This window comes from Gossypium hirsutum, chromosome D04 (genome assembly GCF_007990345.1).
Source record: "Gossypium hirsutum isolate 1008001.06 chromosome D04, Gossypium_hirsutum_v2.1, whole genome shotgun sequence".
NCBI lineage: Eukaryota > Viridiplantae > Streptophyta > Magnoliopsida > Malvales > Malvaceae > Gossypium > Gossypium hirsutum.
Window position 1 is genome coordinate 5,180,030 of NC_053440.1, and position 72,089 is coordinate 5,252,118.

General features: G+C 33.6%; 4 protein-coding genes and 1 long non-coding RNA gene across 7 annotated transcripts; all 5 read right to left on the reverse strand.

The window, feature by feature from the left end:
* Positions 1 to 13,108: 13,108 nt before the first annotated feature.
* Positions 13,109 to 14,728, reverse strand: LOC107935795 (uncharacterized). The gene is made up of 4 exons (XR_005912370.1): positions 14,626 to 14,728; positions 14,375 to 14,518; positions 13,804 to 14,064; positions 13,109 to 13,668 (listed from the first exon to the last, which is right to left on the reverse strand). It is a non-coding gene; the product is annotated as an uncharacterized lncRNA (long non-coding RNA).
* Positions 14,729 to 23,189: 8,461 nt separating this feature from the next.
* On the reverse strand, positions 23,190 to 26,248 carry LOC107935797 (cation/H(+) antiporter 15). Its single transcript, XM_016868417.2, has 2 exons — positions 25,785 to 26,248; positions 23,190 to 25,702 (listed from the first exon to the last, which is right to left on the reverse strand). Exons 1-2 carry the CDS (start codon positions 26,004 to 26,006, stop codon positions 23,411 to 23,413), a joined length of 2,514 nt encoding a protein of 837 aa, XP_016723906.1. The 5' UTR covers positions 26,007 to 26,248; the 3' UTR covers positions 23,190 to 23,410.
* Positions 26,249 to 41,002: 14,754 nt separating this feature from the next.
* On the reverse strand, positions 41,003 to 45,020 carry LOC107935806 (2-oxoisovalerate dehydrogenase subunit alpha 2, mitochondrial). Of its 2 annotated transcripts, XM_016868427.2 has the most exons (9): positions 44,636 to 45,020; positions 43,905 to 44,042; positions 43,625 to 43,807; positions 43,231 to 43,388; positions 43,022 to 43,121; positions 42,549 to 42,660; positions 42,298 to 42,437; positions 41,987 to 42,172; positions 41,003 to 41,391 (listed from the first exon to the last, which is right to left on the reverse strand). In XM_016868427.2, the coding sequence occupies exons 1-9, from the start codon at positions 44,912 to 44,914 to the stop codon at positions 41,224 to 41,226; spliced, it is 1,464 nt and encodes a 487-aa protein (XP_016723916.2). In that variant the 5' UTR covers positions 44,915 to 45,020; the 3' UTR covers positions 41,003 to 41,223. The 2 variants fall into 2 exon arrangements, with proteins under 2 accessions (XP_016723916.2, XP_040947693.1); XM_041091759.1 differs by lacking the exon at positions 44,636 to 45,020 and having other exon boundaries at positions 43,625 to 43,802; positions 43,905 to 43,920.
* Positions 45,021 to 46,437: 1,417 nt separating this feature from the next.
* LOC107935794 (uncharacterized) lies at positions 46,438 to 47,022 on the reverse strand. The gene has a single exon (XM_016868415.1). It carries the CDS (start codon positions 47,020 to 47,022, stop codon positions 46,438 to 46,440), a length of 585 nt encoding a protein of 194 aa, XP_016723904.1.
* Positions 47,023 to 52,342: 5,320 nt separating this feature from the next.
* LOC107935798 (NAC domain-containing protein 104) lies at positions 52,343 to 53,777 on the reverse strand. Of its 2 annotated transcripts, none has more exons than XM_016868418.2 (3): positions 53,438 to 53,777; positions 53,063 to 53,337; positions 52,343 to 52,936 (listed from the first exon to the last, which is right to left on the reverse strand). In XM_016868418.2, exons 1-3 carry the CDS (start codon positions 53,610 to 53,612, stop codon positions 52,730 to 52,732), a joined length of 657 nt encoding a protein of 218 aa, XP_016723907.1. In that variant the 5' UTR covers positions 53,613 to 53,777; the 3' UTR covers positions 52,343 to 52,729. The 2 variants fall into 2 exon arrangements, with proteins under 2 accessions (XP_016723907.1, XP_016723908.1); XM_016868419.2 differs by having other exon boundaries at positions 52,355 to 52,967; positions 53,438 to 53,776.
* Between the last annotated feature and the right edge of the window lie 18,312 nt (positions 53,778 to 72,089).

Consider the following 72,089-nt stretch of genomic DNA (forward strand, 5'->3'; position numbering starts at 1 on the left):
TAATTCGAAGATTAACTAGCAACATTGAAGGCAACTAATCACTGTTTTTCATTTAATTGCTATTTGTTTAATTTTATATGTTTTACAATTTAGTCCTTTTTCGTGCTAAGTAGTAAATTAGGTTAATTAATTTCCAATTTATGTATTGTCATACTATAGAAATTGGTGAGTAGCTAGCTAGACTCCTTTCTTTCATGCTTGTTAAATAAAAACCATTAAATCGTTGACTCCCTTAGGTTTGATTATTAGAATACTCTAGTATTCAATTATAATAGTATAAATATTACAATTGACTTGTCACACTTGTAGGCACCACACATAGTTATTTTGATTTGATTTTTGTATTTGTGTTTATTCTCAACCTTGGTGTACGCACTCACAAGATGAGGCGATCAAGTTGTTGGCGCTATTGTCGGGGATTGTAACAGTGTAAATGTATGGTCAAGTTAGTTTCCCTTGAGGCAACATTAGTTGAAAGACGAGGAAATTAGATAGTGCTTTTTATTTTGTTGTATAGTGTTTTATTTTTGTGTTTTTATTTTAATTTGCCTTGTTGAAGATTCAACAAATGGAGATTCGACGAACCATTGGAGTTATAATGACAATTATGGAAGGCAAGAGTATCTATATGAGCATCCCTATGGTTTATATGGATATGCATGTGAGAAGGGCAGCTACAATTAAGGGTTGTCGAATAATTATCCAACATATGATTCATATTCCCCATATTACTATCCGAAAAGTAATATAGAAAGTGAAGAGTACATGAAAGACCCATCGCTTGCTACACGGGTTGGAATGTTGGAAGAGAGCATGTCTTCGTTGCAAGCTATTGTGTCCTTCATATCCAAAATGTTGGAGGAAATATTAGAAATTGTCCAATGCCCAGCCACAATGAACACTCCAATAAAAGAGGTTGAGTATGATATTCCCGAGCTCAAGGATGAGGGCCATTTCATCATTATTGAGCATGATAACTTGATCATGGGCATTCAACAAGCGTTTAGAGTTGAAAATCGTGACAATGTTCTAAAATTTGAAAATGACGTCTTCACTCCGATTGACATAGGATTAGGAGTAGGAGTAGGAGTATAGTTAGATGTAGAGGAAAAAATTAAACTGGGAACTATGTGAAAATGTGGAGGAGTCAACACACTTTCAGACTATTTTTGTGGATGAGCTAATCGACGTACTTCATGATCACATGTATTTTTCTTCTGATGCGGGAACTGCAGTTCGAGACAATATGACTTTATATGACATCGAGTTCATATTGCCCGGAGTTATAATTCCTCAGAATGGATTTTGGATATGGTTAGGCTTTGGAGAGAAGTGGCTCGTTATATGGTTGTCTCGACGATCAAAGAGGAGGTCATTGTCTTGAAAATGAAGAATAAACGATGATTCAAAGTGTTGAGAACCTCATGGAAGTTCTTTTACGACAGTGAGATGGATTGCCACGTCTATGAAGGACTTCAATAATTTTTTGTGTTTTTTATTTCTTTTTCTTAGGTATTTTGATTATTTTATTTTTGGCATGTTTTTTGTTTTTTCTATGTAGGTCTACCCACCGAGAACTACACAACATCGAGAGCTTTAACGAAGTTTGAGGACTACTCCACCATTTTGCTACACATAGTCTTAAATCGACTGAGTTTTCTAAAACTAATCTTTAGTAGGGGACATATTGAGGACAATGTGTAATTTAAGTAGGGGCATTCATAAAAAAATTTCGTGCTCAGTCGATTTTTTTATGGTTACTTGCTTGTCTTAGTTATATTTCAATTTTTACATGGTGCTTGAACATGATTGGATTAAAATTGATGAATTATGGTATGCTATTGTGCAATTAATTATTTGAATGTACAAACTTTGAATAATGCTTGATGAATTCTATTTTTTGTTAATAAATTATTTAGTTTAATTAGTTACATTGTCTAATAGGGTAGAGGTAGTTAAAAATGTGTGAATTTTTTTTCCCAAATGATTAATAAGAGTGTAGATAAACGTGTAAATGCATGCATTAGAATTCAAAATTATTCATGGAAATAAGAAGAATGATGCTTTGGTTTTATACTCATTGAATTGTTAAGGGATGACCTAAGGTATTGTTTGTTAGTTTAGAGCTTAAGTGACCAACAGTTATGCTTTGTTATCCTTAGTTCCCGTGATTTGAGTATTTAATTATTCTTTCTTCATGAGCCTACTTTTTTCTAGACCTCGAGCCTAAAGTGAGTCAAAAACTTAACCTTTCACACTCCCTAATCTTGAATTGCACTATAAAATGGATGTTAGGCCATGGACATTGAGGGTTAGGTAGAAACATTTTGGAGGTCGTAAAAATGAATTTGAGTAAGTAGTGAAGAGATGGTTCGATATGGCATGTATAGACTCTTACAAAATGTGCATAAAATGAAAAATATGAGTAAATAAAAGCATGGTGATGGTCAAAAGCAAAATGAACGAATAAAAGGCATTGTTAGAGTTAAGAACATTGTGAGTGAAAAGAGTAAAAAAAATCGAAAACTATTCTAAAAAAAATCGAAAACTATGCTCAAAAATAGAAATCAATTAAAGAGCGTAAAATTATCTTTTCACGATCATAGTGCACAAGTATTTGCTTAGTTGTTTATACTTGCCAATATCGAATCATTTCTTCCACGTTATTGGAGAGATAATGAAGGCGAAAGAAGGAGAAATAAGGTGGTGAATTTAATGATTATATATGGGGGAATTGGGAGCAATGTCATGTGTTATACTATTTATAGTGCTTGAACCGTTTTGAGCTGATCTTTTCTTTGAAATGATACCGACCCAAGCCTCAAAATGTTACAAGCCAAAAAGCCCTATGTGACATTAGTATCAACCTTTGGAAAATTGAAACTTGTGGAACTTAATAAGAAATGAATAAGTTAGATTCTTTCATATATATATACATCATATCTACATACCTTATTTTGACGAAATAATGTGAAAATTATTGTTTTGATAAGATTTTCTCTCTTTCTATTTATCTTGTAACTTTGTGAACTAAAATGATTTGCTCCCAAAGTTGTGAATTTGCAATTTAACATTCTTAAGTTGTATCATAGAAGAATTTATTACATTGTACATATCCATTCATTGATTATTAAATTCGTCTATTGCTCAAAGGTCGTTTTTTATGCATGTTTCTTATGTGTTTTATTGAGGATAAGCAAAGATTTAAGTGTGGGGAGTTTGATCTGCCATAATTTGATACATCAAATTAGACTCTCCATTAAACTTAAAGAGCTTATTCTCAAGCAAATTAAGTATCTTTTCTTTTCTTTTTCTTTTTTATTTTTAGTTTTGTTGTTAATAAATTATTTTTGTTTTTATGCCATTTTTAGACCCAAATTAGCCAATCGTGCCATAGGGAACCTAACAACGAGATTGAGTGGTGTAAAGAGTCGATAATGGCTCGAACGTGAAAAAAATATCACTTAGAAAGGGGTATCGTAAAATCGAGGCATGAAAGTCGTGATACCCTTAATAGTGTTGAAGTGAAGAAAATTGAGGCCGAGTATAGTGATATGGTGATACCGAGTAATGGTATCGCGATACTGAGACCCCCAAGACTCCCAATCTCAAGACTATTGTGGGTATCATGATACCCAAGCATGGATATCATGATACCGTTGTCTGACGGGTGAAAAAACTGCAAGGGCAATTTTATGTCCAACAAGCTTAAGTCTATTTTTCATTTAAGGGCATAATTGTCAATGTTAAGTTAAATGTTAGTAGGTTATAAATATAATTTTATAAGCCTTTGGTTTTAGAGATTTTTGGGTGACTGAACATTTTACTTAATTTCATAGCTCTTAGTTTAGGGTTTTCTTTTCCTCTTCTTTTCTTTTCATTTTTTAGGTTAGGTTTTCTCTTTTCTTTTTAGATTATATTTTAATTTTTTTTCCTCCTTGTTGAAAACTATGCAAAAGGGAGATGATCAAACTATTGGGCTTTAATGGATTTTCATCAATCAAATAGTATTTTATTCAACTCTTTACTTTTATTTTATGCCTACCATGTGTTTGATAACATGCTTGTTTTGAATTTAAGTTTCATTATGTGCTAAATTGTTTGATGGTTGGTTAATTGGTTGTTTGTTAGTTTAAGTTAATATTTATACTTGATTAATTGATTGTTCAAATATATTGAAATGCTTAATACAATAGAGTTGACGCCTCTAGTGGAAAATCTAGGTAAACAGGATCGAAAGGAGAGTTTATCCTTAGGTAGTTCGATATAATTGTGTCGGATAGTGAGGCTAAAGGAGATCTATATGCCTAGGTGAGATCGAGATGAAAGTTTAGGTAATATCTTTTAGTCTAGGATGAGACCGATGGGAGATTCCTAACTAAAAGTGACAAACAATATAATCGGTATAGGTTTATTAGCTTAGTTAGCAATTAACAAATCAACAACCATCGTTTTATCATTTACATTGTCTAAAGTTAATATGGAAGAAAATTCGATTAGTTAGTTTAATTGATAATTTAAATTTAGTTTATAAGCAATTTATTTTGGAATTCGCACGTATAATTTTTGACTCAATTATATTAGTAATTGCTTAATCTGTAATTACCTTGATAAAAAATTTACTGACAATCCCTTGAGTTCGACCCTTGGAATACTTCGGTTTTCCATCACACACTATAAATATTACAATTGACGCTATGCTACGTAGAGCAAACATTAACACTTGTAGCAAGAGCTGATCAAATTAATTTGAATTAGATTTTTATAGTTAAAATTTATTTCAATTCATCAGTTTGAGTAGAAATTTCAAACTTGATCCTAGCACAACCCAAACACAAAAAACATCTTTAATACTTTTTTTAAAAATATTTCTCAAGGTATCTCTATTGGAGCGAGCTTAGTAACTAATCCTTCGCATTCTGTAGGAACATTAAGGGGGTAGATGTTGACCACGAGTTTTAAAGGTGCTCCATACCCAAGGCGAGGGTCGAACCTTCGACCACTAGTTAATGTAGGAAAGACCTTTGCCATCTCACCTAACTCTTATGGTTAATATTTTTATCATATATAATAATTACATGTAATATTTTATTTTATATTTAAAATTATAAATGTAACAATACTCTAAATCTATACATGTTAAAACAATTGATAAAGAATTGTATCCTTTTGCTTTCTTTTAACTTGACAACCTAGATTTTTATAATTAAAATTTATTTCAATTCATCATTTTTAAGGCATCAAATTCAAATGTATTTGGAGTGAAAAAATTTGCTAACAAATAGTTTTCTTCCTTCACAAAAGAAACAAACTTTCCAAGATAGCTAGCTATTCAACTCCATTTTCAATCATTTGCCTCTTCGATGAAAGCATCGGCCTTTAGACTGGTTGTTGGTCACTTATTGCCACCACTTTCTATCATTTTCCCTTCTCCTCCCGCCTTTCATCCTCCTTGGTTTATTTTCCTTCCCCACCTTTCCATTTCTCTCATTTCTAACCTTCTCCTCTCATAAGCCCCTTCCACCATCCCTTCGGCACCCTCTCATGCTTTCCTTTCCTATTTCCCTCTTTTTTTCTTTATCTTCACCACCACCCTCTCCCATCTTCTTCCCTATTTCTTTCTCCTTCCTTGGCATCCTCCTCGTTCTCAACCTCCTTCCATTTTTTTTTTGGCTTTTTCCATTTACCTTTTGGAGAATAGCTTTGGGTTGCATTTTGTGTGCCTTTAGCTCTCCCTCCCTTTTTCATATGAGGGTGATGGTCAAGCTTTCCCAAATCATTGAGGGCTTGTATTATCGAGTTTGAAACAACTCATTTTTCTCAAGCTAGTGTGAGCTTGCTCTTTGAAGTCTTTGATGATTTATTTAAATTACACCTTATGTAATGAGATTTGACTTGATAAGACTATGCAGTTGTAACAGCCTATTTTTTAGTGGTATAAAAAATGACGATTTCAGAATATCATTTACAATGTTCGAGCCTTTAAATATTATTATTTAGTATTTACATGGTTAGTATAAAAGTTTATTAAATTTTGGTCCTTTATTTTTTTTTTCAAATTGATAGTTAATTAATATATAAAGACTAAATTGTAAAAGTTGTAAAAGTTCATCACTATAGATTTTTAATTAACCAAAGGACCAATTGAGTAATTTGACCATTTTAAATTGGTCGATAGACGGTGGAGGGTAGTTGTATGCCATCAACTTTGTTAATTATGTTTAAACTTAATTAATTAAAGGTTATTAAATTAACTAGGATTAATTATAAGTTAATTATAGTACATAAGCCAAAATTATGTTGTCTTCTTTTATTTTTTTTCTTTTTCCTCACTGGAACATCAAATAAAAACATAAAGGAGAAGCCTTTTTCAAGCTTTTACCATCAGTCCCTAATTGGTAAGCAATTTTAAGTCATTTTCTTGTAATTTTTATGTTTTTGTGGTCATGGGAGCTTGATTTAGCTAGTCCATGTACCAATTTTCAAAACTGTTAAAGTTTAAAAAAGTTTTCATTGATGATTTCTTGAAGAAATTGGTATTAAATTGTTAGATTTTAAGCTTAGAAGTGAAAAGAGACTAGTTAATTTGTGAAGTTTAATTGTTAGTTTTTGAAGATATGGACTAAAAAGTATAAATTTCAAAATTTATATAAAATTTCTGCAATTATGGACATTAGAGAGTCTTAAAAGGATGTAATTGGGATCGATTTTGAAATCAAAGCTCAAATTTGAAAGTTATGGCAATTGAAAGTTATTGCAATTTCGATTTTAGGGATTAAATTGAATAAAATGCAAAAATTTAAGGGCATTCAAATAATGAAGTTGAACTAATACATGCATATAATAGGATATTATAAGATGTGTGGAAGTGATAAATTGAATTGAATTATTATATAGATTGAGAATTGAATCAAAATGAGGATAATGATGGAAAAGGCAAAATTACTTATTAGTCCTTAAAGATTATTCATTTGTTGTTTTGTTAGGCAAGTTCATACGGAACGTACTATGTTAATTCATGTTATGTTTGTATTGTGTTATTTTACCTATTATTCTATATTGATGTGAATGTAATGACTTTTGGCATCAAATGGACTAAATTGTAAAGTATGAATTATATGGCAATTATGAATAGGTAGAGGTATCGAATGGATATGAAATATTTACATGATTGACATAATATGTATATACTATTACGAGGATTGGATTGATATGATTACGGTAATAAAGCATGCATGAACTTAGTAAAGGATTAGGATACATATGGCATGCCATTAGGGTCAAATATGAAAACGATCAGGGATTTACATGGTATTTGAGATCTAACGTTTGTTGCAGATTCTCAATTCATAAATGTCAGCTTGTGTGAGCAAATTCATAATGTCAGCTTGTGTGATCACTCTTCATGCTTGTCCTATGCTTTCTTTATACTGCAGTTCCATTAACCACATCGCTTCAAATCGATATAGTCGATGTTTGAACGGAACCGTTTTATTCAAATCCAATATCCTCATGCCATAATCTGACTCTAATATTGGCAAATTCACTAAGTAAGCTCTTGGGTGGCTTTCTAGCCAATGTGGATTACAAAACACTCGATCAAGTTTCTCCATTATTGCTTCTGGCCTGTCTCTATTGCTTTTCCATGTGCAATGTTTCCATGCGCTAGAACCTCCATGAAAGAACAAGTATCCTAAAAGCTTTTTGAATTTATGTCATTGTTGCTGTTATAATTTGCAAATTGTTTAGACTTGAGATGAAGTCTAGAAATTTTTAATGTATTATTTTTCCTAAAATCAAAGGGTAAACTACCTCGTTAGGCACTCCAATTAGAGGTTGTTCCTATTTTGGTCACCCCATAAATTTTGTTTTTGTTAATTTGGTCACCCAAAAAAAGAAATTGGTCAAATTTGTCACTCCACATTAAAATGGAAACGGAAGACTTAATTTTGAATTTTAACATATTTTTTGGGTAACCAAAATAGGAACAACTCCTATTTAGAGTGACTAACGAAGCCATTTACACTAATTTTGGAGTGACCAAAATAGTAATGACACTTATTTAGAGTAACCAAAATAGGAAATGCACTATAACTTTTTTTCCTTTTTCCTTCAAAATAGAAAATGCATAATCATCATTTTGTTACTAATTAAAGGTGAAATGATTAATTTGATCAATTTATTTTTTGGGTAACCAAATTAACAAAAAAAATTAAGGTAATAAAAATAAAAATAATCCCATTTAAAGTGACTAACAGGGTAGTTTACCCAAAATCAAATTAAAGCATCTCTTTCATAATCTTGCCAATAATATGTTATGTTTGTATATTGGTGCGATTGAATAATATGCAACAAATTAATGGCAAAAATTCGGGCCACTTGAGCCAAGCTCCAATCTAGGTAACAACATGAAGTGTTACAATCCTCTTTGAGCTTGGCCTCAACTTTGTTTGGTTTCACTTAATTTTTTTTATTGGATCAATGGTCGAACCGGTCAGGTCATCAGTTCGTTGATTTAATCTGTTCGATTGGTTCAACTGGTTTGATTAAAAAACTATTAAAAATTCAAAAAAAATTAAAAGTTTTAGTTCAATCAGTTCAACCGTCTAGTTCAATCAATTTTTTACCCAGTTCAATCAATCAATACGAGTTCCAAAATCAACTGATTCAAAGACCTGCCAATTTAGTTCAAATAACATTGGTTTTACCTATCACCAAACTTAAAAAAAAAAAATTAAAGTTGCTTTCAAGTAAACGCAATATTAAATTTTAAAGGGAAAAAAAATCAGACTTTTAGTTTTTATCTTTTCTTGCCAGAAACTTTTAGTTGAAGTTATTGAATTTTTAAAGGTGGCCTTTGAATGAAATGATTCTATTGTGTTTGCGTCTTTAGAGTTTTATTATTAAATATATATATCATTTTTCTTGTAAAGCAATGCCAAATATTAACATTTTTTAAACCATATTTTTTCACTAAATTTTTTAATCCAACTTTTTTCCCAACAACAATGCTAAATTAGAGTCAGCTTCAGAGTGTAAAACACCAAGTTAGTCACCAAAGCCTTATCCTAAAATAGAATGATATGTGAGGGGGAGGTGGCTAATGGCTATGGAGTGGGTCATTAGTCATTGTGTATAATCGAACACATTTGACTCCGTGCCCAATGCCCAAGCTTACCTGACTCTTTCAGTCAATCAATGGCAGCTGCTACGCTCCATACACAATTCTCCTTTCATCACATCATATCTACTCTCATCATCATTATACGCTCACTTATATTAGAGATTGAATCGGATCAGTCTGTTAATTTTTATTTAATATCGATTTAATTAATTAAATCATAATTAATAAAAAAATGACTTTGTTGATACAATGAAAAGATTGTGGCTATTTGTGCAGAAAGCCATAAAAAGATTGAGATAAGTGAATTGTGGATGCTGAAAAAGGATCAAAGAATAAGGGAAAGAGTTGAAAGTGTAAGAGAAATGAGTGACATTGCCCTTTTTTTTAAGTGCTAGTAAGCTTTTTTGAAGTATTGATTTTGGATTCTCTCAAATTTAGCCAACCCACTGATGTCTTGTTGTGGTAGGTATGAGCTGTCATATCTCGAGAACAAATATGTGTGACATATAAATGTTTTGTCCATGTTAAATATGTGATCTTATTGGTTTGGGTTTGTCAGGTTTTGTGCTCGCAACATCTTGAGCTTGTAGATGTATAAGTTTGCAAGGTGTAAGGGCAAAACCAGAAAATATTTTAGGAGGGGTGAAATTAAATTGTAACTTTTACGATAATAAAAATGTAATTTTACCATTTTAATAGTCTATATCTTTATAATTTTGAAAGGATTAAATCAATTTTTTGTCATTTTAGGGGGGCAAAGTGTAATTTTACTTTTACTAATTTAAAATTTTAGAAATTTTAAAGAGTCTAAATGAAAAATTTTCCAATTTAGGTGGGTCGAGGCCCCTACCAGCCCCCTAATTATGCCTCTCTCAAAAGCACTTTTGGTGCTTAACTACTTTTGAAAAGTTAAAAATTTCAGTCAAAAGCAGCTTGTTCTTCACAGCTTTTCCTTCAAAAGTACTTTTAGAGTCAAAAGTGCTTTTTTAAGTAATGTAGAACTAGCCCTAAATCTCATTAATCATAAAAAAAATATTGTTTTTGTTTTTTTGTATTTTTCACATTCGTTTTTACTAATTCAATATGGTTTTTCTACTAGTTAAATATGTTTTAGACCAATACAATATTATTCTCATCGGTATAGACTCATAAACTCTAAATATAATAGACTTAATAATACTATCTGTCATATAAAATTAAAAATTCAATCATAAATTTTTTTTTTTTTTTTTAGTTCTCACATTCGTTTTTACTAATTCAATATGGTTATTATCGACTATGAATTCAATCAATTCAACAAATTAATTCAATCTTTATTTTTTTTATTTCATGATTTCACCAATAATTCTTTTTATTATAATATTACTATTATTTAATCATATTCAAAAATAAGTGTGGACCCTACATGTATTAGTTGATTAATTATAATGCAATTATGATAAGTGATATTCTAGATTGTAAATTATCATTTTAATTTAAAATATCCAAGTAATTTTTGTGCCATAATTAAATCAAATTTAATTCTTATTTGTTTAAAAAAGATTATCTAAATGCTAATAAAAATAATCTAAATGAGATTATTTCACTTTTAAAAAAAAATATCCTTGTCCCAAAACTCATTAGAAAAAGACAATTCCTTAGAACAATCATATTTTTTTACAAAAGAGTCATAGTCCCAAATGATAAAAGCAAGTCAAAGAAAATCTTAAATTTGAGAATTAATATTTAGTCAAGTAAAGCACATAGAAAATTCCCCTTTTCTTTTAAAACAACAATGCTAACACTATTTTTAATTCCTCCTATTGGGTCTAAGAAAAATCAATTTTCTTTGATCCAACAGTTGACGTGTTCAAATAATCAAATAAATTTAATTTAGCATTTTTATTATCGCAAACTTCAAACAAAAACTATTACCGATCATGTTAACAAGACCGTTGAGATCTAATAATTAATCGTTAAATCTAATATTAAAAGACTTAATTAATGATTTTTGTCGACGAAAGAACTCAATTAAGTGCAAAAAAAAATTTGAATTACTTTTTAAAAAAACCATTTCAATGAATATTTATACTATTAAACCTTTTATTTATTCTTTTACCCGTCCAAGTACCTAATAGTTTATTTTTATGTAAATACCCAAATACAAAAGTGTGAGAGAAAAGACAACCCTATTCTTATATGCCAAAACTTGTGTTGCCTCAAAAATAGGAAAGATAGGTAAGCAAGAAAAGAAAAGATTGGGAGATCCATGAAGCAATGAGACAATGACAATTGACAATTGAGAATAGGATAAAACAAAAGTCCCAGCATAAAATTATTGGGGGAGAAATCATATGAATAATTAATTTATGTATTTGTTTTGGCCACCATTCAAACGTTTCAACTTTGAACACTATCTTGTCTTCCACCACTAATTCATGACAAATCTTATAATGTAAGAACATGCCAGTCAATCATAACTATCCTCAATTTTTCTTAAAGTGCCATAACGGGTTGTATATAAACATTATAGATATAATCTTTATTTCATCATTCAGTTTTATAAAAAAAGAAAATTGAATTAGGATCAAGAATTCTCCCTTTCTTTTATACGTTAGATATTTTCAAATAATTAAAATTAATTAGATTATAGCATGTTGATGGAAATTTATCTTAAAACATTTTAAAAATGTATATAAAAATATTTTAGTAATATAAATAATGCATGCGTCCGTTCTACTCCTAAAAAGAAAAATAAGAGGTTACTTTTTGAAATGAAATCAAAGTCATGACGAGGTTCCAAGTTTTTCTTTTCTAAGGAACTGATTTTTGTTTATTTATTAAGTTATTAAAGTGGTAATTTAATACAATGATGATGTAGGGTCCATTTGCCGCTGGTTTTTTCAACTAAATTGGGTAATTATCACATGATTTCTCTAAATGGAATTTTTTAATTTTATGATCCAAAATGGTGCTTATAGATCAAGTTTAGGAGACCCAAATATTTGGTCAGTGTCAGTTTAAGGGTGGGTTTGGATGAGCGATTGGGTGCGGTACGGTGCGTTTAGTTTACTTTTTGTCTCACGCTACAGTATCGCTACAGTATTTAATCTCACCGCCGCCGCTGTTTTTACACTAACCGCAGGTAAACGCACCGCCCATCCAAACTCACCCTAATTAGGCGAGGTGGTTTTTTCGATTGTACCTTTGGTTTTTTGTGGATTTTTCGAACAGATAATAATTTTAAAATTTTTAAATTAACTCGATGGAAAATATTAACTTATTTTTATATTTTAATTATTTTAAATATTAAATGGACTATATGGCTAACCCACTAAAATCAAAATAAATTTACCCAACTAACCCAATTAAAATAAAACAAAAAACCCTAAAAAAATGGGTAAATATTATCATTTTGCTTTTTGCCTTTATCATGTTTCTGCTTGACTGCTTTCCCATCCCCAAATCTATTTACGACATTTACATCACGTTTGATCCACTCGAATAGAATAGTATTTAATGAAATAGAGTTGTAATTAGTAATTTAATTGTTTGGTTGAATACAATACAATAGAATTGTAATAGTATTCTTATGTTTGGTTGAATAGAATAAAAGTTATAATAGCATAGGAAAAAAACTGAAATGACCAGAGCACACTTAACAGAATTTTTTTAAGTAGATGATTATTGTCATTGTTAGTAAATTTTAATTGGATTATTATTAAATATAATTTAATAAAAAAATAATTATTATTAAATTTAATTTTATAATAATATAAAATTTAATAACATTTTTAATATAATTATGTTTTTATTTTTAATATATCATTTGTAATTTTTTTGAAATTGAATGACCAAAATATAAGATAAATAGCTTCAAAATTATATTTTACATCCAACAAATGTATTGCAAGCACACATCACAGTTATCAATTTGTGTTATGCCACTCTAGAGACATTGTGATGACATTCAGAAAATAACTAATAATTCATATTGGAGACTTCTTCAAAAACTATTTAATATTTCAATTGAATCAATGATTATCTGAAGACATAAGAGTTTTATAAGGACAAAATCTCAAAACAATGTCCTACATTAATAGCAAAAACCCTTTTCGGCCCTCTATAGCATATATATCCCTAGAAATTAGAGAAGAGGTTTGCAACATCCAAGCTACAGTTATATACTGGGAACAACCCCCCAGAAATGATAAACTATTCATATAGCATTTAAGTGTATGATGATTATCTCAAGAAAAGTGAATAAGATGCCTTGGCACTGCAATACCCGATTGGCAAGGTCCAACTCAACAGAAACATACTCATATTATGCCATTGATGCCAAGAGAATGCACTCACTGAATTGAACATCAATCTTCATTTGATGTATATCTTTTCACTCTAACCTGTTCGCCATTAAAGTGGATGTATTTCCATTGGATCATGTATCTTCTAAGAACCAACTTCTGCTTGTCTTCTTGGCTGAGTTCCTGAAAGGCACGAACTACTTTCTTGACTGTGTTTTCATCTAGTCTAACACATAACTCCTCCATGTCTGCAAATACCTTTAAAAACTCCAATAACTTAGAACCAACATAATTTTGCTTCATTTGATACAAATACTCACAAACAGAATAGTGGTATCAAGTAAAAACATCATAATTGGTTTTGTATGGCATTCAGGATGGTGATTGGCATACCTCTATTATCTTATTTGGCATGCAATGATGATCAAATAAAGAAATCATCCTAGAAAACAACCGCTTTGAGATAGAACAACTGTGTGTATGTAAAACCGTGTTCCACAATGATCCAGCCTAATCCACTCTATTCTCCATATCAAATGCAAGTAGAAAGGTGTCATATATGTTCCCATTGTAGCTTCTTGACCTTTGCTCAACATCCACTTTATCACCTGACTATCGGCGACTTCATGAAATCTAATTTAACCCAAGAAAATGCTAAATATAACCAAGTCGTCAGCCACACCTTAAATTATAGTATCTTGAACAAATAGGATGAATCAGTAGAAGCACACCAAATAATCATTCAATGAATCTTTCAGCGTGAGAAATGTATCTATTCACAAATAATAGCATTAAGGTTCCTTTAAAATACTGATTGAGAGTATTCTATAGAATCAAATATGATAATACAAGGCTATTTTAATATAATATATATTAATGGAAAATTATTGAACATATAAAGCTTCCTTGCATCAATAAATGCATTTAAGAAGCTGGAAAACACAAAGCAAGAATACCAACATACTTGAATAACACGCAGCCATTGGCTTCTCTTTCTCAAAATTCGTAAAGCTTTTGCAGCTGCGATCAATGGAAACTCAGTCTCCCAAGCTACCCATTTGTCCAAGGCTCCATAAACTATCTCTTTTTCATTAGGAAGTTGAGAAACCTACTTTTACATATAGAATCAGTGTATATCTTTATCTTCAAATACTAAATGCATACTATAACTAACAACTATACCCAATATAGAGCAAATAAGCAAATTAGACTTACAATTCTAACAAGATTGGATGCCTTTTGTCCAGAGCTAGTGATAGAAGATAGAAGAATGAAAAGAAATTTTGGGAACGAGAATAAGAAAAGAAACAGATTAGAGAGAATTGGTTGAAAACTTCTTTCTGTAATTCGATAAAAAAACTCTCCCATGCAGCACATGCATATTTTAAGGGAATAACAAAGTAATGACGTGGGCACAATTCGGTTACAATTAAAACACACTGTTTCACTAATACCCCAAAACTCCCCGTTTTACTTAAACTAGCTTATTTTGACTAAGTCTTCTCCTACTATCATTTTACCCCGTAACAGTACTTCTTCCCAGAAATACATCCTTGACCTCAAGGATGAAAATGATGATAGTTGGATTGAATTGTCGAGAGTGATTCCCAGGTTGCATCCTCCGGGAAAGTATTTGTCCATTCAATCAACACCTCTGTCAGTGCTTGGTTTCCCCTCTTAACCATTCTTCTATCTAAAATGCGAACTGGTTCTTTTGGCAAGGTGCCATGATCATCAACCAGAGGTAATTGAACTTGAGTTGGAGCTGATCCGACGTGTTTCTTCAGTTGGGAAACATGGAATGTTGGGTGGATTCGAGAATTCTGTGGGAGCTGAAGGGTGTAAGCAACTGCTCCTACTTTCCCAATAATAGGGAAAGGACCAAAAAACTTTGGAGCTAATTTCTGATTAATAACCCTTCGAAGAGACTGTTGCCGATAAGGCTGCAACTTCAAATAAACCATGTCCCCAATTTGGAAGCTTCTCTTGGAGCGATGTTTATCAGCAGTATTTTTCATACGTGTCTAAGCCTTCTTAAGATAAAATTGAAGCAAGTGCCTGGCAGCTTCGCGGGCTTGTAGACTACGATCAACAACTGCCACTGAAGAGGCCCCAGCTAAGTACGGCATGTGCGTCGGTGGGGGTTGGCCATATAAGGCCTCGTACGGTGTGAGCTGAATCGCCGAATGGAATGAGGAGTTATACCACCATTCCGCAAGGGGCAACCACTGGAACCAACGTGCTGGAGCTTCTCCCGTCATGTATCTTAGATAGCTTTCAAGGCACCTATTTAAGACCTCAGTCTGGCCATCCGTTTGAGGGTGGTAGGCTGTCGATAACAGGAGCTTAGTACCTAACCGCCGGAAAAGTTCTTGCCAAAAGCCACTGACAAAGATTTTGTCCCTGTCAGAGATAATAGATTCGGGCATTCCGTGAAGTTTATACACGTGTATCAGATATTCGTGGGCGACCTCCCTAGCTGTATACGGATGAGATAAAGCTAAGAAGTGGCCATATTTGGTGAGATGGTCTACGATCACCAAGATGGAGTTCTTTTTGCTGGATGTTGGTAACCCCTCGATGAAATCCATACTTATTACTGACCAAGCCCGATTAGGAATAGGCAATGGCTGTAACAACCCAGGGGAAGCTACTGTTTCGCCTTTACATTGCTGACAGGTGATGCATTCTCGAATCCATCTCCTAACATCAGTGGACAGACCCTTCCAATACAATAGACTTGAGAGTCTTTTCTGAGTGACATGCACGCCCGAATGACCACCCACTGCGCTTGCATGAAAATGAGTAAACAGTTCTTGTCTTAAGTGTGGAACCTTGCCAACTACAATCTTCCCTCTTCGAAATAGAAAACGACCATCCCAAGAATATCGTTGATTTTAGTTTGGCTATTGTTGAATAGTCTGAATGATCTTCTGTAATTTATCATCCAACACATAAGATCGCTGCACTCGATTCAAAAGGCTGGAGATAACTGTACTGGCTGAAAGCTGAAAATGTTGACCCTGCTCCAACTGAGGTTGACGCGAGAGGGCATCAGCTACTCTGTTGTTTATTCCTCGTCTATACACAATTTCAAAATCATACCCCAACATTTTGGCCACCCAGCGCTGTTGGAATGGAGTAACAGCTACTTGGTCTGACAGAAATCGTAAACTCTGATGGTCCGTACGAATTTTAAAATACCTTCCAACCAAATACGTGTGCCACTTCCGAACTGTCAGCAAAACAGCTAACATCTCATTTTCATAGATGGATAGGGCTTGATGTCGAATTCCCAAAGCTTTGCTAAAGAAAGCTAGTGGTCTGCCTTGTTGCTGTAAACCAACACCAACCCCACTTGCATCCGTATCAACAGTAAATTCCAACTGAAAGTTAAGAAGTGTCAACACCGGAGCAGAAGTTAAGGCTTTTTTGAGTGCTAGGAAAGCCTCGGTAGCTTGTTCTGACTAGCACCACCCATTCTTTTTCAGTAAATCCGTTAGAGGTTTGGCAACCTCCCCATACCGTTTTATAAATCTTCTGTAGTAGCCCGTGAGACCTAGGAAACTGCGCAACTCCTTTGGGGAATGGGCCAAGAAGAAATACATTCTACCTTAGCAGAATCCATAGCCACAGTTCCCGCATGTAAAACATGCCCCAAATATTGTATCTGAGATGATCCAAAACAACATTTTGATTTGTTTGCATATAACTGATGTTTTCTAAGGACAAGAAGAACTGACCTCAAGTGTTGTAAATGCTCTAGCCAGGACGTTGAATACACGAGGATGTCATCAAAGAAGACCAACACAAATATTCGCAACCATGGTTTAAAGATAGAATTCATGAGGGCTTGGAAACTTGAGGGGGCATTAGTAAGGCCAAATGGCATAACGAGGAATTCATAGTGCCCCATCGTGTGTTCGAAACGTCGTTTTATGCACATCCGATTCCCACATGTGAATTTGGTGATAACCAGCTCACAAGTCCAGTTTAGAAAAGACTCGAGCTTCCCCTAGCTCATCCAATAGCTCCTCGATGACTGAAATAGGGAATTTATCTTTGATTGTATGTTGATTGAGTTGTCTATAATCGACGCACAACCGCCAACTCCCGTCTTTCTTCTTAACCATGACAATGGGGGATGCAAATGAGCTGGTGCTGTCCCGAATTATCCCTGCTTGGAGCATCTCTTGAATAAGCCTCTCCATTTCGGTCTTCTGAAAAGCTGGATAGCGATAAGGTCTGATTTTAACCACAACTCCCTCATCTCTTAAAGGAATTTTGTGGTCCTGTATCCTTCTAGGAGGTAAACCCTTAGGAACCTGGAAAACATCCTCAAATTCCCTCATCAACGTTTGAAGCTGGTTCTCTGGGTCCTCGACCCCCATAGATGAGAGCTATACTTGCTCTGGTGAACTTAATATTGCTACATACGGACCCATCGATTGTCAAACCACGGCAAAACTCTTTAAATCATTGTCTCGAATTGCTAGCGCGCTTGGAACAATGCCCTAGATACTACAAGATTCACCTTGTAACTAGAATTGCATTGTTAACGAGCTAAAATTCCATATGATGTCCCCTAACGCCAACAACCACTGTACCCCCAAAACCATATCACAACCCTTCAGAGACAGAACCATAAAGTCCATTTCAAATTTGTGGTTTTACACCTCCCATGCAACTCTCTAGCACAACCCTCTCGTGAACAAGAAGCTGCCATTTGCGACTGACACCTTTAATTTCTCCTGGTTAATCACTGGTAACGACAGTCTATTAACCAACCTCGAATCAATAAAATTATGAGTGCTACCAGAGTCGACTAAAATAACAGCCACACAGGATCCAACTCGAGCAGCCACCCGCATCGTGTTATGCCCTTGTAGTCCAGTTAAGGCATGCAACGAGATGATAGGAGACTTGGGAACCTCTTCGTCAGTACCATTCTCCTCTAACTTCTCAGAACACTCTTGAAATTCATCGGCTTCACTATCTGAGAGTGGTTCTAACAAGAGTTGATACAATTGAGACTTCACACACTTGTGACCTGTGTGATATTTAACCCCGCACCAGAAACAAAGGCCCTTTTGTTTCCGTTCAGCCATCAACGCTGGAGATATGACCTTAGATCCTCCTTTGTTAGTCGATACATTGCTATTGGACTACGCCTCCATCATAGTTCTCGTAGGCGAGGAAGAGTACCTTGAGGCAAACGAAGTGGTGGTTAAAGCTCTCGGTGAACTAACCCTCGACGATGTATATCCTTTTCCCGAGTTAGAAACAAGAACTTCTATTTTCCTAGCCAACTGGAAAGCTTCCATCAATGTGGGAGGTTCAAACAAATCTAGATAGTGGCCTATTTCTGCCTTCAAATTACTAATAAAGATACTAAGAGCATAAGTCTCAGGAAGATGCAGTTGATTCAACAATCCTACAAACAGATCCTGATATTGCTCAACCGTACCTTGCTGCTTCAGGTTGACCAGATCCCTCATTGGATTCCCAAATTGTCCAGACCCGAACCGATCTTGTAGACTTTTCAAATAGGCCGGCCACGATAGTCTATGCAAACCCCCGTTTCGCTGAGAATAAAAATGATGCCACTCTAACGCTCTTCCTTCCAGATTTAGCATCACAAGGCGGACCTTATTAGCCTCTGGTGTCCCCTCTGCCTCAAAATACTGCTCCAGTTTGGTCCACCAACCCCTGAAGTCGGTGCCATCAAATCTGGGACAGTCCAGCCTGCTACATTTCACGGAGGCTTCAGAAACTAGTGATTGCTCCCCCAAGTGAGCACTGCCCCCTTCCATGACAAACGGATCTGCTTGAGCCTGTGGTAAGTCGGGATCCTTAGGTAGAAACCCCGGAGGAGCCCCCAAGACTCCCTTCCCTTTGTCGGCTGTGGCCTTCCCAGTTGAATTCTTTGGAGGTGGTCCAAAATACTGACCCAAAAGAGCTTGCAAATCTCCCTTAAGTTCCTCATTGAACTCCTGCAGCCGGAACTCGACTTTAGTCTCCAAACGGCCAAACTCCTCCTGGAGTTTTAAAATTTCTTGCTGCATGCTGCCTATCTCCTTCTGTAAACGAGTCGTCACTCCATCACCAGCCATTAGAGGGACCGATTAGCTCTGATACCTTTGATAGAAGATAGAAGAATGAACAGAAATTTTGGGAACGAGAAGAAGAAAAGAAACAGATTAGAGAGAGTTGGTTGAAAACTTCTTTCCGTAATTCGATAAAAAAACTCTCCCATGCAGCACATGCATATTTTAAGGGAATAACAAAGTAATGACGTGGGCACAATTCGGTTATAATTAAAACACACCGTTTCACTAATACCCCAAAACTCCCCGTTTTACTTAAACTAGCTTATTTTGACTAAGTCTTCTCCTACTATCATTTTACCCCGTAACAGCTACCTGAATCTCTTTTCTCCCACACGTGATGCTCGTTCTTTCCAGCTTTCTTCACTGGTTTCATGCACCCTCAAAAATTTGGTAACTTTGGGCTTCTAATTCAACATTTTGATAATTTAAATTTAATATTTTAAGGAGACCCACTTCTCAAAAACTCTGGAAATGCTCAGTGATTGTTCACCCAGCTTTTGTGAACATTTAACATAGAAAGTTCTGAAAATTAAAAACCCATGACCTAATGAAAAAGCTATTTCGTTTTGAACCTAGAAAAATTTTTGAAAGAATCAAGAATCAAGAATCAAGAATTAAAATCACTCAAAGGACACTTGTAAATTCAAGAATCAAGAAGTAAGAAGTGAAAGAACGCATCTAAAAACTCAAATGCAAATCCAAGTTAACTGAAATTAAACTCAAATAATATATATGTATGCCAATCAAAAATAGTTGAAAACAAGAACTAACTATCAGCTATAGGTATTGCCACGATGACAGCAGTCGAAGAAGTCTCGCCCTTCCTAGTGTTCACGTCATTGTTGATCAGAGCCTCGCCAACCCCACAATCGCTAGGATACTCAGCGGGAGACGTGCACATTTATTTGGAAAGCTCCGCCTTCGACATCGATTTCTCCATAGTTTCCACTGCATGTAAATTTAGGGGTGAGTAAAATCCGATTCGATTCAAAAAAATCGATAAAAAATTTAAATTTTGAATTAAATAGTTTGAGTTATTTGAGTTAATCAAGTTATCCGAAAATCCGAATAAGAAAAGTCAAAACTATGCCGTTTTGATAAATATTTAACTTTTCTAAAGTTAAAAGTCAAAACCATTTAGTTAAAAGGCAAAACTACGTCGTTTTTATAAATGTTTAACTTTTCTAAAGTTAAAAGGAAAACCATTATATTGTTTATGTAGTTAAATAATCTTATACTTTGTCTACTAGTTAAATAATCGGTCCATGTAAACACAACATTGAGTATAAATAATAGGATTCGTTAACTCGACTTGACTTGACTCGAAATTTTTTTACTCGATTCGACTCAACTCGATCGAATACTCACTCCTATACAAATTCGCCACACGAAAAACCCAAAAGCAGAGAGTCTTCTGATGCATTTTATGCAAAACCCAAGAAGATCTCTTGCTAGTTATCGGGATGATGAGCGAATGTGGGAGGAGATTTTAGTCTTAAAAGAAATAGAGTTATTACGAGAAGTATTGAATAGGCAATTCAGAGCCCGACCCTCTGAATGGATCTGTAGTGTTTACAAGTAATAGGGCCAGCACGGAATAACAATTCGGCAATCAAATTTCAACCAATCAAATGTATCACTGTAGCGCGTGGAATAGCATTCCATTCCGTCGAACCAATCATATTGTTAGGTCTTTTATGTGTTTTTTAAGGGTTATGTAGGCATGAATTATTTTTTCAACAGCAACTGAAAGGAAACAAAAAGCATTAAAATTACTCAGTAAATCGAGAATACCATTCTAACCAATTAAATCAATGTCTATTTAGTTTTATCGATTTTGATAAAGAAATTTGATAGGTTTAATTTTTTTCAAATGAATGTCAGTTAAGTAGGTTAAAAAAATCGATCGAAACGATTATTTAAATCGGTTGTGCTTTTTAATTGGCTCATATCGAGGTTTGAATTTTTTTTTAATTCAAGTTTAGGTCCAAGCCTGATTCAACTTGATTCACTCAAAAAGCCTATATTACTATCTAAAAATAATACCAATAAATTATTATTTTAATATCAATTTAGTAATATAATTAACAATAAAATGTATTTCATCAGTTTAAAAGTTTTTCTAAACTTGTGTTTTTATGTATGCTAGTTCCCATTTTAGTATATTGCACATGATTTTATAATTTTTTAAAATTTATATTTTCTAATTAAATGAGAATTGGTTTAATTTATAAGAAAAGTATTAATTTTAAAAAATAATTTAAAGAATAAAATAAAATTTTAAAAGTAATAAAAATAAAAAAAAGTATGAAAGAATCTATAATAAGATGTTAAATAATTAGATAAAACAAATTTTTCATTTGGATATGAATCAAAAGTTTACTTACAAAGAATCATTATTTTAATATTTCATTACATTTGGCATAATATTTCACAACACAATAATAAACCATGTTCATAATTATGTAAATATTATTAAAATCAAATAATAGTAAAATTATATGGAATGTGAATAAAATAGCATATGCAAATTCTATAAAGCTCATATGCAACTAGACTTAAGTGTCACGGAGTTAGAACTTTAGTTTGACAAACCGTGCAGTCTTAGATGATTTCTCAAGTTTAAATCCGCCTAAGTCAATCTTACTCTTGAAGAATGAGAATTATCGCAAAAAATCTCTAGGACATCGAAGCAAAGCGGAAGCAAACTTGAAGAGAAAGAAGCCACAAACAACATAAAAGTCACAACAAAAATAACACACACCAAGTGTTTAAGTAAATGCTCCGAAAAGTATTCTATTACTTTGAAAGTTTACAATTAAGTGATTATAAATGAGCGGAAGATCTCTATTTATAGTTGAGTTCCCCTATATTTAAAGATACAAATTGAATTACATCGACGGTCAAGATTTGTGTCTATCTACAAAATGAGAGTCCTAATTAAGAGATTTAAATTATACATCTTTATCCCTTATAATTTACAATAATTATATTGGTAACTCTAGTTTTAGTAGAGTGTTACACTATGCTACCAAAGTTTCAAATCTCATGTATTTCACAAATCGATCGGCTAGTTCAAGTGGATTTGTTAGGATCGACCCAATTAAGCAACAAGTAAAAAAAATAGCAGAATAAATTGAGAAATTGAACACAAATTTAACGTGAAAAATCCCTTCAAAGAGGATAAAAAATCACGAGCAAAGATAATTTTACTATAATGGCAAAAGAACGAAGAGTACAAAAGATGGAGATAAAAAACTAAACCCCGAAAATCCGAATACAAAGAACCCTCCAAACGTAAACACAAAATTCTGTAAATGTGTTATAAGTTCTAATCTCTAATGGGTGTATTTTCTAAGGTTATAAAAGAACCTATTTATAGGCTAAATTAGTAAGTCAAATAAACTATGCTAATAAATGCTAAATATATTATACTAATAAATGCTAAATCTTCTAAAAAGAAAATATATTTTGTTTACCTTGATTTGCAAGCAATCTCTTAGAATTTGAGTTACACAACTCTAACAAGATTAAATGAGTCTCATTTATTTAATTAGTTGACCTTCATGGAGCGTTTTGTGTGCAATGGTCAAATACTTTAATCCACGGCATGTGACACAAGTAGGTAAGAATTAGATAGAAAAGCATATGCAAATTGTGAACCGTATATTCTGTTTCTATGTACATTTCGCTAAAATGAAAAGCAACCTCTAACTAGAATTCTATGCAACGGTGGAAAGAAACTTAGTTAAGAAGACAAAGAAATCATGGAGGTAACTGTGATTTGTATCTCATGTTTTGGTTTGAATGTGCTCTTAATTATAGTCAGATAGATCAGTATCCTATATATGTTACAATACCACCACTAATGTTGTCTAATTTTGTACAAGTTAGAAAACAGGCGTCGCAGTTCCACTTGCTTGTGGTGTCCACCGGTTGGCAAGCTTGTCATCTGGTTGACCAGGTGGGCTATCTGGTATTGCTGCGGTTTCATGGGGCATTAACCCAACATACTGTTGGATCACCAACACGGACACCGTCGATGCAAAATCCGATGACGCTAGAATATCACCAATTGCACCGAGCTCTGGACACTCGCTCCAGTCAGTAAGTCCGGTCGTGACCGGTGATGACATTCCCTGTCCTCTCCCGACGATGAACAAGTCGTGCTGGATGTCTAATGACCGAATGACAGCCACTGTTTCCTCCCCATTGTTCACAACTTGCTCTGCATATACAACTAACTCGTTCTCCTCACTCTTCGTCCTGAACTCGTTTAAGTATTCTTCGTCAAACCGTTTTTCCTGAATGCCGTCTGTTTCTGCTGTTAGAATCCTTGGATCATCTTGATCGTGCATATGAGGTGGCAACTCTGTTGTAGAGGCGAGTGACTCGTCGCTCGCGACAAACCGCAGCACGGTGAGGCTTGTTCCTGTATTTTCACACATCCTCCATCCGTATGCAAGTGCTTCTCTATCATCTGGACCCCCAAAGAACAGCACAGCTACATGGTGTGCCACTTCGTTTGCTGCCAAGCGTGTTGAACCACTTAGGCCTCTGTCAACTAGAATTCCCACCGAGCAAGGCGCATTTGCGAGTAAATTTTGGTTAACTGTTCGGAAGGCCGGGTTCGTTGCTTCCATTCCTCCATCTACTGTTTGTTGTTTGTGGAAAGGGATAATTATGAGGGCAACACGTTTGTCTTCGGCTAACCCACAAATATCTTCGTGCATGGAGGAGTAAGGGGAAATGGCTGTGAGGGGCTGAATGGAGACGAAACTCGAATTTTGCTCGAAGTTTTCGAAAGCATGGATTATGTGGTCTGATTGAGCTTGTGTTCGGTTTAAAGCCGGTCGACCGGATCCACGGGTGTTATGGACAATAAGCATTGCAGATGCACGACCAGTGAGTTCAACGAGATGGAGCACGTACACGCATATTGGAGACTTCTTGGTGGGATTGGAGGCTTCTAGTAAGTTGATTATTGTTGGGACATTACGAGGGCCGTGGACACACACCAGCACTCGTAGCTCACCGTCTGGTTTTGATCTTTGAATCGTTCTACGTTTGTATGGTACGAACCTCCTTGCCGGCTTGTAAATGGTTGCTACAATGGGCGAAATGATCCCAGTCATAACCACCGCTATGATGACCATGATTGCAAACGACTCATCATCTAAGACCTGTTGATCTTTGCCCACATTGAGAACAATCATTTCAATGAGGCCCTTGGTGTTCATGAGTAACCCAAGTGTAAACCCTTCACTAAGTGGCATATGGTAAAAGGTTGTCACAAGAACAGTTCCAGCTATCTTTCCAGCACAAGAAAGGACGATTACAACAGCCAAGATCCCCCATGTTTGACCTTCTCTGATCGAAGCTACATCTGTCTTGAGCCCGCTAATGGCGAAGAAGAGAGGCAGCAAAAGCCCTGAAACAAAGTCCTCAAGCTTTTCTATTAGAGTAACCCCAAGTGGTCCATTGGGAATGATAAGACCAAACACAAAGGCACCAAACACAGAATGTGTCCCAATGGCATCTGTAATGAAGCCTGAGATCATAACCCCTGTTAGGATAAGACATATGTAAAACTCGTTGAATGATTCTCCTTCAGGTGTTCTTCGAATCATCCATGAAATGGCTGGCCTAACAGCGAGAATACAAATGGCAACGAAAGTAGCACTAGAAAGAACAACCCAAAGGGAAGCTAAGGAAGTAGAATCATTCTCTGCCAAGGCAATGGCTAAAGCTAAAAGAATCCATGCACACATGTCATTGATAAGAGCAGAAGACATGGCCAACTTGCCGATTTCTGAATTAATAAGTTTCAGCTCCGCAAGGATACGAGCAAGCACTGGAAATGCTGTGACTGAGAGAGCAACTCCAAGGAAGAGAACGTAGGTGGCATGAGCAAGGGGTTCGGCTTCGTTGCCGTGGAGAATGAAAGAGAAACAGATGCCGATTACAAAGGGTAGGATCATGCCAGAAATGGCAATGGCGAGAGCTTTCTTTCCCGTTCGACGAATCACCGAAAGGTCCATCTCTACACCAACAAGGAAGAGGAAGTAAAGAAGACCGATATTCGCCATTGTTTCAAGCACCATCACACTCCTCAAAGGAAACAATGTGTTGGCAAAGTTTACGCTCCGTCCTAACACAGATGGACCTAATAATACTCCTCCCTGTACAAAACCAGCTATTAAAAAAAAGATACATAAAAACAACGAGAGCTTGATTGTTGATTATACGAGTAATTTAACTTACGAGAATCTCAGAAACAACTCGAGGTTGGCGTAGGGGTTTGAGGATGAAAACGAGCAGGCGAGTGGTGACAACCACCAGGGTCAACTGCAAGATGAAGAGAGGAAGCGAATAATCCAAAGGGTTATCACCTTGCCATACACCATTTGTAGTGATCATGGTGGGTGAATAGCAAACCACCGTATCATCTGATTTGTTGGCCACCGTATATTCCGCCTTTTCCATTGTTTTTTGATTAAAAACACCGTCTCCTCCAATATATTATATAACCAAATCCACCACCACCGCCACCTCTTTGACTCTAACTTTTTGTGACTGCAAATTTACATGCAACGTTAACGTTCATTTTTATCACCACCACCAAGGACTTTGACCATATTCATGACGAAACTTTTTCTTGTTATAACAAATTAAGCCAAAAAAAAACCCACGACCCCTTATCATAAAATCATCATCATTTTTGTAAAAATTTGTTGTTTGTTTTGTTTGTCTTGTTTGCTAATTGCAAAGGAGGAAGAAGGTTGGAGAAGAAGAGGGAAAGTAGGATGGTTCTGATGGTTGCCCGTACCATTTGGTAAAATCTCTAATCTTTTACGGTCCACAAGAGGTAAAATCAGTTAAAACTTTATTCTCAACCGTATTATATTAAAATTGGTACAATTAGTTAAAACATGGTACAATGCATTGATAAGAGACTTCTGTTGAGGAGTTAAACTTTTCCATAATTCCTCCTATCCCTAAAACTAACCTGCAATAGTAACAATTAAACAACGATTAATTATACAAAATACTAATTCATACACTTATACTAAAAATTAATGATTAATTATACGCATTATTGATTTATACACCTTAATTTTTTTAATCAAATCATGAGGTGTAGTGTGATGATTACTTGTATCGTCTCTTAATCATATGAATATTGGAGTTTATTCCCGCTCAAGGAAATGGAGCACATTTTCGTGGTCAGATGTATGTTTACCTCTTAAGAGAGCACATGTGGCAAGAGGATTAGTCATGTATGGTGAATACCTAAAGTTAACTTGCTTTTACATTTTTTAGGGTAAATTATAAAAATAGTCATCTAATTATTAGCGTGTTTTTGTTTAGGTCACCCAATTTTAAAACTTTCTATTTTAATCACTAGTGTTACTCAAATTTAATATTTTGGTCACTCCTACGTTAAATTACTAGTGTTGACCTTTCTTTTATTGGCATAATGATAAATTTTAACCTTCCAATGTCTAAAGATTCTATCAATTTAATCCTAATTTTAAAAAATTTAACAAAATTTAATCATCAACTTTACACATTCTGTCAATTTAGTTTTACTTCTTAAAAATTAAAAATTATTTAAAAGTTCATTTTTTGATAAAACTCATGCAAAATTATAAATTGATGGGTGTCGATTCCACCAATATAATCCTATGCCTAATTTGAAAATTTAAGCAGTATAGGGAGTAGGGCCGATCCCTCAGAGACTAGAATTTACTGCAAATTGTTCCTCTCTTGACCAGGTTTATGTCGGGGCAGTTGTCGTGCCCAAGAAGTTCGGGAGGATAAAATTTGAAACCTGAAATAAATAAATAAATAATGCGTAAAAAGTAAAAGCTGAAAACAAAATAATAAAAACAGTTAAATAAATCTGAAGAAAAATTAATTAAACTTAGCTCAGCTTCAGGCACGGGTTTTTTCGTCTTTGAACCGATCCTCGAAATAAAATGAACTCTTCTTTTCCAATAAGCTAGTTATAGCTACCAAGGATGTCTCGGACACCAACTCTTCCTTGTGTAAATTAGATATGGAATGTCTTATAACTAACCCTTACCGATCGAACAACCAATGAAACGTTCGTGGTTTAGAACTCCGGCAGCTTTGCGTTCTAGAAGAGCCTAGCTCGAACCAATGTTCTCAACCGCGTGGGACATTTAAATCCGGTTACTACTTCCCTTGACGGAACCAAACAGCAATCCCCACTTGGCACGCCAATGTGTTCACGAAAAATCGATTAGACAATCGATCCTTTCGGAATTCTAACTGTATGAAAAAGATGTTGAAATGGTAAAAAGTGGGTGGCTTAATATGTGGAATAGTTTAGGTTACACGGAATGAGAAAAAGGTTTGGAAAAGAAAAATGTAAGTAGTGTAGGTTGGTGACGAGCTAGAAATTAATAAATTGAAAGTAAAGAAACCAAAGACAACAAATAATTTTGAGAGAATGAAGGAAAGATTGCATTTCAAAGATGAAAGCTTGATTGAAAACTTGATTAAAAACTTGATGAAAGACTTGATGATTAAATGAACAAAGTAGCCCCCTATTTATACTAGTGGCTTTGCTAAATTAAGAGCCACTAGCCATAGAAAATCAAGGAAATAAAATATTTCATGATATAAAAATCCCTACATAATCTCCCACTAAGTCAAAATAAAATTTCAGCTAATTACATCTTGGAAAAATTCTGTTTTGGCCCACCTTCTTTGCTCCTTTCTTCAATCTAGCCCAATTATTTTCTTTTTATTCTATTTAGCCCCAAATTGCACCCCTGTATAAAATTCAATATAAACATGGAAAAATCAGTGGTGCATTCTCATAAATTGACCAATTAAATTACATGAAATATGTTTTTTTAGCATTTAATCAAATCTCCCCTACTTAGTTCATGCTAGTCCTCGAGCATTTTATATGTATCTGCAAAAGAAAAAATTTCCTCCATAATAGGACTTGACCCCCATGGTTTGCACAATTCAACAATTTAGTCTTTACATATTATCATCTCAAATAACCTAGCCTAAGAAATAAGAAGGACCTACCCCTCATTGTATTATTTTTGTACTTAAGACATCTTCGAATTTTTTGATGGGAGACATGATGACAACCCAAGCACCATGTTTCGGTTACTCGATTCGGGTGTCTCTAAGCGGGTTATTTCGCCCTACTCATGATAGCTTGTTAGCAGAGTGGGTGCAAAGAAATTGGACAGCCACACGAACCTTTTTACGCGAGATGTGATGACAACCCAAACACCATATTCCGGTTACTCGATCCAGTGTACAACCCCAATTTTCACTCTTAACGTTCATATCAGAGGAGTATTATTATTATTATTACAGAAGAAAAGGCAGAAAATTGACATGTGATATAAGGTAGGCAGTCAAGCAAACTCATAATTCCTAAAAATTTCTTACCCACTAAGTCTAGGTTATTGAAAAGTTTTATGTGTAAAGAACTAAATAGTAGGGGTGTGCAAAATTTGGGTGAAACCGAAAAAATTCAGTTAACCGACCGAATTTGGTTAATCTGTCGGTTAACCGAACTTTTTCAGTTGGAGGTCGGTTAATTATTTTTTGATTTTTAGGTTAACGGTTAATTCGGTTCGAAACTGGTCGGTTAACCGAATTTTTTTGGTTTAACCGTAAAAATTAATAAATAAAATTATAATATATAAATAGGTCTACTATTCACCTAAACCCAATCTAAACCCAAGTATTCAACCCAACCCAATTACCCAACCCAACCCAATCATAAAAATTACAAATAATTTAATAAATAAAAATAAAATTCTAAAACTAAGACTAAAACTAAAGTCTAAAAGTCTAAAAATAATTTAATTATGTAGTGATTCAATTTGGTTAATTCGGATAATTCGGGTAATTCAGTTAATTCGGTTAATTCGGGTAATTCGGTTAATTCAGTTAATTTGGTTAATTTTTAATCAAAAATAAAAAAAACATATAATTTTTGGTTAATTCGGTTAACCGACCGAATTAACATAAAAAAATTTCGGTTCAGTTAATTTTTTTGAAAAAAATTTTGGTTCGGTTAACGGTTAAAGATTTGGAAAGGTCGGTTAATTCGGTTAATGTTATTTCGGGTCGGTTAATCGAATGAACACCCCTACTAAATAGCTAAATAGGTCAAACCATTAGTGTACCATCCCAATTTATCAAAAGAAAAATTTTACCCTTCACGAAAAACATGCAAAAACAGCGATAACAGATAAGCAAATTAGAACCAATTTATGTTTCCGTCCCCCTACTTAATTTACATTGTCCCAATGTAATTTGAAGAATAAAAAGTAAGGATAAGTAGGAAAAAGAGAGAAAAAAGAAACTCTCCATGTATTTCAACGTCGTAGAGGGTGGCCTCGTAGGTGTGTGAGAACGTCTATTACTAAGGTGCGTAAAGAGTCGACTCCTTCCTCGATTCTGGTTAATCGAGTTTCAAAAGACGTAGGGGCTTCTACTTTGTCTTAGAAGGTCTACCTGCAAAATAAAATAAAATGGAAGGAATAAAAATAAAATAAAATAAAATGTGTAATTTTTATTTCTCGAATTTATAGCTTAGCTAATACTGTGCTTAAATTATTAAAAACCAAGATTATGAGATTTAGTAAAATAGTCGTGATAAATGCACCAGGTAAGTTCCCAGGAAAGAGAGGTGAGTCACAATAGACATTCTTAAGTACCAAGTCTTTCCTTAGACAGAACCGATCCTCGACATGCATTTTCACTTTCCATTTTACCTTCCAAAAATTTTATTTGCATAAAGAGAAAATTTGGGTTGCCTCCCAACAGCGCTTTGTTTAACGTCGTTAGCTCGACGACCTGTTATTCAAGTTTTGGGATCCTTGAGAACAATCTCCTCAACTGTGTGCGTTTGAAAATTCTCATAAAAGGGTTTCAGTCTTTGACCATTTACCTTAAAGCACTTCCGAGTTTCCTCGCTTTGAATTTCCACTGCACCATTCGAGAATAAATTAGTTATAATGAATGGACCTATCCATTTGGATCGAAGCTTACCGGCAAAAATTTTTAAGGTGGAGTCGTATAGGAGAACTTTTTGTCCTATTGAAAACTGCTTCCTAGTGATTAGCTTGTCATGAAACGCCTTCGTCTTTTCTTTATAAACTCGAGCATTTTCATATGCATCGTTTCTAATTTCCTTGAGTTCTTGGATGTCCAACTTCCAAGATCTTCCTGTAGACTCCATCTCCATATTACATTGCTTAACTGCCCAAAATGCTTTGTGCTTTAATTCGACCGGGAGATGGCACGGTTTACCAAAAATAAGTCGGTAAGGTGACATGCCTATTGGTCCCTTGTAAGCTGTCCTATAAGCCCAAAGTGCGTCACTTAGCCTCAAGCTCCAATCCTTTCTGTTAGGTTTAACAGTCTTCTCCAAGATGGATTTGATTTCACGATTTGACACTTCAGCTTGCCCATTTGTTTGTTGATGGTAAGCAGTGGCAATTCGTTGAGTCACTCCATATTTCTCCATAAGTGCACTTACGAGCTTATTGGAAAAATGAGTTCCTCTGTCACTGATTAATGTTCGTAGAGTGCCACACCTAAAAAAATAGAACTTTTAAGAAAGTCAACTACAATTTTAGCATTATCATTGCGAGTGGCTTTCACCTCTATCCATTTAGAGACGTAATCAACAGCTAAGAGTATATAAAAATTACAGAAAGAAAAAACGAAAGGACCCATAAAATTGATGCCCCACACATCGAAAATTTTGCAAATATGAATAGGAGTAAGGGGCATCTCATTTCGATGACTAAGGTTGCCAACTTTTTGGCACCTTTCACAAGTTTTGCAGAATAAAAAGGCATCACGAAATATGTTTCGCCAAAATAGTCCACATTCAAGAATTTTATGTGCGGTGCGTTTAGGTCCAAAGTGTCCTCCACATGCATAAGAATGGCAAAAAGTTAAGATAGACTGTACCTCTGTTTCTGCTACATACTGTCAAATTACCAGATCGGAGCAATGTTTCCAAAGGTAAGGATCGTCCCAAATGTAATACTGGGCATCTTTCTTTATCTTATCTTTCTTAGACCTTGGTAATTCCGAAGGAACAGTACCTGTAACGAGATAATTTACTATGTCTGCGCACCAAGGATGAATCGCATTTGCTGAAAACAGGTTTTCATCGGGGAAGTTATCTTTCAATGGTGTGTCGTCTACTGGAATCGGTAATCGACTCAGATGATCAGCTACCAAGTTTTCACATCCTTTTTTATGCCGGATTTCAAAATCAAACTCTTGTAGGAGCAGAATCCACCTAATCAGTCGAGGTTTTTCCTCTTTCTTCCCTATTAAATATTTCAAAGCTGCATGATTAAAGAAAATAATCACCTTAGTTTCCAATAGGTAAGATCTAAATTTATCTAAAGCAAACACAACAGCTAATAATTCTTTCTCAATGGTTGTGTAATTGCTTTGGGCAGCATCCAAAGTCTTCGAAGCATAGTAGATAACATGAGGCTCTTTCCCTATTCTTTGGCCAAGAATAGCTCTCATACATCGGTCACTTGCATCACACATGATTTCAAACGGAAAGTTCCAATTTGGTGGTTGCACTATAGGAGCGGAGACCAATTTCTGCTTTAGCACGTCAAATGTGTCTTTACAAGTCTGGTCAAATTCAAATTCTTTATCTTTTTGTAGCAGACTGTAAAGCGGTTGCAAGATTTTCGAGAAGTCTTTCATGAATCATCTGTAAAATCCTGCATGGCCAAGAAACGAATGAACTTCCCTCACAGATGTGAGGTAAGGTAATGAGTTAATAATATTCGTTTTTACTTTATCGACCTCAATTCCTTCCGAGGAAACTATATGGCCTAAAAACCATGAAGTGGCATTTTTCATAATTTAAAACAATATTGAATTCTAGGCATCTTTGTAATATCTTAGCAAGATTATCGAGACATTCGTTAAAAGAGTTACCGTATTCCGTGAAGTAATCGATGAAGACCTCAATGATTTTCTCGACATAATCAGAGAATATGTTCACCATGCATCTCTGGAAAGTGGCCAGAGAATTACAGAGTCCAAACGGTATTTGTCTATACGCGACCGTTCCAAAGGAGCATGTGAAAGTTGTTTTATCTTGATCCTCAGGAGCAACCGGAATTTGAAAAAATCCAGAGTACCCATCGAGACAACAATAATAGGTCTTCCTAGCTAATCGCTCGAGTATTTAATCGATGAAAGGAAGTGGAAAATGGTATTTCCGAGTAGCTGCATTCAACTTCTTGTAATCTATGTAAACCTTCCATCCATTCTGGACTCGAGTAGGGACTAGCTCTCTTGACGAGTTTTTCACCACTATCACGCCAGTTTTCTTAAGCATGACATGAGCCAGGTTAACCCAATCACTGTCAGAAATCGGGTATATCATTCCAGCATCTAACAGTTTCTAGATCTCCTTCTTTACTACCTCCATCATGGGTGGATTAAGGCGCCTCTGAGTATCTCTCTTTGGTTTCGTATTATCTTCGACGAAAATTCTGTGCATACAAGTGGATGGACTTAGCCTTTTTTATGTCAGCTATTGTTCAACCAATAGCTTCCTTATAATCTCTTAGAACACGAACTAAACTTTCTTCTCGTCTTTGGTTAGTTTGTTTGACACTATCACCAGTAAGGTATCTTTCTCTCCCAAAAAGATGTACTTAAGGTGGTCCGGCAATACTTTAAGCTCCAAGGTTGATGGCTGCAAAACTGATGGCAACATTTTAGTTTAAGAAGGTAATAGTTCAAATTGGTTACCTCGGTTCGTCAATGGTGGTTGCGTCTACAAGTGTTTGACAATTTCTCGCAACGGTTTTTCTATAATTGCTTATTCCTCGAGATGATTTAAAACATCCATGTTAATGCTTCAGTAAAGGACAGTTTTCAACTCATCATAGTCATGATATTCAAAATAAGATTGAGTTAAACAATCTATACTATCGATACTAAAAATATTTAATAATGAGTTAGGATGACTCATAGCTTCATAGACATTGAATTTCACGATTTCGCCATCTAACTCCATTATCAGTGTTCCACTCTAAACATTAATTTTTGCGCTTACAGTACTTAGGAAAGGCCTTCCAAGCAAAATGTCAGACGAATTAGTTGAATTATCGTCCTCCATATTAATAATGTAGAAATCTGCAGGGAAAAATAATTTGTTAACTTTAACAAGGACGTCTTCAAGCAATCCTTCTGGATAGACGACTGACTTGTCTGCCAACTGAATTATTACTCCTATCTCTTTTAAAGGACCCGCATTAATCAACTTATAAATAGAATAAGGCATAACATTAATAGAAGCCCCTAAATCACATATGGCTTTCTTAATGCCTATATTACCTATCTCACATGAAATAGCAAACATACCTTGGTCCTTGTATTTGGGCTGAACTTTCTTTTGCAGTACTACGGAGACATTTTCTCCTACATTTACTCTTTCATTACCTATTAACCTCCTCTTGCTAATACACAATTCCTTGAGGAATTTTGCATAACGAGGGATTTGTTTGATAGCTTCGAGTAAAGGGATATTTACCTCCACATTCCTGAATGTTTTGAGGATTTCTTTTTCCTCCTTTCTTTCTTATCCTTTGCGAGCCTCCCTAGAAAATGAGGTGGCATCACGACTTGTTTCTGAATTTCTGATTTCGGTCTGGCTTTTGGATCAGAGATCTACTTTTCTCTTTTTTTGTCTTGCCCATGACTTTTATCTGGAACTGTTTCCAAAAATTTTTCGCTACGAAGAGTTATTACACTTGCATTCTGCTGAGGATTCGGCTCTATCTTGGAAGGTAGTTTACCTTGAGATTCCAAATGATTAACTACCATCGAGAGTTTACTAACTTGACTAGTTAACTCTTGTATTGATGTGTTTGTCATTTGTTGATATTTTACAATATCGAAGGCAAGTCTTTCCACAATAGCTTCTAGATATGTGCTCGGCTTAGGTTGTTGTTGTGGTGGTTGCAGAGGTCTCAGTTGGTATGATAGATTTTATTGGGAATTAGCTCCGTAATTCAAGTTGGGATGATCCTTCCTCCCGGGATTGTAGGTGTTGGAGAAATGATCATAGCGTCTTTGCGAAGGTCCTAGAAAGCCTCCGACAACATCAACATGTACCGTTGAATTATCGTTAAGGATTGGGTACAAATTCGCCGGATGTTCAGACGTAGTACAAATTCCACAAAGTTGGGTCAGATTTTTCTTTTCTGTAAGCATAGATTGAATAATATTAGTAAGCTTATCCAATTTATCTTCTAAGGATGAAACCTTTACTTTATTAACTCGTCTTGTGGGTTCTGAATTTGGTTGATATTATTAAGAATTTACTGTTATGGTGGTGCCCCTCCACTAGCAGCGTTAATCATCTTCATTTCCATAGGAAGCAAACCCTCGTAGAAATACTAAAGAAGTGATTGTTCGGTCAATCCATGTTGCGGACAACTTGCACACAATTTTTTGTACCGCTCCCAATAGTCATAGAGCGATTCGCTCTCCATTTGGTGAATTCCCACTATGTCTCTCCTAAGTTCAGCTGCTCGCGATGCTGAAAAGAATCTGTCAAGAAATATATGAGATAAGTCATCCCACGTTGCAATAGAACCGGGGGTAAGTAAAATAACCATTCTCTTGTTGTATCAACTAAAGAAAAAGGAAAGGCCCGAAGTTTGATTTCATCTTCGGTTACTCCCTGAGGTTTCATGCTTGAGCAAACCATGTGGAATTCTCTCAAGTGGGTGTGTGGATTTTCGTTCTTCAAGCCTCGAAAAGTAGGCAAAAGGTGAATTAGGCCTGATTTCAACTCGAACGGGGTTTCTCTGATTGGATAGTTGATGCATAACGGTGTTTGCTCATTGGGAGCAGCGGCTAGTTGACGAATGGTTCGATTTGCCATCCTTTCTGGTTCACTGAGGTTGTCTTTTGCTTCTTTCGTTTCAGGAAGTGGTTCGGTCTCAGGTTCAACCACTTCGACTTGTTTCCTACATCGAATTGCCTCTGCACGAATTGTTTAGCTTAACTTTTCGATATCGGATTCTAGGATCCCTTGTCCTAGCTCAACTTCTGCTTTACTTGTATGTTTAAGAGCTTCTGTCTCTTTTCATCGTGCTCGTGCCGATTTCTCGATCTCTGGGTAGTATTCGAAATCTCCAGATGAAGATCTGGTCATGAAGACGATTTAAACAATTGTGAGTGTTGCCAGTCCCCAGCAACGGCACCAAAACTGATGAGTATCGATTCTACCAATATAATTCGACGCCTAATTTGCAAATTTAAACAGTATAGGGAGTAGGATTGATCCCTCAGAGACTGAGTTTATTGCAAATTGTTCCTCTCTTGACCAGATTTATGTCGGGGCAGTTGTCGTGCCCAAGAAATTCGGGGGGATAAAATTTGAAACCTGAAATAAATAAATAAGTAAAAAATGAGTAAAAGTAAAAGCTGAAAACAAAATAATAAAAATAGTTAAATAAATCTGAAGAAAAATTAATTAAACTTAGCTAGCTTTAGGTACGGGTTTTTCCGTCTTTGAATTGATCCTCGAAATTAGATGAACTTCTCTTTTCCAATAAGCTAGTTATAGCTACCAAGGACGCCTCGGACACCAACTCTTCCTTGTGTAAATTAGTTATGAAACGTCCTATAACTAACCCTTACCGATCGAACAACTAACGAAACGTTCGTGGTTTAGAAATCCGGCAGCTTTGCGTTCTAGAAGAGCCTAGCTCGAACCAATGTCCTCAACCACGTGGGACATTTAAATCTGGTTACTACTTCCCTTGACGAAACCAAAAAGCAATCCCCACTTTGCACGCCAATATGTTCACGAAAAACCGATTAGACAATCGATCATTTCGGAATTCCAACTGTACGTCTAACCACACTAACTCAAACGACGTCTTTTTTGACTTAGTGTTGATTTGACTTTATGAGTTGATGAAGTCATACTCTTAATTGGGAGAAGTAATAAATACTGAAAATTAGGAACCAAATTGCTCGGGTTCGTAACTCACGGATCTTAACGAAGCTAACACCGACCTGAAGCTGAAATGGGTTTAGTTAACTAAGGTTTGGGGCATATTGGAGTTGGTCATATCTTGAGTAGGTTGGATGGAAAAAAATGTTGAAATGGCAAAAAGTGGGTGGCTTAATATGTGGAATAGTTTTAGGTTACACGGAATGAGAAAAAGGTTTGGAAAAGAAAAATGCAAGTAGTGTAGGTTGGTGACAAGCTAGAAATTAATAAATTGAAAGTAAAGAAACCAAAGACAACAAATAATTTTGAGAGAATAAAGGAAAGATTGCATTCCAAAGATGAAAGCTTGATTAAAAACTTGATGAAAGACTTAATGATTAAATGAACAAAGTAGCCCCCTATTTATACTAGTGGCTTTGCTAAATTAAGAGCCACTAGCCATAGAAAATCAAGGAAATAAAATATTCCATGATATAAAAATCCCTATATAATCTCCCACTAAGTCAAAATAAAATTTCAGCTAATGACATCTTAGGAAAATTCCGTTTTGGCCCGCTTTCTTTGCTCCTTTCTTCAATCTAGCCCAATTGTTTCATTTTTCTTCTATTTAGCCCCAAATTGCACCCCTGTATAAAATTTAATATAAACATGGAGAAATCAGTGGTGCATTCTCATAAATTGACCAATTAAATTACATGAAATATATATTTTTAGCATTTAATCATAAATAAATAAATACTTATTTTTCTCTTTTTACATGAAATTTATTTATTAAAATAGTATTTTTATAAATAAATTACTTTTAAAAGACCCTCAAACAAGTCTTCAACCATATTTAAGCTTTTCTATTTTATAGTTTATTTTATAAATAATAAATTTTATTATATTTTTAACCTTGCTCCTTAATCCTTGCCAAATTTGTCGAGCACTGGTCATCACCTTCTCCACAACTATTAACACCAGTAACACTTACCCTGATCTCCTCAGTTTCCACATCTTCCATCATCACACCATTGAACTAAGAATTCGTTGTGGAGCTATTGACTTGGCCTTCCATATACTAGTTTTCAAGACCTCATCCTCATCTCTATAAAGCAACAAACTCGTTTTGGGCAACAAGCTAAAGATATTGGTTCTCTCCTTTTTTGACCTTAGGCTATAGTTTTTGACCTAACCTAAGTATGGTGCTCATTAATGTAGAAAAAAGAAAAAGGGAAAAGTTAAATCTGTGTAAGTCTTTTTCATGGGTTTTTCCCTTAAATTGTTTTATGTATAAGATTATTATTTTATTTATAAAATTATTATTTTAATAAATAAATTTTATGTTAGAAATTGAGAAAAATAGATATGCATTTATTTATATTTATTTATAATTTTATATGTATTTTTATAAAATCTTATGTATTTTCATTGAAAATGAACTTTTAAATGATTTTAATTTTTAATTTTTTAATTTTTAAGAATCAAGACTAAATTAACAAAATGTGCAAAGTTGAGAGCTAAATTTGTTGAACTTTTTAGGTTTAAGACTAAATTTATAGAATTTATTAACATTAAAGGGCTGAAGTTATTATTATACCAATAAAAAAAATCATCGTTAGTGATTTAACCAAAGAGTGACTAAAATATTAAACTTCAATAATGTCAATGACTAAAATAGAAAATTTTAAACTTAAATAACCAAAACAGAAATATGTTAATAATTGGGTAATTATTTTTATAGGTTACCTTTTATTTTTTTATTTTGATATTAACTATGTGATGACAATAAAATTTTTTTAAATAAATTTCATCATCTAATTTAAAGATGAACCCTTACAAAAACAGAGCTACTTAATTTCAAGTCTAGCGTGAAGGGTTTTCAATCTCCATCTTGCTCAACTGTTGATGAGAACAAGTAGAACTGTTTGAGGTGCATGATGCAGTTGATCCACCAGTGATGAGCCACGGTTCCCATACATCTTTGTTTTGAACATGAAATTTCCAACGTCCTCCGTAGTCGGATTCTTGATTTTCCCTTTATCTTGTAAGCCAGTTTCCTTGCATTCTCCAGGGTGGAACTCATCCATGCCTTCTGCATATCTATCTCAAACAACTCATCTTCTCTTTCGTTCAACTTCTCTTCTAGAGGGTCGATGCTCCTTTGATTGTTGCCAGTCTCGAATGACCCCTTGGAAAGCAGCAAAAGTTGAGAACTTGTTTACCAAGTTTAGTAATGCCTGAGCCATGAACTCGCGAGAGATCCTTTGGGAGAAATTGATAGATATTAGATAATGTGATGTTATCAATATGTGCATTTAATCAAAGTGACTAAGGTGGATGAATCTAAGAAAATCTAGATGCATGAATGTACTTGTCTAAGATGCATGTATGTACTAGATACACATTAATTACCTGATCCATGTATAAAAAATTAATAATCTCTTGTAACAACTATATAAAGGGTTGTAAGTGATGTAGAAAATGTAATAGCGTAAGAAAATATGATGCGAGTGAGCTAAAAAATAGAATAAAATTTCACTCCATCTTAAGTGCCTCTTCCTTCTACCATCTTTAGAATTCTCTTCAACAAAGTGGTATCAAGAGTTAGTGATCCTTACAAAGTGAGTGTGTGTAAAAAAAAAAATTGGTCATGGCTTCTGCAAGCACAACTTACAGCAATATACAAGTTCTTATCTTCAAAGATGAAAATTGTGATTTTTAGGGCAATCGAGATGGAGGCATTATTCACTTCCTTGAATGCCTTGGAATTAGTTAAGGAAGGCTATGAAGATCTAGAAGATGCTACAAAAGAACAACTTGAAGAATTAAAGAATAAGGCCACTGATGCTGGAGTTCTCGGGATGATTCAAAGAGGAGTATTGAATGTCATATTTTCTAGAATCACAAGAGCAAAGAAATTCGAAGAAGCTTGGGATATTCTACAACAAGAATTTGAAGGAGACATGAATGTGAAAATTGTTAAAACTCCAATCTCTCAAAAGAGATTTTGAGAATGCAAACATGAAATAGCATGAAAGCATAAATGAGTATCATAGTAGATTGTCCGAGTTGGTGAATCAAATAAAGGCACATGGAGACATGATTGATGATAGTAGAGTCATTGATAAAATTCTGATCAGCTTGAGAGAAAAATTTGATCTCATGGTGGTTGTTATTGAAGAAACTAAGGATCTATCCATCATGACTATTCAAGGGTTGATGGGTTCATTAAGATCTTATGGGTAAAGATTGTTATGTCACTTAAAAAACTTCGTTGAGTGTGATTTAATCCGAGCTTACCATTGATTCCAAGAATGGTGAGAAATCTTCAATGAAAAAATGAAAAATAAAGGCAAGCCTTCCAGAGGTGGTAGATTTGGAAGCGGCTGAGGCAGAGGAAGAAATTCACATAGACGAGGTAGAAGCAACAACAATGGTGGATGAGACAATGATATTGGATCTAATAAATGGTGTGGAATTTGTAAAAAGAACAGTTATGAAGAGAAAGATTGTTGGAATAGAGGCAAGCAACAATACTACAATTGCAAGAAGTTCAGGCATGTGCAAAAAGATTGTTGTCTCAATAATCAACAACAAGCTACATTTACCGAAGAAGAAAAGAATGTTGGGAATCTGTTGTTTGCTTGTCATAAGATGCATGTACGTACTAGATATACATTAACTACTTGATGCATGTGTAAAAAATTAATAGTCATTTGGTCCATGTTTGCAGGAGGAGGGTCACCATGAATTGCTTGGGAGCAGACTGAAGAGGACAGGGGGCAACTCAATCCACTACCTAAACGTGGAAAAATATCATGGCCTAAGCAGCAGAAAGTGGCGTCGCATTGGTTGATTTGGTGCAAAATACACACACCAAAGCATGCCATAATGGCTTCGATGGCAATCCTGATAGATAACCAAGGACAGGGCTATGGAATGGCGAATCAAAGATGGCGGCACCTTGTGTATTATGCAGACAGGACAATGAGTCCAAGAGACCCGCTCTTTAGTTGCAGCTTTTCCAAAGAAATATGGAAACAAATCCTATAGTTATTTCAGAGGACGGTTGTTGACTGGCAAGGGAAGCTCAGTCGGGCATAACGAAGTTGAAGGATTGCTTTGGCAGCTTGCATCTACCAGACTTGGTAGGATAGGAACATAAGATATAGGCAGTTTGGGAAGCAGCAAGTAATGCAGCTACTTGACCTGAAAGGATACCATCAAGATGAGGTTATCTGGTCTGCAGGGAATTGCAGCAGACTCAACCAATAGGGAACTGTGGGAGGCTTGTAGAATCTCAGATTTAGTTTTTCTGCAACAAGCTAGATAGTATTCTGTTATGCTTGTTGTTTTTGCATCGTATGTAGAATATTGTTTGATTGTTCCTTTACTTGCATCATACAGTACATTGTCTAGATATTGCATGTCATCCTGCTTCTTTGGATTATAAAATTACTTATCCAAAAACAAATTTCTTTTTTCATCCTTTTCACTGCAATGAGGGAGTGTCAAATCGAATAGAGACATATCATTCCAGGCATTTGAATCCAAGAAAGCTTACTTGCTTTCTAATACTTCATCATAATTAAGTCTGCTTCATATTGTAACTAATTGCAGGATCACAAGTTCAAGCTTTGGAGAAAAAGTAATCACTGCTTGTAAGTAAATATGGTTCACCTAAATCGGAACATCTGCAGGGTAATCTTTGGGGTGTCTATTGATGGTTTCTTTCAGCAGTTTCTCTTGCTCGCGCAGGTTGGACGGAATATTATCGTATACATCTGTGAATAAGTCATTAACTGGAGGTTTCTCAGCTCTCTCTGCTATCTGAATTGCATGCAATAACTGTCAAGAAGACTGTTAGTAAGAAACTTCGGAATTTAGGTTCCAACCAGCAGTATAAAATAATTTAATCAGGGGTTAAAGGGTATGTAAAACAAACAAAAGAACACAAAAAATCAAGAAGTGACTTCAAACAGCCTTCAGACTTTTGCAGTTCTAATAGCTCATCAGAGTTTATCACATACATTGCACCTTGAGATGTAAGTACTACTATTGCATCTGCTACAACTTATCACAAATATTGCTATGCCTACTGCTATCGGGTGATGGTGCAAGAAATGCTGTTTCAATTCCAAGCACTTATGATCTGAGACTATTGTCCGAAAGTTGCAGGAAATTGTTAATTGAAGAGGAGAATAGAAGGAAAGTGTATCTGATGCCTTCTGCTATCAGAGTCTATCACATACATTGCACCTTGAGATGTAAGTACTACTATTTTATCAGCTACAACTTATCACAAATATTGCTATGCCTACTGCTATCGGGTGATGGTGCAAGAAATGCTGTTTCAATTCCAAGCACTTATGTTCTGAGACTATTGTCCAAAAGTTGCAGGAAATTGTTAATTGAAGAGAAGAATAGAGGGAAAGTGTTATACCTGACTCCGAATGCTGCTTCTGAGCTGTGACTCAGCCTCACTACCCCACCAACCATTTATCTCAATCCACTTTCGAAATCTTGTTACAGGGTCTCTTGCCATTCTCCACCATTCGATTTCATTGGCAGGACGGTACTTGGTGGAATCATCTGATGTGGAGTGGTGTCCAACTCGATATGTAACAGCCTAAAGTGAAATGGTAGAAGAAAAGATGAACAAATGTCGCATTTATGTTTCAGCATTATGCGTACGCCTCTCTTGGTTTTGCTGAAAAGCCACTGATGGAAAAGACTTAACAACAGAAGACTTACTTCAATTAAAATGGGCCTATGTTCATTTACAGCCATATGACGTGCAGAGTGAACTGCACTATACATCGCAAGTGCATCATTACCATCTACACGAATGCTCCGGACTCCATAAGCTTGCCCTCTAACAGCAATCCCATCACCTACAACATGTGCAAAACTAAAATATATGATGGGATATATATAAATTGTTGACAGATTCAAGGATTGTTAAAATAAAAGAATGCACATAAAAACAAAAGATCCAACATTACTTCGAAACTGGTCTGAAGTGGGTGTACTAATTGCCCATCCGTTATTCCTGCAGATAAAAATGACTGGAGACTCTGTGACCGCCGCAAAATTCATAGCAGCATGAAAATCTCCCTACCATTATTTGGTCGTGTTAGAAACAAAGCACCAGAAGGCATAAGCTAAAATTCAATGAGACTCAGTATATATATCCTGCTCCAAAGAAACAGAAAGGAATAGAGGGACAAAAGGTTTTCTAATATAACCAGTGGATTCCATCTATTCCCCCTAGACTTCACCAGAGTTCTAAGGGTGTGGTGGAGTTTAGTCGGAGATTTTAGTTCAAGTTTTATATAATACTCGGGAAAGAAAAATGATTTTCATTTACTGAAATTATGCTTGTCTAGTTACAATAAGTAGCATATGAGGCAATTGTATGGATTATAGAAACAAATATTTTTCTCAATCAAAACTGAACTTCAGTATTCATATTTACCTCACTTGTGCCACCATCACCAAAGTAAGTGACAGCACATGCATCTTTTTTGTCCATCTTCAGAGAATATGCAGCACCAACTGCATGAGGAATTTGTGTACTGCAAAACAGTGGGGAATGTTTATGGCCCTTATTTCCAGAATTAGATCTTAAGATTTTAAGAAAGTTCTATCCGACAAACTCCCACAAAGATAAGCTTAATCTCTTACGCAATAGTTGATGCTACGGTGAAGTAGTTAAGCTTGTTAGATCCATAATGAATAGGCATTTGTCTGCCTTTCCCATAATCAGCTTTGTTTCCAAAACACTGGTTTGCAAATTCTTGCAAGGTGAAACCACGCCATAATAGAACTCCTGGCTCCCTGTACTGAAAATCACATCATTTAATTTTCAACCATGGTAGTCACGTATAACTTCTCAACAGTTATACTTTAATTAAATAAGCTGTCTATATCGGTTAGTATCTACAACGAGAAATTGTATGCTTTGAACATAGGGTTAAAAACAAGATGCTGGGTTAAAATAAATTTGTAAATCGTTAAAGTTATGCTCTATCCATAGTAATGAAAAATGAAGCTCGAAGGAATTGTATGTTCTTCTAACCTGGGGGAAAACAATGTCATCTGATGTAAGTGCCGCTGCCGATGCAATGTTGATAGCCTCTTCTCCAATGGAGGTCACGTAGAAGGAAATTCTTCCTTGCCTTTGAGCTTCGTAGAATATGGTATCCAAAGTTTGAAGGGTGACCATGTTGCTATACATTTTAACAGCAACTTCCTCACTGACCTAATTTAGTATGTAATCCATAAGATTCTTTTTGGCTGAAATGATACATTTAAACAAAAACAATAACGAAATGATTGATTCGAGCAGGTGAATATACCGGAACAAAGTTGCTGTGACTAATTAGCTGACCATTATCATCAAGAACTCGGTAGCACTGGGAATACACACTAGGAGATTCCGATAAAAACCGCATCTCAGGAGAAAATACAACTTTTCCTCCTGGAAAATCCAATACCTTACATGAAATGAAAGCTTTCATTAGCCTTTAAAACTATTCTAAGTTGTCAACACACTGAAGAATCAAAAGTACAGAAACAGAGTCCCATTCTATCATCTGCTGCAAAGGCTTATAAAGCATCAGTACAAGATCGTGCAATCGATTAGTTTCGTTTACGGATTCGTCATTCCAATAGCAAACCAAGTGATATCTCTCTCATAATCAGTACCAATGGAATCCAAGAAACCTAAACAGCATAAATGATGTAGTAATATCCAACCAAACCACCCATTTGTAATATCAGTAAAACATGAAAAGCTCCAAAACAGAACAGATAAGTAAATCTAGATCCCAATGATCATGTTGGCAACCTTCCTTAGTTGGCTATGATATTAATTTCGGCCAAAAGTTAAAGTGCTTTTTATCTAATTCATTGTATACAACAAATAAAGGAAATTTAACATGTATACAACTAAAGGTCTCAAAAAGATAACAACTGATCGATCAAGACTCCTGAAACATGTCAGAGAGAAACATAAATTTTAACAAAATTCTAGAAACAACAACCCTTACTATTTATAATAAAACATTAAAAAAAGGAAAATCCAAACCTGACTTTGTTCACCATTTGGGACAGAATCAATCTGTTTCTCAGTTGTAGTGGATTGAAAACGCTGAAAATGGGGAAAATGTCCTTTTTTATGGGAAATAGAATCTGGGTTTGTGAATTGTGGTAGAGTAGTTAATGGGAGGAAACGGTGAAGATGAATGGTATTCAGACAAGAGCTGTAAGAACAAGTACCATGACTCTGCTTCATTAAACTCCATAATCCGACCTTTGATTTAAGGTTGTTGATAATGTTTCTTGGATTTTTCGAATAGAAAGCCATGGAAAAGAGATTCAAGTTAGATGGTCAAAACAAAATTTTCGTAGGACAAATAAAGGAAGCTTTTTTAGATGATTAATACGCCGACGAGGATCGATACTCTAGACGTGATACGCTTCATGGATTTAATCAATGAGATTTAAGCTATTATTACCACGCGCGAGTTTGAGCGTAACAACATACTCGCTAGCAAAGGCCAAACAGAAATTTATTTTTTTTCCTTTTTTCTTTACTTATTATAGTGTTCAAGACTGAACTAATTTCAGTTAATCAGTGGGTTAAGATAGACAGTAGAATCACTACTAATGGTAGGAGCGTGGACGTCCTTGATTAATATAGACAGTATAATGACTATAATATTAATAATATAATATAAATGTGCATAATAAAGAATTAATAGAGGTTGAAAACGCCTTTCACGATAACGATTCCATGTAGACTCCTACATCACCCCCTTATCTGCTTCTTTCCGCCTCTTTTATTATTAATAACTACCTCCGGACTTTCTATTTGTATTAAACTCGATCATGAGTTAAATTATTAGTTCACATCATTCAAAAACAGATTTGGGTAAAAAAGTAATGTCCATTTTTTAACAGATCGAGTTTTAGGTAAAATTTTTTGCTTGGGCTTGATTTGGCCCGAATAAGTTGTTTTCTTGTTATTTTGTTACAATTTCGTTATTATATTATTGTTATCATTTATTTGAATATTGTATAATTATTGTGTTATTGTTAATTTTGCTACTATTTTAAAGGTATTTGTTTGTTAAGTTGCGACTATTTTAATTTATTGAGAAGTATTCATTTTAATGTCTGTAGTGTATTTGATGCATTATATTTTTTAAATTTATTTTTATATAAAAATAATTAAAAAAATTAATATGAGAAAACCAAGTGGGGTCGGGTTTAGCATTTTTAATCTGGACCAAGTTTGGATAGAATTTTATGCCCATTTTTCAAGTCAGACATAAAATTTTACATCGACCCAATCCATAATTAAGTCTAGTTAGTATAAATTAATTATTAATTATTAATTAAAGTGTAGATATAATATTCAATCGTTGTTTGTTAAAAAAATATTTTATTGTCAATTAAATTGTATATATAATATTTTTTTTATACAAAATAAAATTTCAAAAGTAGTTGAAGGAATGAAATTAATCTATACAAGAAAAAAAATGTTCATATAAAGTAAATGAAATAATTAGCGAAGTCAAGTAGTTGCTAATGCTATCCAATTCTAATGCACTCATCGTAGCTGCATTCAGAAGTAAAGAAATTAGGGAAATAACTCTAATGGGGGAGCATTCTTCCAATTGAAGGGTAAGTTTAAGCAAACCTTAAACAAGTCAACCTTTCTTCTATTGACATGTGGCACCTCATGGTATTGTGCTTTCTTTTTGTTTTTCATTATAGATTAGTGCTTGAATTTTAGTTTTGGTCCCTTACCATACTTAAAATTGTGGTTTGATCTCTTCTTCTTCTTCTTCTTCTTCTTTTTGAATGGAAACTTCAAATATTTCATTAGAGATTGACAGCATCATCCAAAATAGCTTGGTGGATACAAGCAGCATAGTCCTCAATCCAATACAAATCGTTATCAAGAGTACTGCTAAATTTTGTAAGCTCATGGGCAGCCTTGTTGCGTTCTTGTCGCGTATGGTTGATATGAAACTTATCAAATTGTTGCAGCAAGGATTTGGCCTTGTCAAGAATTGGTACAATCTCGGAAAAGTCTTCTTCTTTACTAATCAATCCTTTCATAATCACTCTTGCATCACCTTCGAAAATAACATAAGAAAATCCCATGCCAATAGTTGTTTCAATGGCTTTGACAGCTACAATAGCTTTCACAGTAGCAGTGTTTGCTACAACTGGCAATTTCAAAGCTGCTGCACCGACCACAAATCCTTCAAAGTCTCTTAACACAACTCCCACCCCTCCATTGTTGTTTGATGCCTTAAAACTAGCATCAAAATTGACCTTAATAAAATTGGAGGTTGGGCTTCTCCATTGGCAGCAAGGTGAATAACCATCACTTTTTTTGCTTCTCATATTTGCTTCAGTGAAATCCTTGTAGCAATTCTTGGCACTTTCAGCAATTCTCATATTGATATCATTGGAATTGCGAAAAAATGAAGCATTTCTCGAGTTCCATAATTTCCAAATAAAAAAAAAAGGAACCTGTCAAAATCATCTTCCTTCGCTGTTCACGTCCCCATCGCAAATCTGATTCGAAAATCTACTTAAGGCCAATGCACTCTTCGCAGAATGGCATTCACGTAGGGCATGCATAACATCTTTTGACTCATTTCCACATCTTAAACAAGCAAAACTCGCACCTTGTATTTGTGCATTCAAAGCACAACCTGAGGGGTGAATAATATTGCACACTCTCCAACAGAAGATCTTGATTTTGTTGCTCACTTTCTCTTTCCATATCAATTTCCATGCAATTCTATGAGGTCCCAACTCGTTAGCCGATTGAAGCAAACAGCTATACCCACTTTGAACTGAGTAATTCCCATCAGCATTCCAGGTCCAGATCAGTTTATCTTCAGCATTCTGGTTCATTAATGGAACCTTGCAAATTGCCTCTGCTTCCTCTTTAGAGAACTCCCTCTTAATACGGTTCTCCCTCCAAACCATTCAGCTTGCATCGATAAGTTCACAAACCTTAGATTCTTCGTTGAAGTTGGTACAAGAGGATGGAGCCAAGGAATTTAATTGGGTTGGAATCCAAACTTCTTTAATTCGTGTGGTGAGACCATTTCCAATAGGCCATCTAGCACCTTTATGAAGAATAGCTTTGCTGTTCCAAATGCTTCTCCAAAGGAAAGAGGGGTAGCAACCAACCTTTGCTTCTATAAAGGAACAATTCGGAAAGTTTTAACTTTAAAGACTTTATGGCAAAGTGAGTTCTTATTGTGAATGAGACGCCATCTTTGTTTCGCTAAAAGAGCAAGGTTGAAGAAATGCAAATCCTAGAACCCCCATGCCCCCTACACTCTTTGGTTGACAAACTTTGTTCCATTTGAGCCAAGATATTCCTTTTCCTTCATCATTGTTGTGCCACCAAAACCTTCTTACTACCTTGTTATCTCATCACGAAGAGGTTTTAGAAGTAGGAAGCATTGCATTGCATACATTGAAATTGCTTGAAAAACAGATTTAATAAAGATCTCTCTTCCCCCGAAAGAAGAAACTTTTTCGACCATCCTTTAATTCTTGTTCTAACTCTATCCACAATGTCTTTGAAAGCCCTTCTCTTCCCTTTTCCAATCATGGTAGGGAGCCAAGATATTTTTTTGGATTTTCAACAATTAGGACTCTAAATAATCTGTAGATCATTTCTTTTTCTTGTGCCTTAGTATTCGAACTAAAGAAGAGAGTTGGTTTTTAATAGTGGATCTTTTGTCCCGATTGATCTTTATACATTTTTAACATATTTAGAAGCCTTTCCCCGCACTCTTGAGAAGCTTTGGCAAACAAAAGACTATCATCGGCACAAAAGAGGTGGCTAAATGGCCCATGTCGGCAAAGCTTGAATGCCCAACCCGTTGTCCGTAGTCATATTCTATTTAAGAAGGGTCGATAAACCTTTTGCACATATCACAAAGAGAAAATGTGATAACGGATTGCCTTATCATAGGCCTCTTGAGGGAGTAAAATTTCAAGAATTTCCCCATTGAAGATGATCGAGTATGTCACCGTCGAAATGCATCTCATGATGAGATTAATTTAGCTTACGGTAAATCCCATTCTCTGCATAATCCTTTCAACAAATCTTCTTTCCACCTTATAGTAAGTTTTGCTTATATCTAATTTCAGCACGAATTCTCCCTTTTCTCCTTTTTTTTCATTCTTTTAATGAATAAACAATCTCATAGGCCACCATGATGTTATCTATAATTTGCCTTCCACGGATGAAGCCACTTTATTTTCGCTAATGCACTGTGGAAGAATAGTCTTAATCCTATTGACAATGGCCATCAATACCGCCTTATACATCACATTGCAGAAACTTATATCCCTCGTATCAACAGTTCCTTTAATAACTCCAAGACAAGTATTGACCACATCCTTCCCAATAATATTCCAGTTTTCTGAAAAAAGAGTGTCGACATTTCATATGGTCTGGGTGATTTGTTGCGGTTGATCTGATGATTCACAATTTCTTCCCTAGTGAATTCAACCGTAAGACATATATTCACTTCTTCTTAATGATAATACATCTGTCCACTTCTTCATAGCTTATGCGGTAGAAATGCTATAACATTGAGTCTCAATAGGTGAGCTTCAAGACTGTTTTTCTTCCCAGTTGACTAGCTACCTTCAAAACTAAAATTAATGTGTTTAGCATATAAAATGATCAAAATAACAAATTTGTCTTAGTATTATTCAACGTGACAGGCTTTTAACAAAACCCTAAAATTTGTTATCAACCACTCAAAATTTGCATGAATTATTAGTTTAAAAGTGTTGAAAACAACTCTATATTCTAGAGTTATCAATGGCTCCAATGATATTCACGAAGGGTAGTTCATGACTGGTTCAAGACAAACATATTTGGTTTACGACTGGTTCTTTAAAGATAAGCCAAATGATTTGCCTTATCGTAGACAAACATGCATGTTTGGCTCACTAAAATCGAATAGAGTAATAATATAATAGTTTTGCGGTGAGAATGGAATTGAGAAATAATAGAAATTATTGATCGATTGAATTGAAGTGATAAGTATAGTATTAGGTTAGGTAAAATGATTTAAGGAATACATAAGGAATAGATTGAAAATGGTGATTTTACGGCTCGACTTAATAATAATTTTTTAAAAGTTTAAATTAATTATATTTATTTTAAAAAAGTTATTAACATAAATCATGTTAAAATTTAATAACCTAATTTATTACTGTAATTATATAATTATATTAAAATAATATTAAAATAGGGTTACTAAAATAATTATTATTTAAAATTAAATTATTATATATTCAGAATTTATATTTTATTGAATATAATAAAATATTTAATATTTAACAATAGATATTAAAATTAATAATATTGTACTTTCATTAAACAAATAAATTTAATTATAATATATATATATATATAAGAGTAAATTTGGCTATGGATTGGACCATGGTGTAGTAGGCGCGACCTGACTTGAGTTGAGCTTGAAAAAAGATTTTATTTTCCCAAGATAACTTAGTTTAACTCAATTTAAATAATAAAAATTAATTTAAAATTTTAGTTTAACTAAACTAACATAAAAACAATTTTTTTTATTAATAATTGAATAGTAAAACATGCTACTAAGTTGGGTCAACTTGAAAATAAGTTTAGATTTAAATTTGCGTTTAAATCGAGTCGAAACTCAACTTGGCCTCAATATTTAAGTGATAATATAATTAATTTAAATTTTTTATTTAATATTATATTATATATTATTGATTTAATCATATAAATACTAAGGGTAAATTTGAAAATAAATTTATTTTACTATTAAAAAAAGGCAAATGAGTCGATATTAGAGTGAAAAGTCACTACCAAGTTACTAGGAATACGAATGAGAAGGAATCAAGCCCACAAGAAGAGGTGATGACGGCACGAGTCACCACCTCGCTATAATTTCTATGTAGATCTCACGTTTTCCCATCTAATTCAACCTTGAAAGCAAAACACATCAACAACTAGGGGTGCATAAATTTCAAGTAAAACTGATTTAATCGACCGAACCGAGTTAATTCAATTAATCAATTGGTTAACAGAATTAATTCAGTCGGGGTCGGTTAATAATTTTTTGAAAGTTCGGTTAACAGTTAATTCGGTTTGAAATCGGTTAATTAACCGAAAATTTATATTTTTTATATACATTTTACATATATTATATTCGGTTAATTCGGTTAATTTTTTATATGTTTTATACTTGTTTTAACAAAAAAAACAAAAAATATATAAATTTCGGTTAATTCGGTTAACTGACCGAATTAATCGAAAAAGTTTGGTTCGGTTACTTATTTTTCTGAAAAAAATTCAGTTTGGTTAACAATCTAGGGTTTAAAAAGTTTGGTTAATGCTAGTTCGGGTCGGTTAACCGATTAAACACCCTTATCAACAACCTAATACCAATCATAAAAACCTAAAACAAACTAACAACCAAAAAGCATTTTTTATGTAGCCAAAATAGAGTTGTTCAATGATCGAGTTACCCGCCCAAACTCGAAGGTCCGCCCAAAGTTTGAAAGAGTTTGGGCAAAAATATTAGGCCCAAAATATGGGTTAAGCAAAAAATTAGGCTCATTTAAAATATGTACCGGGTTCGGGCTTGAACATTTAAAGCCCAAGCTTAGCCCGACCTGTTTTAAGTTTATAATACTTTATATTATGTTACTTTTATATATTATGAAATTTAGAACACATTAAAAAAATAAATTTATACTAAATATATACTACTACTCTAATGTAAACATTGGAATAATGTTAAGATGACTATAAAAAATTTTCATAAATAAAAAATATATAAAATTATTAAATATTAAATATTAAAAAATATATAAATATTTTTAAAAAAAATTATTGGCAGACCAGTTAAGTTTTTACAAATATAAACAAATTAAAAGAAAATTTTAGGCTCAAATTTTGGGCTGAACTAGACTTGAATAAGCATAAAGTATATTAATATTATTCTTAAACCCGACCTAACCCGTCCAGTTAATTCATAAACATGATTTAAAGGTGCATGAATATAATATATGGGTAGTTATAGAACTGGACCGGACAAACTTTATTTGAGCTAGAACCCAAACAAGGTAGCACAATGTAAGAGCCCAAAGGTTAGTTATAGACTGAGCCGGACAAACAAAGACCGATCTAGTCTGGCTTGCCCCCTCTGTCGGCTCAGGAACGGGTAGGGCAGCTGTGACCCACGTTGGTCTACTGCCCTTTAATTTATTTATTTATTTATTTTAGTAAGCTATTTAAATTATTTTTTTAGGGTTAATATTCGGTACACTTGTAAATTTTTTAGTTCCGTAAATAAATTTAAAAATTTATCAAATATTTAATTTAACTTTTTTTTTGATAATTTATTATATTTATGAAATCTAAAATTCCAATGAAAATATATTAAACATTTTCAATCTCAAACCTTATTGCTACCCTCTCTACCGGAAAATAGATCTGCCTCCATTTGGTCGCTTCTGTAAAATACAACATGTATACATGAGATAGAATCTCTCCTCTAACATCCATGGTGCATTATAATAGTAATATAATTGAAAAAAAAAAAAGAAAAAGCCTCGATCATTGTTGATTGAGATTAATCGATTTCTATCAAGTAATGTATAAAATTTGAAGTACGACAATGAACATGCATTTTTTTTTGTAGGCAAACATCATAGATCCAATAGATATATACATTTCACTACTATATTTTACAAGTTTAGCATTCACATCCCTTCTTTGGTTTAACTCCCAAACATCATTTGTTCCGCTGCTCAAATCATATATATGGATTTAAGAAAAAAAACAAATGTTGAAAAGAAAGGAGAGTGAAAATGAGCGACCTCTTGTAAGATGGAAGAGCCAATAGGGCATGAGACCTTCAAGTTACAAACTTGGTCTCTTGGGGCTTTGATAGGCTATTTCTCTTGTTAAGTAGGCCAAAATTCTAAAACATTTGGAACAACTATGTCTTAAGTTCATCTGTCAGGTGTTTGTGCTCAGATGCACTCTCCAAAGCAACAATATCATATGTATATTACATAAATTTATAAACTTTATATATATATATATAAAAAGCATTCTACAAAACATTTATTTTTCTTTGTACTCTATACAATAACAAAACAGAAAACCAGATATAAAAACTAGCAAATTATATATATATTCACAAGAAATGGGAGGAAGATATATCATCAAGGTCATCGTCCAATGACAAGAACATTTCATCAAGGCATGATAGCTCACTTCCATCTTCATCACTGTAGTTGAAGCTCTGAGCATTGCCCTTATGCTCTTCAACTTTACATAGAACCCACTTATAATTAGAATCCTAACAAGGTAAACTCCACCTTGATTAGAAATATGTTCAATGATGAACATGCTAGCTACTAACAATCAAAATTGACAAGGGAAGTGCTTGCTTACCAGTTTTCTGATTCCTTTTGTTTTAGGGTAGTGGAATGAAAGGGCTGAGCCCCAATTACAAAGATGGTACTCTTGCATCACCCAATTTGTTTTCATACCAAATGGAGCCCCACCAATGTAGAATTCAAAGAGTTTCTTCACCCCAACTTTCCCTGAACCACCACTGAAGATTGGCTCCTCCATGTCTAATTGCTTCCAATACCCATTTTCCAGGACCCGATTTTCCATCTTTTGGCTAAAGAAGAAGTACCGTTTACCGCTCATCAACGCCTTCCCTATTCAGTCAACAAAGCCATATTACAGAACATAACATATATATGCTGAAATAATAACATGACAGTGAGAGAATATATATATAATGTATAGAAAGCTTACCATCTAGTTCCCAAGGGTGAAGCCGATGAAGATCAAGTTCAGGAATGATGTTGGAATAGCAAGGTAAATGGAGGGACTTGGGGTAGAGAAAGTGAAGAACAAGTTCTTCGTCGGTAGGGCAAAATCGAAAGCCTGGAGGGAGGTGGTTGACACTGCGGCCATCTTCCATTTCCATCTATATGAAAACCTAAGCAGAGCAAGGTGTGTATGTATAACCAAAAGTCAAATACACTAATTTGGGATTGTTGCTATGCCTTCTCTTTACTTTTTATAGGCTGTGTTTCCAAATATTTACAATGTTGGAAATGGATGATGATGATCATTCCGAATTGATAAAAAGGCGGCTGTAAAAGAATATATATATATATAATATTATGGGATGGACTCCAGGAGAAATGGATAATATTGAAGTATTACTGTTCTTTTAAGGAAAACAATTGGAGTTTTATTTAACTTATATTTATTTTATGGAGGATTAGTATATCACAATCATCCTTCATCCACAAGTTGTTTGGACCAATACAATACTGTTGCTTATTCTACTCTGGTGTTGGTTAGATTTCTTTCAGATTATCCAAATTTTAAATTATGTTCTGAATAAAAAATTCTAAATTATTGTTTTTTCATACAATCTACTTTTTTACTCATAATTCTTTCAAACTCTTAAATCAGAAAAAAACACGGGATAGGGGATCTCTCTCCATCTTATATTTTTCGGATGTATGAAGTATCAGCTCAACATCTTTTAATTTACCTTCATCTTGTAAAAATTCGATAACATCCAAAAACATTTATTTCACATTTTTATAATGTTCATCTCCAAATCCGATCCACCAACAAATATACGTTAACAGTAATCACTTATTATTTATTTGGACGTAAAACATTTCTCAATTAGCAAATTCGAAAAACAGTCTTAGAAAAGAATATCCGAGTCCAAGAGGTAGGAAAACAAACAAATACTAGGTTAGGGTCCATTTGGATGTGATATTGGAAAGATTAATTATTATAATAGTAAGATTAGATACTATATATTCAAAACGAATGTATATAATAAAAAATATTAAATAATAAAAATACATTTATATTAACTTATTTAAAACATTTGATATTAAATGATAGTTATTGTTTAATATTTTAATTAAAATTTTAAAAAAAAAAGTGAAAGTGGCACTGGGGAGGCACCTTCCCTCGACTAAGAGAGTGCCAAACAACCTTGAGGGTGGTGAGAATAAGGGTGAGTTTGGATGGGCGGTGCATTTACCTGCGGTTAATGTAAAAACAGCGGTGGCGATGAGATTAGATACTGTAGCAATACTGTAGTGTGAGACAAAAAGTAAACTAAACGCACCGCACCGCACCCAATCGCCCATCCAAACCCACCCTAAGAGAGTAAATTGCACTAAAACCTGCAACGCACCAAAAAACATTGATCCAAAGATAACCTAAGTAACATTAAGAACCGTTGATTGTTGTAAATGTTTCGTAGTGTCAATTTCCCATTATTATGACTATTGTATTAAAAAATTAATTTCCTACTTTATTTACGGAAATGAACTTTAAACTTTATTTATTAAAATGGGTAAAAAAAGTTAAAATGCGCCTATATGGAAGTGTTTTAAGAGGAAATTTCATAAAAACACACTAACGGGGACAAGCTTTACCCCGTGTCAGCAAAAACGAGCTAACATGAGCATGCTTTTGCCCGTTCTTAGATTAAATTTTCAAAAAAAGGTGATTTTTTTAAATATTATAAAAATAAATTTTTTTAAAAAAATTTACAAGAATAAGCCTTTATAAAGACCCAAAGTGGCAACACCATTTTTTTATTATTTTAAGGTGTATATAGAAATAAAACTTACAAAACAGATCTTTATAAAGACCCAAAGTCTCATTTTCCTTGTTTTCTTAAGCAATGTGGGATATGATGTAATAGCCCGATTTTAGGCTTAGTCGGAACAGTGGTTTCGGGACCACAAATCCGACGAAAAAAAAATGTAATGGCTTGAATTTTCAGAGGTGTCGGAACGGTGATTCGAGATCACTAAATTCGACAAATGGGTAGAAAATATTATTAATTTAGTAAGTATAAGTTAAATATGAAGTTAGGAAAATTTTTGAAATAGTGAATAGTGCACTAGAAATAAATATTAAAATAATTAGAATCGAAATGAGGTATCAAGACCTCGGGGATTTTAAACTGAGCCATAAATATTTTTATAAATATTCATGGAGTGTTAAAAAGTTAGTATTAAAGTTTCGTTAAGAAATTTTAAAGTTCCGATAATTAATTGAACAAAAAGGACTAAATTGTAACAAATGCAAAATTTTGGGAAATGATTAAATAGCTTAAATGATAAAAGGAAGAGGGCTTTAAAGGCAAATAGACCCAAGGTCTATTTGGGCTGGACGGCAGAGGCATGAAATCAGCAAGAAAGTAAGGAGAATTAAGGGCAAAATTGGAAAATTGCAAAATTTGCTTAATAAAGTTAGGACCCAAGTGGAATTATCCAGATTTCTCTTCATTTTTCTGAATTCTCATCAGCTAAAACACCATGGAAGGGCTTCTTCAAGCTGGTTCTTCATATTTTTATTACAAGTAAGTTCAATTCTTGACTATTTCTTGAAATTTTTGTATTTTTATGACTTTTACAACTAGGCCCACTTGTTAAATCCATTAGTTTTTGATTTTATGAAAGAAGCTGAAAGTTGATATGAATATGTGCTGGAAGTATATGATGATTTAGCATGAAATTAGAGCTTTAAATTGTTCATATGCTGATTTTATTGAAAGAATTGAATAGAAAGTGAATGTTTGGGACCTAATAGTAAAAGAGTTTGAAGATAGAGTTATATGTGGAAATTCTGAATTTCAATAGTTGTGTAACAACTTATAATGTCTAGTAAAGTACTAATTGAGAAAATTAGATTAATTGAGGGGTTAATTGAGAAAGGACCGAATTGTATAAACTGTGAAATTTGGGGCAAAATGGAAATCAACATTTTGCACTAAAGCAGTTTTGGACAGCAGCAGTAGTGTAACTTTGAAAAATCACCAAAAATTGTAGAGATTGAATTAGAGGATGAATAAAATATGAAATTAAAGCTTATTGAGTCTAGTTTCTTATAAAAGAAATGATGTGAGCAATGGAATTGTAAATCATGAGATATAATAGATTTTGTGAGACAAGGTCAGAATGAATTCGGGTTCCCCTGTTCTGACTTTGGAAAATCATTAAAAATTGTACAGAAATGATTATGAGTTATAGTTTATATGGTTAGAATCCTTAATGAGTCTATTTTTAGAAGAAACAAGCTAAAACATCATCCGAATTCTGTACAATGAGATAATTAATTTTTAGTGAAGAGTGGTCGGAACTGTCAGACAGCAAAACAGGGGAAACTTTAAAGAATAAACTGTACTATTTGGCTGAACCAAAAATTATGAAAATTTTATGGTATAAAGATATGTGAGTCTAGTTTCAGGGAAAATTAACGGATCTTAATTTGGAGCTCTGTAGCTCCGGATAAAAATAATTTAGTGACTCTGACTCGGATAAACAGCTTTGAATATACATGTTAGTGAATATTGAAATTATGGTTAATGTTGTTTAAGTGTGTTATACACATTAAGGATGTGGAATGGAGAGGAGGAGGAGGAAAATTGGGAAATATATGAATGATTCGTGTATAAATGGTCATATGTTTGATTATAACTCATAAACGATGAAATATGAATGATGCTTATTTTTGTGCATTATTGGTCATGGTTTAAGCTCATGTGTGAAAATAAAGTTTCATAGTATGTGTGTATGGTATATTCAGTATATGATTTGGCATGAAATAATACCATGAATGGTTTATGAATTAACACATGTTGGTAAGCCTGATATATGAATAAATGATCAAATTGGGCGGAACGCCGGATTTGAGTACTTCTGATCAAGTGACAAAGTGATAAGTGGTAGCTTTAGCTACACTTATCTGATCAAGTGACAAGTGGAAAGTGATAAGTAATAGCTTCGGCTATACTTATCTGATCAAGTGACAAGTGGAAAGTGATAAGTAATAGCTTCGGCTATACTTATCTGATCAAGTGACAAAGTGATAAGTGGTAGCTTTAGCTACACTTATCTGATCAAGTGACAAGTGGAAAGTGATAAGTAATAGCTTCGGCTATACTTATCTGATCAAGTGACAAAGTGATAAGTGATAGCTTCGGCTACACTTATCTGATCAAGTGACAAGTGAAAAGTGATAAGTGATAGCTTTAGCTACACTTATCTGATCAAGAGACAGAGTGATAAGTGGCTACACTTATCTGATCAAGAAACAAAGTGATAAGTGGCTACACTTATCTGATCAAGAAACAAAGTGATAAGTGGCTACACTTATCTGATCAAGAAACAAAGTGATAGGTGGCTACACTTATCTGATCAGGGACAAGTGATAAGTGATCATATGTAAGACCATAGTTATACTATGGCAAAGTGAAAGTGAAGTACTCAATTTTCCGTGACCGTTCCCTAATTTGATTAAGGATGGTAAGTGACAAATGGGCCCAAAAGAATTAAAGTAAATGGATAAGTGGTAGTGTATTTATATCAGGACGATGTTGTTATTCAAACTAAAGTGATATTTTCATTGCTAAATTGAGAATTTCATAAATGTGTTATTGAATGGTATAATCAATAAACATTGAGTTAAATGGTAAATACGTATTAGTTTTGAATTTGATGTCATTGAATTGCACGTGAATTAAATGGAAATTGCTAGTGATATGATTTAAATTATGAGCATGAGAAATTGCGAATTGAATGAAATGGAAATGAAGCATTAAATTGCATGAGTATGTATCGGGTCTCGCGGGCCCTAATTATTGTGATTATAATATTTTGAGGATATATTATGAAGGATTTTAAAAACATGTTAATTATTTTGAAAGTTTTAATTTTGATGAAATTTTATAACTCGGTTAAATACGTTTACAAGTGTATGTGTTTTGGTAATGCCTCGTACCCTATTCCGGTGTTGGATACGGGTAAGGGGTGTTACATTTAGTGGTATCAGAGCTACGGTTTAGTCGGTTCTCGGACCAAACATAGCATATGGGAGCCTAGCTATACATGCCACGTTATTACTCTTGATGATGTGATATCTCCGGGCTCTAACGAAATTGCTTTGTTAAGACAGAGATGATTTTCAATCGAGCTATTTTCGATAATGCTAAAAATGATATTGAGATAAATGAAATATGCTCACGTTATGTTGGAATTTGGAAAGGTAAGTATAAAAATTTGTGATATGGATGTGTTCATGTATGAAAATAGATGACTATAAGTTAAAAAAAAAAGTTTATGTTGTGACAAGCTCATCCAAGTATGTTGGTGATTATATAATGCTATGTGCTCAACATATTTGATTAAGTGAATATGATAAGCAAATTTACTTAAATAGATGGAACGTGTGTATGTACATCTGCTTGAATAAGTGAAATTAGTATGTTCATATGATAGAATCTTATGTTTAATTGTTAAATTAAAGATAATAAGATATTTTGTTTTATGTCTAAACCATGAATATTATAATAGTATGAAAAATTGAATTGGAAGTCAAATTGAGTAGAACGCAGGAATGAGTACTTTCGTTCAGTGATATGTGATGAATTGACGGAAAAGACCATGGTTTGACCATGGCAACATGTGAACATGTGATTATGTGATTCCGTGTAAGACCATAGCTGGGCTATGGCATCGGTAAGTGATATGTGTGATATGTGATTCCGTGTAAGACCATAGCTGGGCTATGGCATCGGTAAGTGATATGTGATTTCGTGTAAGACCATAGTTGGGCTATGGCATCGGTATGTGATTTGTGATTACGTGTAAGACCATAGTTGGACTATGGCATCGAGAAAACGAAGTCCTCAATTCCGTAAGACGTTCTCTAATTTGGCAAATGTCGGTAAGTAAAATAGAAGCCAAGTATTGGAATTTAATTAGATATTAACGTTGAGCTTGAGTAAGTAAATTCGTTGTGTGAAATTGTGAGTGACAGAAAACATTTGTAATAAATAGATGTGTTAATTTGCTTGGAATGAATTACGTGGTTATGATGGTATTACATTGATGATGAATACAAAATCATATATATATATGTATCTATTAGAGCAAGTTGAAAGATTTATGACTTCACCATCACCCCCTTATCAGTATTGTTCTATGACGAAAATTATCTTGATGAGACAGATATGTTTTTCAACTGAGTTAATTCTAATAGTATAGAAATAAATACTAAAATGTTTGAGTGAAAATGTATTGATTATGAGTTGAAACTCATAAAGGTATGGATCAAAGAATAAAACATTTTTTTTATTGATGAATGTTATAATTATACAAGCATATGAGTTATGATATTTGGATTATGATGCTATATAGAAATTTTGATTGTGAATTAGTGATTTGAGTTAGAATTTTGTGTTGAGAACAAAAGTGATTAAAAGCAAATGTTTATTAAATGCTTTGAGAATGTGAACTTAGTAATGAATTGGCTATTTGTGATGGTATGTGTTATGCGCATTTATGTGTAAGATAAATTTGAGGCTTTACTACACTCACCCCCATATTAGTAAAATGTTACAATGAAATTTGTGAGATTTTGGTTGAATAAGCTTACGAGTGTAGTGTTACAGAAGTTCGTGTACGGGAGAATAATAATGTGGTCGGAAAAGTGAATGAATTAGAAAATGAGGACAATATAAAAAGAGAGAAATATTTGATAGTTCTGAAAACTACTCAGGTTATCAAAATGGATATCATTCTATATGGATTGTAATTTTTCGATACTTTGTGTAGCTTCAGATGCTGAAATATCGCTATCCTGATTTTCTTATGAATCTATGTGATTATCTGTAAAAGATATGAAAATCCAAAATCATGTGTGAATTTGAAATATACTGTGGAAGTAAATCATTAACCTACTATCTGGTAAGATTTTCGGGGACGAAAATCCCTAAAGGGGGGGGAGAGTTGTAATAGCCCGATTTTAGGCTTAGTCGGAACAGTGGTTTCGGGACCACAAATCCGACGAAAAAAAAATGTAATGGCTTGAATTTTCAGAGGTGTCGGAACGGTGATTCGAGATCACTAAATTCGACAAATGGGTAGAAAATATTATTAATTTAGTAAGTATAAGTTAAATATGAAGTTAGGAAAATTTTTGAAATAGTGAATAGTGCACTAGAAATAAATATTAAAATAATTAGAATCGAAATGAGGTATCAAGACCTCGGGGATTTTAAACTGAGCCATAAATATTTTTATAAATATTCATGGAGTGTTAAAAAGTTAGTATTAAAGTTTCGTTAAGAAATTTTAAAGTTCCGATAATTAATTGAACAAAAAGGACTAAATTGTAACAAATGCAAAATTTTGGGAAATGATTAAATAGCTTAAATGATAAAAGGAAGAGGGCTTTAAAGGCAAATAGACCCAAGGTCTATTTGGGCTGGACGGCAGAGGCATGAAATCAGCAAGAAAGTAAGGAGAATTAAGGGCAAAATTGGAAAATTGCAAAATTTGCTTAATAAAGTTAGGACCCAAGTGGAATTATCCAGATTTCTCTTCATTTTTCTGAATTCTCATCAGCTAAAACACCATGGAAGGGCTTCTTCAAGCTGGTTCTTCATATTTTTATTACAAGTAAGTTCAATTCTTGACTATTTCTTGAAATTTTTGTATTTTTATGACTTTTACAACTAGGCCCACTTGTTAAATCCATTAGTTTTTGATTTTATGAAAGAAGCTGAAAGTTGATATGAATATGTGCTGGAAGTATATGATGATTTAGCATGAAATTAGAGCTTTAAATTGTTCATATGCTGATTTTATTGAAAGAATTGAATAGAAAGTGAATGTTTGGGACCTAATAGTAAAAGAGTTTGAAGATAGAGTTATATGTGGAAATTCTGAATTTCAATAGTTGTGTAACAACTTATAATGTCTAGTAAAGTACTAATTGAGAAAATTAGATTAATTGAGGGGTTAATTGAGAAAGGACCGAATTGTATAAACTGTGAAATTTGGGGCAAAATGGAAATCAACATTTTGCACTAAAGCAGTTTTGGACAGCAGCAGTAGTGTAACTTTGAAAAATCACCAAAAATTGTAGAGATTGAATTAGAGGATGAATAAAATATGAAATTAAAGCTTATTGAGTCTAGTTTCTTATAAAAGAAATGATGTGAGCAATGGAATTGTAAATCATGAGATATAATAGATTTTGTGAGACAAGGTCAGAATGAATTCGGGTTCCCCTGTTCTGACTTTGGAAAATCATTAAAAATTGTACAGAAATGATTATGAGTTATAGTTTATATGGTTAGAATCCTTAATGAGTCTATTTTTAGAAGAAACAAGCTAAAACATCATCCGAATTCTGTACAATGAGATAATTAATTTTTAGTGAAGAGTGGTCGGAACTGTCAGACAGCAAAACAGGGGAAACTTTAAAGAATAAACTGTACTATTTGGCTGAACCAAAAATTATGAAAATTTTATGGTATAAAGATATGTGAGTCTAGTTTCAGGGAAAATTAACGGATCTTAATTTGGAGCTCTGTAGCTCCGGATAAAAATAATTTAGTGACTCTGACTCGGATAAACAGCTTTGAATATACATGTTAGTGAATATTGAAATTATGGTTAATGTTGTTTAAGTGTGTTATACACATTAAGGATGTGGAATGGAGAGGAGGAGGAGGAAAATTGGGAAATATATGAATGATTCGTGTATAAATGGTCATATGTTTGATTATAACTCATAAACGATGAAATATGAATGATGCTTATTTTTGTGCATTATTGGTCATGGTTTAAGCTCATGTGTGAAAATAAAGTTTCATAGTATGTGTGTATGGTATATTCAGTATATGATTTGGCATGAAATAATACCATGAATGGTTTATGAATTAACACATGTTGGTAAGCCTGATATATGAATAAATGATCAAATTGGGCGGAACGCCGGATTTGAGTACTTCTGATCAAGTGACAAAGTGATAAGTGGTAGCTTTAGCTACACTTATCTGATCAAGTGACAAGTGGAAAGTGATAAGTAATAGCTTCGGCTATACTTATCTGATCAAGTGACAAGTGGAAAGTGATAAGTAATAGCTTCGGCTATACTTATCTGATCAAGTGACAAAGTGATAAGTGGTAGCTTTAGCTACACTTATCTGATCAAGTGACAAGTGGAAAGTGATAAGTAATAGCTTCGGCTATACTTATCTGATCAAGTGACAAAGTGATAAGTGATAGCTTCGGCTACACTTATCTGATCAAGTGACAAGTGAAAAGTGATAAGTGATAGCTTTAGCTACACTTATCTGATCAAGAGACAGAGTGATAAGTGGCTACACTTATCTGATCAAGAAACAAAGTGATAAGTGGCTACACTTATCTGATCAAGAAACAAAGTGATAAGTGGCTACACTTATCTGATCAAGAAACAAAGTGATAGGTGGCTACACTTATCTGATCAGGGACAAGTGATAAGTGATCATATGTAAGACCATAGTTATACTATGGCAAAGTGAAAGTGAAGTACTCAATTTTCCGTGACCGTTCCCTAATTTGATTAAGGATGGTAAGTGACAAATGGGCCCAAAAGAATTAAAGTAAATGGATAAGTGGTAGTGTATTTATATCAGGACGATGTTGTTATTCAAACTAAAGTGATATTTTCATTGCTAAATTGAGAATTTCATAAATGTGTTATTGAATGGTATAATCAATAAACATTGAGTTAAATGGTAAATACGTATTAGTTTTGAATTTGATGTCATTGAATTGCACGTGAATTAAATGGAAATTGCTAGTGATATGATTTAAATTATGAGCATGAGAAATTGCGAATTGAATGAAATGGAAATGAAGCATTAAATTGCATGAGTATGTATCGGGTCTCGCGGGCCCTAATTATTGTGATTATAATATTTTGAGGATATATTATGAAGGATTTTAAAAACATGTTAATTATTTTGAAAGTTTTAATTTTGATGAAATTTTATAACTCGGTTAAATACGTTTACAAGTGTATGTGTTTTGGTAATGCCTCGTACCCTATTCCGGTGTTGGATACGGGTAAGGGGTGTTACATATGAGATATGTGTATATACAGACTCATGAATAGGGTTGCAGCTTGTTCCTAAATAATGTGGGATCCCTTCCTCTTTTAACTAACAACATAAGATTAAAGGCTACATTATATTCTACATTTTTTTACTTATAGAGTTTAATTTTTTTTACAAAAAGTTAACATTTGTTACATTATAAATAAAACTTTTAAACACTATAAGTAAAAAAAATTGTAAAATATAAAATGAGTATGGTAAAATATTAAAAATAAATATTTAGAAAATTACTAATAGTTGAGTGTTCATTTTGTAAGTTTTTATAATTCAATAGCTAAAAATAATAGTTAAGTGACTACTAATGTAATTTAATCTAGATATAAAAATATAAAAAAATTATTATTATATTTTGTGTATATTATATGTAACAGCCCGTTTTCAGTGGTGTCGGAAACAGAGGTTTTTGGGTCACCAAATCTAACGAGTAAGTTCGTAAATATTATTATTTAATATTTACGAGTCAAATATGGTTTTTGAAAGGTTTTTTATTTGATAATTTATGCTATTTGAATGATTAATTAAGTTCAAGTGGTAAGACCCTAAGGTCAAGTGGTTTTAGAAAATGATGTATCGGGACCTCATTTCTATAAATCCAGCCGTAAATATTTTTATAAAATTTACGAGTGTCATTAAGGTGGTAGTAAAGTTTCGTTAGAAATTTTTAACGTTTCGATAGTTAATTAATTAGAAAGGACTAAATCGTAAAAGAAGTAAAATTTAATCACTATTGGATTTAAGTGATTAAATGGCTTAAGGGATAAAGATAAAGGGACTTAAATGGTAATTAAATCATGGTCAAAGTTTCCAAGCGGTGGTGTCATGATTGAATCAACTAGCTTTTGGATTAATTCTTCTTTTAGTCCTAATTAGTTTAAGATTAAATTGTAAATAAGTTTATTTAGTTAGAATTTAATTTAATTGAAGGATCAATTGTGAAATTAAACCTTCATTTGATGGTAATTATGCCATATATTTATGTGATGGACAATTATGGTCATGAAATTGGTGTTTTATTTGTTTATTAACCAATGTTAAAATGGTAATTTAATAAATTAAATTAAAATAAAATACAAACAAAAGGTTAATTTAATATCAGCTTTTTGGTTTCTTCTTCAACAACCGAAAACACTATGGATGTTGAGATGAAGCTTTCGGCCATGTTTCATTGATGCATGTAAGTCCGTTTTAGTCCCGTTTCTTTTGATTTTTATGTTTTTGAGATCGTTGCAACTAGGTCCGGCTAGCTTGTACCTTCGATTTTGAAACTGTTAAAGATTTTTCATGTTGCCATTTATGAACCTTGTGATTTTGGATGTTAAATCATGAATTTAAAATGTTGGTTGATATTTAAAAGTATTTTATTAAGTGATTTTTGATGAATTTTCTAATTTGGGATTAAATTGTTAAATTAATAAAAGTATAAGGATTTAATGTGAAATTGTTGCATAAATGGGATTTTTTGGATACCATGAACATTTGGATAAGCTCAATTTTTTTGTAAAAATGGTTAATTTGCTTGTTTTGGGCTTAGGGACTAAATTGAATAAAAGTAAAACTTTAGGGGCAATTTTATAAAAATTTCAAAAATGACTAAATTGTATAAAATTAATTTTTTTATTGTCTAAATTAATATATTGAATGAAATTATTAATTTAGATCAAGGTCAAGTGGGAAATCGAGGAGAACAAAAAATTACCAAAATGCCTCTGTACTTTGACATTTTTGCAATTTAGCCAGGTAAGTTCGTATGGTTAGAATTTAATATCAACATGATTTGCTTTTTAGTAGATTAACATAGTACAACTTGTATATTTATTTTTAATTGTTGATAATTAATGGTAATTTGATATATAATATTGAATTTGATTACTCGGATTGGATTGAACGCGGTATAGAGTACAGTCGTGATTTGGTGTGTGATGGGGGATTGGAGTGGAGATGATTATGGAGTGGTGTATATTCATATTACCTGAGTAAACCAAGGTTCAATATTTGTTGCGAACTCTTGTGTTATACACTCTGTTTGGTGTGTTGGTTGGATTAGCTCTTATGAGTATTGGTGTGTTAGAGGGATTGACTCATGTGAGCATTCGGTGTGTTTGGTTGGACTGACGATGTACTCTTACCTGTATGTCTTTATTTGTATGGAAAATCTTGGTAAGGTAATTTGTTTAATAAATTTGAAATATTTGTTATTTATTGAATATTGACCTGAACATAAATGATTTCGTTAGTTGAGATTATGGATGATGCTTAGGTTTGTGCTAAGCTTTTGGTTGCATTATATCATGTTTAATATTAATGATATACATTGGAATGGTAATTGGCCAAATGGAAATATGCTTATGTTCATGAAAAGGTGGTGAGATTCAAAAGGTGTAATTTCTTATAAAATGGTTTATCATGTGATTGACCTCAAATGAGTTATATACATAAATGCACTAACTTGTGTATTGATGATGGTGATTAGAGTCAAGCTTGAGATTATGATTGATGTATATGCTTATGTTTGGTATTATACAAATGAAATGGTAAGAAAAGGTAATGAAACGGTAATTTCATAATTGAAATGTGATATGATGAAAAAGGGATTGATGAGTTGAATAATGTACTTATATATGAGAAATTACGTATGTTATGGTTGAACTTACCTATGTTGTGAATAAATATATTAATTAGTTAATTGATGTTGTTATTTAAGTTTATGCTTAGTAAATGGAACGGAAAGTGACTAAAGGAAGTTATTCGTAGTTTTATGAAAAAGGTTAATAATAGTGTAAAATGTTTTATAAATCCTATTATGTTAGGAATGAAAATATATATGATGTTGATAAACTTACTCATTTATGAGTTTGTGGTTACGTAGTTGATAAATCTTGAGGCATTGGTATAACTTTATATTTATCATATAAAGTTCATTATTGAAATGGAATATTATATTTAAAGTTTGTACGAGCTTACTAAGCATTCATTGCTTACGTAGTTGTTTATCCCTTACTTTACAGATTATCGGAGGCTTGATCGGTTTGGAAGCTCGTTGGAGATCTATCACACTATCCAACAATTATATCAGTAGATTTTTATGGCTTGGTTATGGTTATAATGGCATGTATAGGTGGACTTATATCTAAAGTTAGTTGATGTTTATAGCTTGTAATGTTGCCTTGGATTTAAGGTACTTATGGTGTTCTTGATGCCTTGTTGATTGTGGTTGATATGGTCAATTTGATGCATGCTTAGAAGTAACCAAATTTGGTACGTGTTAATATATCTTTAAATAACCAAAGTGGTATGTGTTGTATCGACCTCAATATGGCCAAGACATGGTATGCTTTGGAAATGTCTTGAATAGATGTGCATGATTGAAATATGGTATGCCTAATATGATAAGGTTGGTATGTGTCAACTGTGTTATGTATTGGTATGGAAACAAGTCAGTTGGTAAATGGAATAAATGTGGTCAAATGTGGTGAGGTTATTTTTTATATGGCATGGAAATAGTATTGAGATAAGTTAGGTATGTATGGTTAAGGTTTGAACAAATATGCTCATGTATATATATAAGTTGATGCTGGATGATTGAGGTGTCTTTTGGCATATTGGTTGTATGAACATTTGGTATGGAGATTAGTCATTCTTTGCATAATTTGAGTATGTTTAAAGGCCTTGTATACATGTACAAATTTCTTGTAGGTTTATGCTTGAAAGGGTGAAAGAAATGGTTTGGAAGTGGTCATTTTCTTGTCCACACAGCCTAAGACACGGGCATGTGTCTCAGCCGTGTATGACACACGGTCGTGTGAACCTTATAGTTTGAAAAATTCTATCTTTTTCTATGAAATTCTAAATGTTTCTGATTTAGTTCCGAATCGTTTCTAAAGTGATTCTAAGGCCCCGATGGCTTGAATAAGAGATGTTATGCATGTGTTTGAATGAATTATGATATGATATATGAAATGCTTAAGAATGAAAGTTTTTAAGTTACGGTTTCTCGGTAATGCTCTATGACCCTATTCTGGCGATATATATGGCTTAGGGGTGTTACATTATATATTTCTATAAAAAAAACTTATTTAACATAGTATTATACTATGTTTAAATAGATTATCTATCTAGTCAAAACACATCTGAAATAAATTTATCAGCATTCATTAGGTGATGATAATTAAATTAAAATTAGGATTAAAAAATTAATGAGTATAGTAAAATATTAAAAATAAATAAATATTTAAAAAAGAAATATCAATTTTTTAAAATTACAAAAAAAATACTATTTGAGTACCAAATACTCACCATTTATTTATTAATCAAACATTCATAATATAAAATAAATAATAAAAAATTAAAAGTATAACTTCTAAATTTAAATAATGGAAAATTATTTTAAAAATTAGAATTGTATGGATTTTAATTTCAAACATTTAAAATTGAATAGAAGATTATTGCATGTACAAGTTTCATATGTGCAATTTATTCTTCTTTTTTTTAATAGTTGTTTTGTATATGCTAACAATTATAAAATGCAACAAGATTAAAGATCTCAAAAGATAATTTTATAATATGAGAAAATGTTAACAAAATATAAAAAAAATAGAATTTGTTTTGTAAAAAAATTATAAAATATAGTGTAGCATTTAATCTTATGTTGTTAGTTAAAAGATGAAGGAATCCCACATTGTGCAAGAACAAGTTGCAAACCTATTCATGGCTCTTTATATACGTATATCTCATATCTCATATTGCTTAAGAAAATAAGGCAAATGAGACTTTGGGTCTATATAAAGATCTATTTTTTAAGTTTTATTTTCATATTAATTGGTGACATCTTAAAAAAAATGATGTTGTCATTTTGGGTTTTTATAAAAGCTTATTCTCGTAAATTTTTAAAAAATTGGTCTATTTTTATAATATTTTTAAAAAATGGTTTTTTTTTTTAAATTTAGTCTGAGAACAGGCAAAAGCATGTCTATGTCAGCGTTCGCTGACACAGGGTAAAGTGCATCCCCGTCAGCGTGCTTTTATGAAATTTTCCTTTAAAATATTTCCACGTAGGCACGTTTTAGATTTTTTATCTCATTCTGGTAAATAAAATTTAAAGTGGTCTATGTTTATGATTGAAAATGAAAAATCATAATTGATATTTCCTCTTTATCAGCACCATGATTTTCTTGGACCAAACAAATAAAAGTAATTCTTTCCGAAAATATTCTTTTTCTTTTTTCTTTTGCATTCGACTATCCTTAATTTAAGTTATAATAATGAGGATGAGCTTGCATGTCACCATGGACAGATAGAATGGAACATCAAATGTTTCTCTAGCCCATGAAAACGAAACATGTACTTATCAACTTTCTGACATAAGTCAATTTATATGAAAACATGTTTATTAAAAATTTATATGAAAACATTAATATGGTAAAATTGAAGTTTATTAAAAATTTCCTATTTTGTCTATCTATTTTCTTTAACAAGTAAGTTGCACTTTGAACTTTTCAGGCATGATAAAACGGATTCGAATTACATAACTCTAACAGTATATAATAAATATAGCCCTCAAAGTTTACACATTATGTCAATTTGGCCTCAATTTAACAAATTTATCCCGCAATATTTGTGCAAATATAACACCCCAAACCCGGCCTAGACATTATGGCCAAATCAGATAATGTAACAATGAAGGGTTTGAAAATAGTGCGAATTCAGTGAAGCTTTGAAACCCCTTTACAACTTTTATTGAAATCGTTATTTAATTAATTCATTTTCCAAATAATAATTTACAGCGAAAGTTTAATAAAACCGATGCATTTTGGAAATCTAGTTTGTATTTTTAGAAAAACCATTATTTGCGTAAAATCGTCTTTTTCATAAAACACTTTGTCAAAGCATGCATATTATCAAACAAACCAAACCAAAGTCAATAGTTAATAAAAACCATACAGTCCAGAGAGTCCCAGAAATTACAAACTCTCAAATGAATCCAGAATTTTAAATAAACCATAAATTACTAAGTTTAAAATGTTTACGGTCGAGTGGTCACCGCTAAGTCTCCGTCGCACCGATCTACCTAAGTCTGAGGATTACCTGAACAGAACAAACAAACAAATACGAGTTTTCGTAAACTCAAAGGGTAACCCATCAAAAATAGACATGCAATACATACAGTAAATTCATATACAATCAAATACAGATTCAGACTTTTGTCCATTTCAGATACATATTACAGAATCAGATAAACAGTACAGATATGCAAAATCCTACCCCCATCCTCTACACACCATCTCCGACCATCCCATCACACCATGTGGGGTTAAAAACACCCACCCATCCCTACATACCAAATAGTATCGATGCGACACGTTACAGATAATGTGCAGCCAAGCTGCCAGAATAAAGGCGAAGTGTCGCCGTACAGATTACTTCCTCCACATATACAAAACCTACCCCAATCACAGATACAGAAATAATAGATTCAGTAATATCATGCATATCATACTCATATACGAATGTCTAATATATATGTACTTATCAAAATAATCAGTCATGCATATCATTGTCATACTCAGAGCAGTATTTTAGACTATCAGATCACATAGTTTTAGGGTTTGGTTAGCCCTTACCGACCCTACGGTAATCCCACAATCGATCGGAACGACCCGTGTGACCATATGAAAAATTTCAGAATTATGGGTCCACACACCCAGATTGGCCTTGCCCGTGTGCCCACACGGCCTGGCCCAAAACTCACAAACCTGTGTGACATGCTCGTGTGGGCCCGCACGCCCAACTTGGCTTAGCCCATGTGGCCCACACACCCAACTGGCCTAGCCCATGTGGCCCACACGACCACACCTACACCATCACACGGTCGTGTCTTACGCACGGCCGTGTCTCGCACACAGCCGGTCACACACCTGTGTGGAGCCGACAGTGAGCATTTTTGGCTTTCACCGAAACTCAGCTTTTCGCGTTTTGGGAACACACCTGTTACGATTTTGATGCAAAATCACTCCCGAGTCACACAACACCTAAAATTCACCAATAACCATCGAATTAGTCGCTTAAATCGACACTAAACCAAACTACATCCAAAATAACAACCTTTTAATCCACCAAAGTTCTTACCTTCGAACGAGTAACAGAGATTTCACACAATTAAAGCGCCGATTGAAAACCCTCAGCCCCTTGATCTTCTCCTAAACACCAAACGAACCCCATTAACCAAAGATTCGCTAACCAAAACAGTAATTGCACCTACCAAACTTACTAGAAATGCACACTGAGCACCGAAATAACGAGATACAAAAATTCAATAACAAATAGAAAAATAACACAAAATCGCCAGTAGGACAAGGAAGGAGAAAACGACTGAGAGCAAAAAGAAAATAAATTAATGTCGGATTCTTTTTGGGGATTTTGGAAGAGAGAGGAATTTTTTTGAAAAAAAAGAAAAGAAAATAAAAGATATCATGAATCCTTCAAATTCCTCCCCACTATCCTACTAACAACAACTTTCTCACATTAATTCCTTTACCACTCGAACCAGCAAGCTCATTCTAATATGGATTTACAGGCAATTTAATAAAAGGCTTGGAGAAAAAATAACAAAAATTGGCAAAGATGAAACTTGAACCCAATACCTCACTCATACACCTATAACACTTAACCACTAAAGTAGATACACATTTGTGTTAAATGTTTACAGAAGCAGACATAAATTATTCAGGCGTTACAGCAAATGTGTAAATGTTGAGGCTGATTTGTTGAATTTTTTACAATTAAGCCAAAATGACAAAATATATAACCATTGAAGGCTAAATTTTCTATTATACCAATCAAAGTATGTACAATTGATGGAAGACATTCATGTCGTGATTAATTGCCCTTAGTTGCTCACTTTTGAACTTGACAGGAATTAAATTACTCCAATTTTGTTAGATAGACTAATTAACTTGATTTTGAAATTTAAAGAGACTAGAGAATTTTTTTTACCTTTTTATTGAATATATATGTTATAAACAAAAGAAAAACAAAAACACCGTTATAATAATATGAATTATAGCTTTTTAATCATTTTCCAATTGAGTTAACGTTAGATTATTTTGTGATACTAGTTTAACCAGGATTTTAGTTTATAGTGTAAATATAAAAATTTTAATCCCTTTTAGTGTTGTTTATAAAATACCTATCTCCAACAAAAAAAAAATTACTCCTTTTGTTCTAAAATTATTGAGAGGAATAGAAAATCATATACCAAACATCCTGTTGGTACTAAAAACACAATTTCATTTCATTTTAACACATTTAAGAAAACAAGTCATTTCAAGTGAAAAAATCATGTGTCCAACATATTCATTGGAATTCCTCTGATTTAGTTCTTGTTTGTTACCAGTTTTAGTGTATTTTGTCAGTTTTCATGTTGTAATCATATTTTAGTTTTGTTTAATTGATATTAATATTATT

Bases quoted from the DNA above. Each gene is read 5' to 3' on its own strand.
- LOC107935797 (XM_016868417.2), bottom strand. From the start codon at position 26,006: ATGGAAAAGGCGGAATATACGGTGGCCAACAAATCAGATGATACGGTG. The intron at 25,703-25,784 runs GTAAGTTAAATT...GGTTTTGTACAG, and splicing joins GAGTTGTTTCTGAGATTCTC to GGAGGAGTATTATTAGGTCC.
- LOC107935806 (XM_016868427.2), bottom strand. From the start codon at position 44,914: ATGGCTTTCTATTCGAAAAATCCAAGAAACATTATCAACAACCTTAAA. The intron at 42,173-42,297 runs GTAAGTCTTCTG...ATTTCACTTTAG, and splicing joins ATAGGCCCATTTTAATTGAA to GCTGTTACATATCGAGTTGG. The intron at 41,392-41,986 runs GTATAACACTTT...TCTTCTTGACAG, and splicing joins GAAGCAGCATTCGGAGTCAG to TTATTGCATGCAATTCAGAT.
- LOC107935794 (XM_016868415.1), bottom strand. From the start codon at position 47,022: ATGAGAATTGCTGAAAGTGCCAAGAATTGCTACAAGGATTTCACTGAA.
- LOC107935798 (XM_016868418.2), bottom strand. From the start codon at position 53,612: ATGGAAATGGAAGATGGCCGCAGTGTCAACCACCTCCCTCCAGGCTTT. The intron at 53,338-53,437 runs GTAAGCTTTCTA...TTGACTGAATAG, and splicing joins TCACCCTTGGGAACTAGATG to GGAAGGCGTTGATGAGCGGT. The intron at 52,937-53,062 runs GTAAGCAAGCAC...TTCTATGTAAAG, and splicing joins CAAAAGGAATCAGAAAACTG to TTGAAGAGCATAAGGGCAAT.